Here is a 72,089-nt window from a genome sequence, read left to right as displayed (position 1 = left end):
CAGTTAATTAATCAACTTAATTGACTTTTACGAATCAATAGGCGAAAATTCCTCTATTGATATAGACCGAACCAATACCCACCCCTATTTACGACAAGATTTGAGTTGCTCCCACACCGGGCCAAGCCCTTTAATATTACATTCTCAAAGAAGTTGTCACGACAATTTGTATAACAAGATTTCAAAATTTCCCTTCATACCAATATCATCCATTGTTCTTCCCCTTTTCTTGGAATTTTTTTTTTTTTTTGGGGAATTCTAACATGAATATGAAAAAAATTATAATTAAATGAAAAGTAAATAAAATAGAAGCAATGACTTCGTAATCAAATTGATTACCTAAAAGATAGGAGATAATATGAAATCATAATTGTTAGTTCTTGTGTTGGCTTAATTCAGTTCCAAAATGTAGAGGATACTGTTCATGGGCTCAAACACTGGTATAGAATGCTCAGAATCTAATCTCCACCGTTCATAATGTAGATTCATGTGTTATGAACGTCCCTGCAAAATTTCAGCTCAATCGGACCACAAATGCTCATCACTCGGAGCTGTTGATCAATACTGGACAGCATTTCCAGAATGTTGTTTCACCCATGCCCTGTCCGGATAGGCCTTCCCCGGGTCCGGACCGCATTTCCAGAAACTCTGTTTCTGCTCTGTAAAGCCCTGTCCAGACAGCCCATTAACTTGTCTGGACACCCCGTAAGTTTTAGGCCAAAAAACGTGATTTTAAGTGGGTTTGGTCTAGGGTTTTGTCGGGGGTATATATACATCATTATAGAAGAGAGAGGTACGAATTTTCACCCCCAGAGAGTTCGTGTGAAGCTGTGCTTGAGTGATTATTTTGTTGTGAGCCAAATTGATTCCTCTTACAGGATTTTTGTTAGTTTTGATTGTGTGTTTAATTGAAGTCTATCGGAAGGGTCCGATAAAGGAGAATTACGTTGAAGAAGATTGTGAGCGAGGAGACAAGTTGGAGGCTTGTTGATCTTACAGAGTCAAGGTCTTGCAAAGGGTTGTAAACATTCCTAGTGTATGTAATCTCTGGATAATCTTTTGATAGTGATTTCCTGGGTTTGGCTGCCCCGGAAAGGTTTTACTTTTAGAAAGTTTTCTAAAAGGTTTCCTCTTCGTCACCAAAATCTTTGTGTTTGATTTTACTTGTTTTTGGTGATTGTTTGCTTAGATTTAAATATCCATTAATTCCGCATAAAATTGTGATATTTATCTGTTTATAGTTTTTCAATAATGATTTAAATACAATTAAATCTTATTACAATCTTATATTCTAACGAAATTCATAATCTACAACATCTAAAGTTTTTATATGCAAAGTGTAGTTTAAGCATGGTGAGCTTGAAAATGTTTGATAAATTTTAACTAAAGTGAGTTTTTGTTAAGGTCATATTTCTCGACTCTTGAGTTCCTATTATATCCCCCAGTAAGTTCTAGGAATATTTTGTTATCGGTAAAAGTCATGACTAATTAAGCATGAAAGTTGCATTTGAATATAATTTAGTAAAGAGTACTTGTTTAAGCATGATGACCTTGGAAACGTTTGATGGCTTTTGACTAACTTCAATTTTGGTTAAGATTATGTCTTGTGACTCTTAAACTTTCGTTATAGTCATCGGGTAATTTCTAAGAGCATTATTATTATTATTATTTTTTTTGGCAAAAGCTGTGTCTAATTGAGCATGAAAGTTGCATTTGAACTTGGAGGAGGACGTGGCTTTAGGTGAAATATTATAGTCTAAATGCCTACTTGAAATTCATATACATATATGGAAAAAAATATGTTGGCTTCAAAAAAGAGATATAACTGCACAAGAAAAGTTGAACATCTAATACTAAGTAATAGGAATTCGAGGGTTTTTATTAGTTGAAATCAGATGATAAAAGAAAAAAATATAAATTGACCACTTCGAAGGGATATAAATCAACCTCCAAAAGATGCATGAATTCATTGATTTTTTTCACTATTTGATTTTCCAGAAAACATCTACATCCTTTTATAGATAGGATTGCAGCTTATTCTAGGAACAAAAAACACTATTACATAACCACCTACTAAAGAGAAGACTGAAATCACACACTTAATACATAATATTGCCCAAAATAAAGAGATTGCAAAAATATGCAATTATTATGATTATGGGCTATATACCATATCCATTGTCGTCTGCCATGTATTTCTTCGCATCGTTTACGACAATCTTTTAATTTCTCATATGCTGAGGAAAACCTTCTGTTTGTCTTCACATCCTCAAAGAAGTACCCACGACAATTTTTATAACATAATTTCAATTTTTCACTTTTCTCTTTACGAATACGCTTCTTCCATGGGCGTATCCCATCATCATTTGGAGAGGAAGAGAGAAGTTGAGTGGGTACCGGCAAGCGATGGAGAGATGAGGGCATATTGGTAGCAGAAAAAGGAAGTGGACGATCCTCTGCATGCTTCTAAACTAGAAAAAGAGTCATTAACAATATTATCATTACCAGAAATTCCTTCATACCTTTTTGGTCCATTGTTCCTCCCACTCTCTTCGGATTACTTTTTTTTTCTTGGAACTCCAGGATGAATCCATAATTTATAACATCTTAAAGCATTTATATAAAAGAGTGATTTTTTTTTTTTTTTTTTTAAGCGAAGAATTTTTTAAGCATGGTGACCTCGGAAAGGTTTGATGGGTTTTGGCTAACTTGAATTTAAGTTAAGGTCATGTCTCTTGATCATTGTTTAGTTTTTATTATAGATATCTAGTAATTTCTAAGATTTTTTTTTAAGAGTTTTTTTTTTTTTTGCAAAAGTTGTGTTTAATCGAGCATAAAAACTAATTTATTTAATTGAAGATTTGTTTAAACACGGTGACCTTGGAAAAGGTTTGATGCATTTTGGCTAACTTGAATTTAAGTTAAGGTCATGTCTCTTGATTGTTTAGTTTTTATTATAGATATCTAGTAATTTCTAAGATTTTTTTTTTTTTTTTTTTTTTTAGGCACAAGTCGTGTTTAACCGAGCATGAAAATTTATTTCTTTAAGCGAAGATTTGTTTTAGCATGGTTTCTTTGGAAACGTTTGATGCCTTTTGACTAACATGATATTTGTTAAGGTCACATGACTCTTGAGTTTTTATAATAGTCATCTAGTGATCTTTAAGAGTTTGTTTTTTTTGGCAAAAGTCATGTCTATTCGAGTATTAAATTTGTATTTCGATTTATTTAAGTGAAGAGTTATTTAAGCATATGGTGACTGTTACTAACCTAAGTTCGCAACAGATAAATTAGGCTATGAGGGAACTTAGACCTTTAAATTTTAAGAAAACCCAAAACCTTTTTTCAAATACAAGGTTTGAGATTAATTCTTTTCTTCATTTATTCATAACATAATAGCCTTTAAATAGACAAACTATTTCAATGTTTATTAGGGCTGAGTTATCAAGAGACTTTTATTAAAATAATATCATAATCCTAATACGGCAAGGATTAGCTGACTTATGCTAACCTAATATAAACCTAATATGGATAGCCTAATATGGAAAGGCCTATAACATTGACCTTGGAAGCGTTTGATTGTTGATTAACGTGAAATTTTTGTTGAGGTCATGTGTCTTGACTCTTAAGTTCTTATTGTTATTATCTAGAAATTTCTAAGATCCTTTTTTTTTTTTTTTAATTTTTTTTAATTTTATTTTATTTTGCAAATGACATGTCTAATCAAGTATAAATGTTGTTTTTGAATTTATCTAAAAAGTGAAGATTTGTTTAAGCATCGTGACATTAGAAATGATTGATGGATTAATTTAACTAACGTAAATTTTAGTTGAGGTCATGTTTTCTGACTCTTGAGTTCTTATTATAGTAATCTAGTAATTTCTAAGAGTTTCTTTTTATTTTTTTATTTTGGGAAAAATTCATGTCTAATGAAAGTTCTATTTAATTTTTCTTTTTTAATTTAAGAGTTTATTAAGCATGGTGACATTGGAAATGATTGGTGGATTCTCACTAATGTGAATTTAAGGTCATGTTTCTTGACTATTGAGTTCTTATTACAGTCATCCAGTAATTTCTAAGATTATTTTTGGGAAAAAATATAATTTAACCTCCGAAACTACAAGCCATTTTCATTTTAGCCCTTTAATGTTCAAAAAGTGATAAAATAGCCCCCAAACTACCAATTAGTTGCAATTTGACCACTTTGTTAGTCATTACCGTCAAATAGGATAAAAAATTCAATACTACGTCGTTTTGACAAGGTTACTAAACAATTACTTAAAAAAAAAAATTTAGAAAAATGCCCCAAAACGACGCTTGTTGAGGGAGAAAAAAAACAGATGGTGGGTTTAGGGGTACCTCGGGTCACACCGATGACGCTTTTGGGTGGTCACTGTTTCGGTCTACGGTGGTCGACGCCACTCCCTGGTGCCATGGTAGCAGGCACCAATTCCACACCTCGCTAGTGGCTAGGCACCACCTAGCTGGGGCCGAAAGAAAACCCCTATAATTCGAGGAGCCTTACAGACTGGCCAAATTTATGACCATGGTGGGTCATGAGCCACCTCTAGCTATGGTGGTCACGAGCCACCCCCGCTTGGGTGGTTACGCCACCCTCATGGTCTATAAGTATCGGCTGTCGTTCTAAACCACCGTTTTTTCTTTTTTTTTTTTTAATTTTTATTATTATTCAAAACGACGTTGTTTTTGGGGGCATTTTTTAAATTGATTTTTTTGTTTTTTTCAAAATGGCATTTTAGTAACTTAACCTCAAAAAGTGACGTCGTTTTGCATTTTCCATCTTATTTGACAGTGTTGAGTAACAGTGTGGCTAAATTGCAACTTTTTGGTAGTATGAGGGGCTGCTTTATCACTTTTTGAACATTAGGGGGCTAAAATGAAAATGGCTAGTAGTTTGGGGGGCTAAATTTTTTTTTTTTTTCCTTTTTATTTTGAAAAAAGTCATGTCTAATCGAGCATAATATTTTTATTTGAATTTAATTAAGTGAAAAAAGAATTTTGGATGTACGAAAATAGTAGATGTGCGTCACTGGATTGTTTCAGTGACGCGCATCTATTATTGAAATGAATCTTTTGAGAGGGGTTGTTTTACTGTTTAAATGACCATTGGCGGGGTTGTTTTGTTAAAATGATACCATTCCAAAGTGTCCCTAACACCTGTGTTTTTCGTAGTGTTTCTATGTTTGGTGTCTACTCAATAAGTATTATGGAGTAAGGGGAACACAAGGAATCTCATCCTCTTGAAATATCAAGTGGTCGTAACATGATTTCGATCTGGATCTCAATGCTATGTCGGTAATGTTTTTGCAATGTCTCCTTCTCATCAGCTCTCCAACTCATTATTAGTTATTTGTAGACTAAAAAATCACAGATATGCAATACACGAATGGCATTGACTTCATTTCCTCTGACACAATAAACAATAATAGATATACAATCCAGATTGCCTGCCTGCCTTCCTGGTAGAAAAGAAGCCTGCACCACATGAGCAGAAAAATATTAATTGCAATTAGTGTTTCAGGACTGTTTTTTGTCTTAAAAGTGACAATATGCCTGAGATGGTGTCTATCATTTAATATAATTGGTAATGAGCTGGTGGGGAGACAATGCATAAACATTGCTGGTATTGCATTTAGATCCTAATCGAAAACATGTTACTACTTATTGAGTTATGAAGATGATGAGATTCCTCTTGTCTCCCTCTACCTCTAAAATATATTCAGTAGATGCCAATGGAAGGATGGCAAATTTCTACACTGATTTGAACAATATTCAACTCCTAGGCCTTTCTCTTCTCTAAGTGGAAAAAGATGGCCTCATCTCCTCTTAACAAAAAATCTCATGCTCGATCCAATAGCTTGCCATCCAGACCACATCCTCTCATTCTAGACTGCAATGAGCATTTATGCAGATTGGAGGCTTCTACTTCATCATCATCATTAAGCTGCAAACTAATTGGCCTTCAGGATTTGCATGATTGTGTTGAAAAGTTGCTTCAGCTGCCCCAAATGCAACACGACTTTGTCAGAAGGTGTAATGGGAAATGGGTAGGAACAGCTTTTGGATGGATCTCTCAGGCTCTTGGACATGTGCAGTGCAGCCAAGGATGCCTTGATACGTACAAAAGAATGCGCACGCGAACGCCAATCAATTATGCGAAGAAGAGCAGGAGGTGACATGGGGCTTGAAAGGGAGGTTAGGAAATTCTTGACCGCTAGGAAGGTTGTCAAGAAGGCAATTCAGAAAGCCTTAAAGGGCATGGAAGGAAAGCATGCTGACAAAAACCATGAGACTCTTCCCATGGTTAGCACATTGAGAGAAATAGAAACAGTAACTCTCATTGTGTTTGAATCCTTGTTGTCCTTTGTTGCCGGGCCGAGGTTGCAATCAAAACTAAGCAGCTGGTCCTTGGTTTCTAAGTTGGTGCTCCCCAAAAGAGTAGCACATAATAATGAAGAAACAGCTGCATCTGAATTTGAGAAGGTGGAAGCTGCATTACACTCCGTCATTAATCACAAAACAAGCAACTCAGATTATATCACTCACGTTGAGAATGTGCATAACTTGTTGGGGAATTTGGAGCAATTGTTCAAGATCTTGAAGAAGGACTTGAGTGCCTGTTTAGGTGCCTAATCAAAACCCGAGTTTCTCTTCTCAACATCTTGAACCACTAGCCAGAAAGATCACAATGCAACATCCTAGATATACAGTTTTGTCTTTTTTTAGTATGCAAAGAGAAGGAAAATATTTCCTATCTATACTTGTAAATGAATGAGATTATATGTGTACGTATTATGAAAAAAGATGGAGGATATTAAATAGAAATCATTTCTCTTTTTTTTGGATAAGTTGCAGAAATCTTCTGTTGTTAACAATCTTTAATTCCTGCACTTTCACTTTCAGTTGAACAATATTGGATGTGAATGTTCTATTATGTCCCTTAGTTACCCAATTACTCAGTGTCATGTGTAAAATCACATATGAAAAATTGGCTTTAGACCCATGTTATAACAAATTTGTTAGTTTTATTTTGTCTTGGCTGGATTCGTGTGAACAAAATACTTTTCGTTAACATGTTCAGTTTCAGTGTACAGTGAGAGCTTCATCTGCAGCCGTCTGCAACCTCATCTGCAGCCGTTCGGATGAGAAGGCTGAATTTGAATTCCAAAAACCTTCGTTTGAAGCCTCGTCTGCAATGTCGTCCGGACGAGAGCCTCGTCTACAATTTCGTTTGAAAGTCGTCCGTACGCACTGTGCTAGAGAACTAGGATTTAATGTTTTTAACCTAGTTCCGTGCGGACGAGCCTGTACACCGTTCGGACGCCCAGTGTAAATTTAGTCTATTTTGAACAGAGTTTGTGTTGGATTAGACTAGGCGTCTGTAGCCTATTTATATTGAACCATACATATGTGTATAGGTACAAATTCTGCATCGAGAGTTTAGGCGATTCGTGCTAAGAGAGTCTTTGTTATAGAGCGTTAATTCTATCTCTTAGTGTAAGGAACGTTTGATCGTCCTTGGTGAGAAAGCAATTGAAGCCAACCGGAGTTCTGGTGAAGGGAGATCATGTTGAAGGAATAGTCCAGAGGTTTTAGGAGAACTACTGTGGTAGTGGATAAAAAGTGGGTCGTTTGTCTAGTACATAGGAGTGTCAAGTCCAAAGGTTTTGTAAGTCTTTGACATTGTGTAATTTCTTGTTATTCTACTGTGAAGTGATTTCCGGGGTTTGGCTGCCCCGGAAAGATTTTACATTTTAGAGAGTTCTCTAAATGGTTTGTTCTTCATAAACAAATCTCTGTGTTCATAATTGATTGATCTTACATTCCGCATATATTTGTTGAATTCTCTATTAATTCCTGATTGAGTGTGTTTTGGAGTCTTATTAGTTTTTCAAAATTGATCTTTTTACAAAACCTTTGTAACCCAAGACTAAATTTGACTCTACAATTTTCCATATGCTATCTACTACAATACCCTGAGTATTTATTAAGATTTTGTAAGCTTTGGTAGGACTAATGTGTTGCTAAGTTTATTAGGGTTCATTGGAAATAAGAATTACTGACTTTTGTTCTTAGTCGAACGTTCGAGGTTGGATGACTAAATGTTCGAGTCAAACCCAAGTGATGAACATTAGAGGTTGGATGTCTGAACGTTCGACCTTAACCCTAGTCCGAACGTGCTACTGTACAATACTAACTTGCCACTGGAAACTGTAGGACCGTTGGTCCAACAGTACATTGAACGTTCGACACTTGGCAGTACTATGTAAATCATCTCATCTTTATCCTCTGGCTTTTGTTCACCTAAAAATACCTCTCCCCTATGCCCCTTTAGCCTATTTCCGCCCCCTTTTCTAATTGTTACCCTAGAGTGAGTGCGTGTGAGTGCTTTAGAGGAGAAAATGTGTTCTTGTTGGTTTTTGCTTCTAAGGAGGTAACTTTCCTATCCTAACTCGTTTGTCAAGTGGTTATTATACTGTCTATTTGTTTTTCATAGCATTAATTGTAGGTTTAGGCTTGTAGATATTTTATTGGCCTTAATACTAGCTTAACGATGGTCTAACGTATTAATAATGTTGGACGTAGTTATTTCTGCATGGATGTGTTATTATGGCTTACCACTCTTTTAGAAATCATGTTAAAATCTTTTAGAAATCATGTTAAAACCTTAGTACTTGCCTAGAAGTGGCTTTGCTGATTTTTTGTTCAAAATGGGTTTTCTACCAAGAATTGAATGTTCGACCTTCCCTGACCAAACGTTTGATGTGATGGCCGAACGTTCCATCCTCGTTGTTCGAACATTCAAATGCCAGGCAGAATGTCTATTTTGAGCGTATTAGGATTTAGGGCTTGTTTTACTTTGAGATTTTAAGCGTATTAGACATGGTGGTAGGTATTTTCTTAGATTTCAAGATTGTGGATCCCATATGAAACCCATTTACATTATTGTGAACTCTACTTTGTGAAATGAGTGATTAAAAAGATAACAAAAATGACAAGTTTGTAAAGACATGCATGTAAGACACAATAAATGGTGAATTTTATCGTATGACATGATACAACGATACGTGTGTTATAACGGCTATGGGCTTATTAAAATTATAAGGGTAAGCCCTATGGTCTAAAAATGTTTATTCTTTATGATTGACCTTGGATCCAATGGTGGTTACTATAGATAGACCTTGTTTTCTGATCGGGGCAACTATGTTTGAATGGTGGTTACTATAGATAGACATTATTACCACCCAAGGTCGGACTTGGTCAGGCTACTAGTGATGGACAATACTCGTATAATATCTGATGTATCAATATTGTATTACAGGTCACTCGGGAAAGTGCCAATCCTACCAAGAAGGGGTTAAGGTTTTGGATAGGCCATATGGAATTGAACTATGACATGATTCTCTTATTACAACATATATTATATTGCATTCATTATAACATTGTTACATGTGATTTAGAAAGATTTGAGTTCACATTGTAATAACCTATACCTCATGTGTATTTACACTCACTAAGTCATGTAATTACTCTTGTATCTTTTCGACCAATCAAACATGTGTTTTTTTTAAGATAGTATAGTAAAGTTGACGATGGTTCCCAGAAGGCATCAAGTTATTCAGAGGGATATAGCAAGGATCATTTTTGAGGAGTTGGATTCCTTGTGGCTTAGGGATGTGTGGGGTGTTGATGGAGCCACCGCTAGCATATGACGGATATTTTTTACATGCTTTATCTTCTTAAGAGTAGGCTTTGAGACTTGATGTTATATTATGACAATTAGATTTGGCTTGTAAGAAGGTTTGGGTTAGGAATGATTATACCATTCACCAATTGAGGGAGAGTGGTAGTGATCCCACCTAAATTTAGGTGAGAAAATAACATTTCTAGGAGTGGTTGTTTTGCTTATTTTTGAAAATCCTAGAGCATATTGTTTTTCTTTGCTTTGCATTTTTTTGTTTTTGCTTTATAGTTTATGCATTGCAATTTATTTTTTTTGTTACACTTTTTGTGTGAAGAGTGTATACATCTTTGTTTTGAGGTTCTTGTTATGAGGCATATTCATAAAGGACTTTTCAAGAAATTCATATGTTATGATCTTTGAAAGGCTTATAAATGAGATGTTGTGTGTGGACCACCAAGATTTTTGTCTACTTACTAATCAAGTGTTCATGAATGTGTAATGTCTTATAAAGACCTAGAAGTAGTTATTAAACCAAATCATTATTTTGTAGTGGGACCTATAAGATGTGATGGAAGTTTAATGCTAAAGAACATTCATGTATTGCCTGTTGTAATCTCAATTCAAACATGTTGTTTTTCTTTGCTGCCCTTCTTTGTGGTTTATTTGAGTTAATAAATTTTTGAGAAAGGAATTGGTGTTGCAAAGATGGATATATGCTTTAAATGCTCTTTAATTGCTTAATTGGAAATCCTCTTAATTTATGTACCTATGGAATACACTTATCATGCTTGAGTTGATTATCTTTATAATGAACCGTCATTGATCCATTCAAGTATGTGTTATTGTGGTATATTTCATTTATGCTATCTCTATGCATTTAAGCTTCAAGAAAGAATGTCAATTCATGATAAATTTGTTATGTTGAACAAACCATATGCATAGGATGAATTTTTTTTTTTGGGTTAAAATTGACCAAATGCTGGTTGAACTTAGAACCTATAAATTTTAGTTCAAACCCTTATGTCTTGTACTTTAATTTTTATGAAAGACACGTTCTCAAAGAGAAAATCTAAAGTGAAATGTGCAAAATGCCAAAATATTCCAAAAATGGAATTTTCACTGAGTCAATTTTTTGTGCTTGGCTCATCCATAATTAAAATTTTAGATGTAGTTCTGCGCCTTGTGATAAGACTAAGGGGGAGAATATTGGATGAGGGTGACTAGGCCCTAATAAGGTTTGACTTCTAACCTAACAAGATATGAATTTATTTCATATGGTTTGAAAATTTTCATGTGCCTTTTTTGTCAATATTTGTTTGTCCATTGCTTGACTCTTGACTGTGGCTTATCACACACAACACATATAGCATAAATAATGATGGTACATAATGGCATGACATGAGTTGCAACAATGATTTTGTTTATTCATCTTTTGAAACTCTTGCATGTTTTGAGTTTTTTTTTTTTTTTTTGGCACATTCAAAAGGAGTTTCTCCTAATCTGCAATTTTTGATCATTTATTGGATATACTTTTTTTATGAATACTCTTGCTTGAACATTTTTCCCTTGTTAATATTGAGTCACACATTGAGGAGGAGTTTTTGCTGATGTTTCTTCATGATCTTGCATTACTTCATGCATGTTCTGTTATCTGTGATCATGAGTTTTATTTCTGTATTCCTATTCTACATATGCCTTGATGTATTTTGTGAAGTGTTTAAGGAAATATGAAAACCTTTTGTCATTCTGTGACAAAAAGGGGGACTAAATATAGGGAGATGATGGGATTGACTCGGCATTTTGGTTTTGTCACCGAATTGCCAAAGGGGGAGTTTGTTAGTTCTTGCGTTGGCTTAATTCAGTTCTAAAATGCAGAGGTTACTCTCCACAGGCTCAAACACTGATATAGAATGCTCAAAATCAATTCTCCACCATTCATAATGTAGATTCATGTGTCATGAACGTCCCTGCAAAATTTCAGTTCAATCGGACAACAAACGCCCATCAATCGAAGCTTTTGATTAGGGCTGGACAACAGTTCCAGAATGCTGTTTTCTCCCCACTGCAAGCCATGTCCGGACAGGGTGTAAGGCTATCCGGACAGACTTTCCAACAAGCATATTTTTGCTCCGCAAGACCCTATCCGGACAGCCCATTAACCTGTCCGCACACCCAGTACCTATTATGCCCAAAAACGTGTTTTTAGTAGGCCCATGTATAGGGTTTGATGTACTAATATATATACATCATTATAGAAGAGAGGTACGAATTTTCGCTCCCAGAGAATCCGCCGGAGGCTGTGCTAAGAGAGATCATATGTGGTGAGCATTAAATTAAATCTCTTAGAATTTTAGTTATTTCTTTGATAAATCTAGAGTTGAGAAGTCTATCGGAAGAGTCCGGTAAAGGAGAATCACGTTGAAGAAGATTGTGAGTAAGGAGACGAGTTATAGCTTTGTCGATCTTACAGAGCCAAGGTCTTGCAAAGGGTTGTAAGTGTTCCTAGTGTCTGTAATCTCTGGATAATCTTTTGATAGTGATTTCCTGGGTTTGGCTGTCCTAGGGAGGTTTTACTTTTAGATCGTTTTCTAAAGGTTTCATCTTCGTAACAAAATATTTGTGTCTGCCTCTTTATTGCTTTATATATTTTGGGTGATTGAATTGTTTATTGCTTTAAAGTATTAATTCCGCATAAATTGTGATAAACAAGTTTTTGGAGTCGGCATAGCGTTTTTCACTCTTATTGATAGGATTGGATCTTATAGGAAAGAAAAATTATTACATATAAATCACCTACTAATGAGGGGACTAGAATCACATAGTTATTACATAATATTGCCAAAATAAGAAGAGTGCAAAAATATGCAATTATTATGATTATAGACTATTTTAGGGAAATATTCTGGGAGCCCAAGAATCTATACCAGATCCATTTATTGGTGATCATGGACTCTGCGACTAGTAGTACAATTATCTTTCGCCATATAAGTCTTTGCACTCTTTTCGACAATCTTTTAGATGCTTCCATGTTGAGGCAAGCGTTTTGAGTTTCACATACACGAAGAAGTCCCAACGACAACTTTTATAACATAATTTCAATTCCAACCTATTTTCTTTAGAAACTTTGTTCCCTGGGTGTGTTCTCTTCCAATTAAGTATACTATCATCATCTGAAAAGAAAGAGAGAAGTACTCGAGGAGGCAAGGGGTGGCGAGATGGTAGCATATGGGGTGCAAGAAAAGGAACTGGATGATCCTTTGCCTGCTTCAGGACAAAAAAAAGAGTCACTAACAATATTATCTTCACCATAAATCCCTTCATACAATTTTTATCCATTGTTCCTCCCACTCTCTTTAACTCGTTTTGTTTTTTGGGAACTCCAGGATGAAGTCATAAATCTAGAACATCTAAAGCTTTTATAGACAAAAACTATAGGTTTATGTGAAATTATATATATTTTAGTTTTATATATATATATATATATAAACTTGATTTCTTTTTTTCTTTTATTTAAGCGAAACATTGTTTAAGCATTTAGACTCGTCAGTTATAGGTTAAGGTCATTTTTTTTGACTCAGTTTTTATTATAGACATCTAATAATTTTTAAGATTTTTTTTTTTGTTTTGCAAAAGTTGTGTCTAATCGAGCATGAAAGTTTTATTTGAATTTATTAAAACGAAGAATTGTTTAAGCATAATAACTTTGGAAACGTTTGATGACTTTCAACTATCATGAATTTTTATAAAGGTCATGTCTCCCAACTCTTGAGTTTTTATTATAGTCATCCAGTAATTGATAAGAGTTTTTTAGTTTGTTTAAAGTCATCTCTAATCGAGCGTGAAGGTTCTATTTGAATTTATTTAAGCGAAGAGTTGTTTAGGCATGGTGACCTTGAAAGCGGTTGATGGCTTTTGACTAACATGAAATTTTTTTAAGGTCCTGCGTCCTGACTCTTGATTAGTTCTTATTATGGTACTCATTTGGTAATTTCTAAGATCTTTTTTTTTTTTCTTTTTTTTTTCTTTGGGAAAATGTCGTTCTAATCGAGCATGTAATTTGTATTTGAATTGATTTAAGTGAAGATTTGTTTAAGCATGGTGAACTTGGAAACAATTGATGGCTTCTGAGTAATGTGAAATTTGGTTAAGGTCATGTTCTTTTACTCTTAGTCCTTATTACAGCTATCTTGTAATTTCTAAGACTGATTTTTTTTTTTTGGGAAAAGGTCGTGTCTAATTGAGTATGAAAGTTGTATTTTAATTCAGTTAAGCAAAACGTCTTTTAGGATTGTGACCTCAAAAACATCTAAGGTTTGGTAAGTTAAACTGTGTGCATTTTAATTCTTCTATAATGGAGAAGTTTCATGGATTTGGTTGTCCTCAATTGGTTTTACCTTTAATGAGTTTTTCAAAAGTTTTTACTTCGTCACAAAATTGTTTTGTTTGATAGTTTTATTACTTTGCTTATTTTGGTGACCGTTGCGTGGTTGCTAAATTTTAATTAATTGAATATTTTTGAAAACAACTATTCACCCCCTTTTAGGTGTTATTTGGGGCCTACTCTAACATAACGTCATAGTCTTGAAAATCTATTGGGCACAAAAAATTAAACTTTAAATGTTAGAGATAATATGTTATTATTATTGAGAGGAAAAATTACATTTTACCCACATAAAATTTGAGGCGATTTGCAATTTGATTTGCACGTTGTGAAAGAAAGACAAAAAATAAAAAATAATAATAATAAAAAAAGACACGACTTCCACTTTTATTTACTTTATTAGTTAGGTATTACCCAGTTATAACATGGTTCTAGTAGTACTAGGAGATATATATTCTCTTTTGCTCTGCCCTCTCTCCTATTTTCCTGAGAAACCCTAGCCGCCTGTTGCCTGTTCTGGGAGGGGGGAAGAAGTTCCTTTCTTCTTCCTTCCTCCCTTCCCCTGCTTTTTTCTTCTTCTTTTTCCTTTCCCTGCTTTTCTTTCTCATGAAGTTTTCGGTTTTTCTTGGTTTAGAGTTATCTCTAACCACCTTTGCCATCGCCTTGTGCGATTTACCCCCTATCCTCCCAAAACCTCATCATCGGCGTTTCCATCTGTTGTGGGTTTCGGTTTTAACTCTTTTGGAGCTAAAGTGGTCTTCCTCCGTCAGATCGGCCCATCATCTCGCTTCTTCTCCGTCTGCATCGGCCTTCCGCCCCTCCGCCAGCCAACCTCGCTCCGGTGCGACTTCCCCAAATCCCTTGCTGATGTTTCTGGTTTTTGGGTTTGGATCTATGTTTATGCTTTTAAAATTAGATTACTGCCTTGTACTGTTTTGTTTGAGCTTGTTTGTGGGGATTTTGATTGCCAAATGCCGGTTTGCTTCTCTGACAGACCCATTTCGAATGGTTTCAGTGCCTACCTTCCATTGGCATCCTTTTGGATGACTTGTTCGCTGCTTGCTCGTGAGCTACCTTCGGGTAGCTCCGAGTTTTGCCTTTGAAACCGCTTTTAGCGGCCCTTCTAGAGTGGCCCGGGTCATTTATGACCCATTGCCTACTATTTGTGTGTATTTTCTGCACTGTAATTTTCGTTTTGGGTGTATTGTTGGGGTGCCCACCCCTTATTTGGTGTTTTAATCCTTGTACCCGCTCCTTATTTGCTTAAAAAAAAAAAAAAAAAGGAGATATATTATCATATTTAAATAAGATAATTTATGTATTTTCATTGACTTTATTTCCTTTTATTGCTTTAATTTTTTTTATTCAATGCAGAAAAAGGTTAAAAAAAAAAAAAAAACAATTATAAGAAAATAAAAAATAAAGGCAACTGTTGAAAATTTGTTAAATAAATAATCCAGCTCATCACGAGAATCGGGGTCGCCAAAGATGGCGGTTAAGGTAGGAAAAGGTTCTATAAATGGAACAAGTACCAGACCAACAAGGGTAGAAAATGGGCATGACCATTTGAAGACAATTCAATTTTATCTGAATCCCTAAGGCAAAAGACACCGGTAAGAACATGACCTGCGAAATGCCCTTCAACGCTATCCTAACCCCTACTAGGACAACAATACAACCATAAGTAGTCGGTTGAGAGTGATAAACATAAGCATATTTAAGATCTTTGAAAGAAATGCATATGCAAGCATACAATAATTATGAATTGCTACCACTCAAAAGGAAACATAAATAAAGTTTTCTGACATACAAAGGAAATTGTAATGGATGAAAACTGACATAATCTGACTGCAATTATGGTAATTCTATGATACATGCATGTGTGCATGAGTGACACGGCCCTCATCTCCCGGAGAGGCAGGCTGAGCTAGCTGGGCAGAATGGCTAATGCCATTGCTGTATTGGAGGAGATGGAGTCAACACCACTCGTGTGCTGCATATTTTATGTCATATAAACCTCAACTTGATTTTAGAAAATTAAATATAATTGGTAATGAGTTGGGGATAAGTTGGTGGGGAGACATTGCATAAACATCGCTGGTATTGCATTTAGATCCAAATCGAAATCATGTTACTACTCATTGAGTTATGAAGATGATGATTGATGAGATTCCTCTTGTCTCCCTCTGCCACTAATATATATTCAGTGGATGCCAATGGAAGGAAGGCAAATTTCTAGACTGATTTGAACATTCAACTCCTAGGCCTTTTTCTTCTCTGAGCAGAAAAAGATGGCCTCATCTCCTCTCAACAAAAAATCCCATGCTCCATCCAATAGCTTGCCATCTAGGGTCGGCCCAATGTATTTGGAGCCTTAGGCAAAACTTTAAAATTAGGCCTTATTTTTTTAATATTTAAATGTTAATTAAATAATATTTATTTTAAATATTATTATTTTAATATTGCAATAAGCTATAAATAAGCACCGTTTTTTTTTGTTTGAGATTAAAATTACTATTTTGCCCTTACTCTTTGTACTTTATACTTAAATTAACCAGGCTTATTTTTATATTTCACCATTTTCGTAGGTTGCAAAATAACAATTTTAACCTTTTTGAAATGTGAAAAATTGAACATTTTAACATTTTATGAGTGGCTGAATTTTTGCAAAATAACCACACCGACAAGTCTTGGATTTCTGCCCAAAAAGCAGGCCAAATAGGGGTGCTACACAGGAAAAATAAAATGAAAAAGATAGAGGAATAGAAAAAAATGACAGAAAGCATGCTAGGAATAGAGGAATATTCTGGTGGGATTCTCAATTTTTTTTTTTTGAATTATTGTTCTTATTTTATTGAAAGCCTTTATTGTGGTATTTTTGTGACAAAAAATATCAATAATAAAAATAACCACTCGCAATAGGACGAATCTTTGTAGGATACGGCTATAGAGAGGATGTCGAACCTCAAGGACTGTAGGGATTTTATTATCAAATTCGAAAGATCAAAATTAACTTAATTAAAGAGAGAATTGATTTGATTTTCTTTAAAACTAAAAGTGCATGAAAATAAAAGAGATTTAAAATAAGAGAGAGAGTGTAGGGTATTGACTTCACCTCTATCCGCACAACAATGGTTAATCATAATTAATCCAAAAAATTCATTCTATGCATGTTATAAATAAACAAGAAACTACCTTATTAAAGAATAAGCATAATCTATTTTCGGTTGGCATGGATCGTCCACCTAACCACTAAAATGCGGTACGACCCGTCTTCCCTAGGTATAAATTTTTAAATTCTTTAACAGGATACATACAATCAATGAATAAGTGTAACCCATCTTCGGTTGGCACGGATTGTCTACCTAAATTACACTAAACTAGGGTATAGTACAATCTGTCTTCCCTAAGCATGACCTATCAAATCCTATTGATCATATGTCAATTAAACCCATTGTATAACCATCATTCTCATAATCATAGAAAACAAGAATGATTTGAGATCAATAAAAGTAAAATACTTTCTAAGACAAGAGAAGAATTTCACAAATATTGATTTTGAAATTTAAGAACAATTGCATTTAAAAATTAAGAACAGAATCAAAAGGTAGCAATTCTCATAGTTATACAATCAACAAGCATAAATTGAAATTCTAGAAATTAAATACAATCAAACCATTGTGCTTGGATAGGGTTACATTAACACCCCACGAAGGGGTTTAGCCGCTCATGATCTTCTAAGCTCCAAAGACAATTTACTGAAATTTAAACTCTAGAAAGCGGTGTGTCTTTTTTCTCAATGCTTAGAGGCCTATTTATAGGGCTTAGGAAAGTCCTAGAATCCCTAGTAATCCTAGAAATTTCGGAGATTTAAGTCCAAATCCAATTAGGATAAAGAAAACCTAAGTCCAAATCGGAATAGGATTCGCCCAGAATTGCGTTCCTATCTTGCAGTTGGGCTAGCCCTATTGCCATCCAGACCACATCCTCTCATTCTAGACTGCAATTAGCATTTATGCAGATTGAAGACTTCTGCTTCGTCATCATTGTTGTGCCAAATACTATTTAAATTAATAGACAATATTTGGTACGTTTTACTTGCAAGTGAACAAGATCAAACGATAGTATAACAGACAAATATGAGATCATTCCCACGAGGATTTGTAAATTATGCTTATAATGAAATTTCCTATTTAATTAACAGGTTTAAACAATTGTCACAGATTGAATTAAATTAAACAAATAAAATATAAGAAATACTAAAACTAAAAAGGATTAGGGTTTTGAAATCCACCTCTAACCATATTCAAATAAGATTAACAATATGCAAATATTCTAATTATCTCTAGATATCCAACGTTTGTGAACCTAAGGGCATGATATCTACTCCTTAAGTTATTGATTTCCCTAAACAACGAACTAGGCATGGTATCTACGCTACTTCTTTTATTCCATAAAGGATTTAGCATGGTATCTACTAAGTTGTTCTTTAAGGAAGCATAAATGTATGAAGATCGACAACTACACAAGGCCTAGGGCATGGTATCTACTCCCGGTTTCTCATGTTGATTAGTTCAAGAACCTGCGATGAGGTTATTTTGTCACTTTATTAAGTCCAGGACTCAGTCATCCAAATTGACTTAAATAACATAAATCCAAGCACATTCATAGATCAAACACATTCATATGAAGAATTCAAGTAAACAGAAAGTAATTAAATTAAATACCCAAAAGGTAATTATAGCAAAGGTGCCAATATTGCAACCCTAAAGATACATGATTAGGGCTTCAATCTAGCCATAATTAAAATACTAAACTACATAACAAAATAAAAGGGGAAGAGAAGAAAAACCCAAACTCCTCTTGATCTAGCCTTCAGTTCTTTTCCAGAGCTTGTGTATGCTTTTCCACACTTTTTTCTAGAGGCTTCAAGGTCTATTTATAGGCTTTGAAAAACCCTAGAAGCCATAGAAAACCTAGTGAAATTGTAGGTTTATTTCCTAGTACAAGTAGGATAAGTAAACCTAAACTGAAGTGGAAAAGGACTCTTTTCACATCTGGGCCGCGTGAGTGCGCTCGATCGCAGGTTGGTGCGCTCGATTGCATTCCTGTGATTGATCCTTGTGTTGCGCGCTTGTGCACATCTTGTGCTCGCGCTTGGCTTGATATGTGATCGAGCGCTGGTACGCCAAATCCTTGTTGTCTTGCACTCGAGCGCAGGTGCGCTCGAACCTAGATTGGGCTGCGATCGATTCTATGGGTTCCAGCTTTTCCCAATTTGTCTTTTAAGTCTAAAAATTGCCGAAACACTTGTTTTTCTTCGAAAGCCCTATAAACATTAAAAAAAAAAACACAAAAAAACACACACACACACACACACAAAAACAAAGCAAAACAACAAATAATAACAAAACCAAGAGCCTAATATATGTAAATTAAGGAGCTAAAATATGTATATTTTAGCACTTATCAATCATCATTAAGCTGCAAACTAATTGGCCTTCAGGATTTGCATGATTGTGTTGAAAAGTTGCTTCAACTGCCTCAAATGTAACACGCCTTTGTCAAAAAGTGTTGTTACCATGCACAACAATGATGAATAATATAGAATCGAAAAGAGAGAGATTAAGAGAGAGTTAAGACACAGATTTAACGTGTTTCGGCAATCGAGCATGAAAGTTGTATACAAAAGTTATAGGTTTATGTGCAATTATATATATATATATATATATATTATTTTAAAAGAAGCTTGGTTTTTTCTATTTTTTTTATTTATTTATTTTTATTTAAGCGAAACGTTGTTTATGCATTTAGACTCGTCAGTTATAGGTTAAGGTCATTTTTTTGACTCCTCGGTTTTTATTATAGACATCAAGTAATTTCTAAGAAATTTTTTTTTTTTTTTTTTTTTGTAAAAGTTGTGTCTAATCAAGCATGAAAGTTGTATTTGAATTTATTAAAACGAATGATTATTTAAGCATGGTTACTTTGGAAACTTTTGATTTCTTTCGACTATCATTAATTTTTATGGAGGTCATGTCCTCCAACTCTTGAATTTTTTTTTTTATAGTCATCCAATAATTACTAAGAGTTTTTTAGTTTGTTTAAAGTCATCTCTAATCGAGCTTGAAGGTTCTATTTGAATTTATTTAAGCGAAGAGTAGTTTAGGCAAGGTGACCTTGGAAGCATTTGATGGCTTTCGACTAACATGAAATTTTTTTAAGGTCTTACGTAGGGGTGTAAAGGCGGTTACAGTTATCGGTTAATAAATTTCACTAACCGCAACTATAATTGCCTAGCAGTTAGCTACTAACCGCCGGTTAGGAGTTAGTAAAACATGTAACCGCCCGCTATAACCGCTTTTTAAAAATTGGGCTTCTTTGGGCTTTTTTTTTGGGCTTTCTCAAGTTAAACATATAACCAATTTTCAGTTTTAGGCATTTTCTTGGATCACTATAAACATGTAATCACCCGCTATAACCGCCTTTTCAAAATTGGGTTTTTTGGGCTTTCTCAAGTTAAACATATAACCAATTTTCAGTTTAGGGCTTTTTCTTGGATCACTATAGCATTTTTTACCCTCATTTGTTTTTGCGTTTAGTGCGTTTTTAGTGCATTTATATCTAGTGAAAAATCAAAAATATTTGACCCAAATTTACATTTACTTGTAATTTCTTTTTTCTTAAAAAAAAAATTCCTTAAATATAAATCATAACCTGTTAAATATAAACTAAGAAAATCCTATCATGTCATGTAAAATCCAAACATGACATAAACGTCCAAACAACAACTCAAAAAATAAGAATCCTTACATATTGTATAAGAGAGACAGAGAGACAAAAAGCCTTATAGAGATAGAGTAGCGACAAAGAGACAGAATGAAGACGGGGAGCGGCGACAGCTAGACAAAGACAGCGAGGAGAGATAGTGCAGAGAGTGAGAGGGAGGGAGACAGTGACAGGAGTGTGAGGGAGGGAGACACAGTGATGAGTGAGAGTGAGAGGGAGGCAGGCGACAGAGAGAGAGTGTTAGGAATTAGGGTTAGATGAAATCAATAAAATGATGAATATATATACCCCTTGGTTGAACATAAAACAATTGGTTTAAAAAATTACTAAGAAATTACGAGCAAATAGTAAAAAAAAAGTAATAATATGATTAACTTGATATTATACAATTGATATTATATGAATCAATTTAAAATGGAAAATAGAATTGCATAGAACTTGATATTATACAATTGAAAATAGAAAATAGTTAAACAATTGATATTATACAAATCACATTATCGTTATACAATAATAATATGATTAACTTGAATAAAGTATTTGAATTGTCATTGAATCATATGATTAAGTATTGATCTTATACATTTATATTATTCAATATGCATATATGTATAATTATAATTTATAACATATATAAACTTATGAGTTTATAACATGTATTGGAACTAAGTCTGTTGGTACTTAATTGTTGTATTAGTATGAATTGGTATACTTATGACTTATTTCATATTTTATATGTATAATTTGTTATTATATAATTATATAAATTAGAATGATAATACATTAATACTTCAATTGTGGTTATAAGTAACACATTGTTTAATCCAATGTCAATTACTTAATTTGATATTATACGAATCACATAATCATTGTACATTAATAACATGATTAAATTTAATAAGTTTTGAATTGTCATTGAATCATATGATTAAGTATTGATCTTATACATTTATATTATTCAATATACATAATTGTATAATTATAATTTATAACATATATAGACTTATAGGTTTATAACATACATTGGAACTAAGTCTCTAGGTACTTAATTGTTGTATTAGTATGAATTGGTATACTTATGACTTATGTCATATTATATATGTATAATTTGTTATTATATAATCATATAAATTAGAATGATAATATATTAATACATCAATTGTGGTTATAAGTAACACAATATTTAATCCAATGTCAATTACTTAATTTGATATTATACGAATTACATTATCATTATACATTAATAACATGATTAAATTTAATAAGTATTTGAATTGTCATTAAATCATATGATTAAGTATTGATTTTATACATTTATATTATTCAATATGCAAAATTGTACAATTATAATTTATAATATATATAGACTTATAGGTTTATAACATACAGTGGAACTAAGTCTCTAGGTACTTAATTGTTATATTAGTATGAACTTGCATACTTATGACTTATGAGTTATGTCATATTATATGTATAATTTGTTATTATATGATCAATTGATCATTAGATCAATCGATCATCTGATATAATCATATAAATTATAATGATAATATATTAATACTCAAATTGTGATTTAATTATCTCAAAAAAAATTGTGATGTAGTGATCAATTGATTATGTTATATGTATAAATATTTTTATACTTATAATTATAAAAATATATTATATAAAAAGGCGGTTAGCGGTTACAATTAGTAAACCCAATAACCGCTAGGCGGTTATAGCCGTTAAGAGGGTAGCGGTTAGCGAACCGCCCGCCTTTACACCATAGTCCTACGCCTTGATCACCCCTTTTTTTTTTTTTTTTTTGAAACATGTCCTGATCACTCTTGAGTTCTTGTTATAGTCATCCGGTAATTTCTAAGATCTTGTTTTTTTTGTTTTTTTTTTTTTCTTTGGGCAAATGCCGTTCTAATCGTGCATGAAATTTGTATTTGAATTGATTTAAGTGAAGATTTGTTTAAGCATGGTCAACTTGGAAACAATTGATGGCTTCTAAGTAATATGAAATTTGGTTAAGGTCTTGTTTTTCTTGATTCCTTATTATAGCTATCTGGTAATTTCTAAGAATTTTGTTTTTTTGTTTGTGTTTATTTGTTTATTTTATTTTATTTTATTTTTTGGAAAAGGTTGTGTTTAATTGAGTATGAGAGTTGTATTTTAATTTATTTAAACAAAATTTTAAAGGATGGTGACCTCGGAAACATTTGATGGCTTAGATTTAGTTATAAATTAAGGTTTGGTATGTTAAACTGTGTGTATTTTAATTCTTTTATAATGGAGAAGTTTTATGGATTTGATTGTCCTGGATTGGTTTTACCTTTGATGAGTTTTTTAAAGGGTTTCTACTTCGTCACAAAATTGTTGTGTTTGATAGTTTTATTACTTTGTTTAATTATTTCGGTGATCGTTGTGTGGTTTGTAAATTTTAATTAATTGAATATTTTGGAAAAAAACTATTCACCCTCTTTTAGGTGTTATTTGGGGACTACTCTAACATTAAATATATTGGGCAGAAAAAATTAAGATTTAAATTTAGAGATAAGGCGTTGTTATTATTGAAGTGTTTTATTTCAGTTAGTCTTTTAATTTTAATTTTAAATTTTTTTTTTTGACATGTTTGCACAAGAAGCGGTAGGAGAGATTCGAACTAGTGACCTCTACTTCATGAGACGTTTTCCCCAGCCAATTCAATTAGTCTTTAAACTCTACTATGCATTGTTAGTACTACTTTTTTCTTGTAAGCCATTGTAAGTGTTTATTAAGAAAGCTAATAATAAAAGCAAGATGTTAATTATGAAAGTCTCACATTTTTTTTTTCTTTTTCATTTTCTTTGGGGGTGACTATAGGAAGCTTAGTTATTTAAGTCCTCATGATTATATGATGTAAGACGATATTTACTTATATTTTCGGTAAAAACAAAAATAAGGAAATTATGAAAAATAATATTGGAGCAGCGCTACTTGATTAAAATTTTACCCGTTCTCAGACAATGGAAGTACAAAAGGAAATATTGTCAATTTTATATTAGAATTTTATTTTATTTTAGTAGTACTTTATTTTCTTTCCTTAATAGGGTTAGATTTGCTTTGATTATTTTACTTTCCTTATTAGACTAGGTTTAGTATTGCTACTAGGATTAAGTTTACTATTACTACTAGGATTATGTTTACTTTCTCTACAAGTATTTCTCCTTTATAATAGGCTAGCTTATTATGTAAAACGAACTCATTAAATTATTATCAAATCAGAGATTTTTCTCTCAAATACTATGCGGAGTTTTATTTTTCTTTTAGCCTACGGGCTTGTTTTTATCTTTTTGGGTAAAAGATGAAGACACTTCTCCTTGCAGAATCAAAGACGCTGCTATTTGATTAGTTACCTTAGTCTACCGCTACGTCAGTTGGTATCAAAGTAGGCTTTATCCTAATCATGGCCAATTAGCACAACGGTGACAAAGTTCTCCAACAACACTATTTGTAGGGGAAGGACTCTTTCGAGAGCTAAATTCATGGGGTATCCGAGCCAGCGTTATCCGGATTCGATGCCCAACTTATACTACAACAACTTCTATAATGACGTCGTTCGTGAGAGACATGTTGTTTCAAGATCCGATTACCAACGATACATCAAGCAAGTAGAGGCTCCTTCGAGAGCCGAATTTCAGGAGTTTCAGCAGACAGTGCAATAGGAGATATGCTAGATGTGGGAGATGTTGGAACGCATGTAGATGGGTTCCTTTTGGAATTACAGGGACAGTGATGCGAAAGATGACTATGGGATCCGAGTGAAACCCATTCAGTTTCCTTATGTCGACAAGTTCATTGACGATGACGTAAGTCTGATTCGACATATCTGTAACCATATTTATAAATCTCCAAATAGGCACTCCGCCTATTAAGAGAATATTAATTATGGTGAAAGAGATGTGGAAGATGTTAATTTGGTTAAAAAAGTGAAATTGCCGTCAGAGAAAAACTATGTGCAGCCAGAATCATTGGTTCCAATGACTAAATCAGTGGAAGATCAACCACCACCTCCTCCGTCACAAGTGCAACTCATCATGATCACCCTAAAAATTGGTGATTCCTTTGTAGGAAACGGTGAAGTTGAAGATGAGATCCATGAAAAAATCGTTGGAGGAATTTTTCTAGAAGTAGACGCAAAAGGAAAAATTGTGTTTTGATGCTATCTATGTAGATTTCTCCAAGTACTTTTCTTCATAGGAGCCACTCGTGCTATGTCCTGAAGAAAACTCGAGGATGAGTTTTTTTCAAGTAGGGGTGTCTGATGTAGGACGATATTTACTTATATTTTCAGTAAAAACAAAAATAAATTCAATGAAAGTACTAAGGTAACTAGTCATAAATAAGATAATTCTACTTGCTGAATCAAAGAGGCTGCTTTTTGATTAGTTACCTTAGTCTTCTGCTACGTCATTATAACTGTGAGTACTCTCTAATCTTCTAATAGGTTGTGGAAGAAGGAAAAAAAAATTGAAAAAAAAAAAAAAAACTCTTCCATTTTTATTTACTTTATTAGTTAGGTATTACCCAGTTAGAACATATATGGTTCAACTAGGAGATATATTATGATATTTAAATAATATAATTTATATTTTTTAATGAATAAATAAGATAATTTATGCACTTTCATTGAATTCATTTCCTTTTATTGCTTTTAATTTTTTTTTTTTTTTATTCAATGCGAAAAAAGGGAAAAAAAATTACAAGAAAATAAAAAATAAAAGCGACAGTTGAAAATGGATTAAATAAATAATTTTGCCCATCAAGAGAATTGGGGCCGCCAAAGAAGGTGGTTAAGGTAGGAAAAGTTCTGTAAATGGAACAAGTACCGGACCAACAAGGGTAGAAAATGGTCATAACCTTTTTGAGACCCTTCAACTTTATCCGAATCCCTAACGCAAGAGACAAATAGGAACATGACCCTCATAATACTCTTCAAATTTATCCTAATCACTGCTGAAAAAACAACACCAGTAGTGATTGAGAGTAATAAGTACATAAAGCATATTTAAGATTTTTGAAAGAAATGCATATGCAAGCATACAATAATTATGATTTGCTACCAGTCAAAAGGAAACATAAATAAAATTTTCTGACATGCAAAGGAAATTTTAATGGATGAAAAATGACATAATCTGATTGCAATTATGGTAATTCTATGATACATGCATGTGTGCATAAGTGACACGGCCCTTAATTCAAAAAAAAAACAAAAAAGAAAAGTGACACGGCCCTCATCTCCCGGAGAGGCAGGCTGAGCTAGCTGGGCAGTGGGGCTAATGTAAGAATTTGGGAGAATATTTAACATATAAATATCAAATAAAAATACTAATCTCTAGCCATTGTTGCTGAAGTACTTGAATTAAGTAATCCAAAAATTCAAACTTGAACATTTGTTGAATTTGCAATCTTAAACCCTCAATTTGCAATTATAGAACCAATCTTATAACTCTCACAATATGTTGGAGAGTGATAGATAATAGTTTTTGGCCTATACGTTTCTCACGTTCATCGTTGTGACTGATGGAGAATCATAGGAATATTTATAGGCCAAGACCCTTATCTAATTAACCTTACGTTGCTTCCTTCCATCAAGAAAGACAACTTTTAGTAAAATGACATAACCTTTCACCTTTAGTAGTTATCTATATATTAATTACCTAGGAGTTTTAGTTTAATGAAAACTCTATTAATACTATATGCTATATACATATAATATATGTGACATGTGTGACACCTTAGAAGATTTATTCTAACATTCTCCCACTTGGTGCACATGACACATTTTTAAAATCATTTAGGTAACTAAAACTGAATATGGCCATAGTTTAAAACTACTCAAGCTTTAGTTTTATTTAGAGAGATGCAATACATGAATCATGGCAGTTATGTTTTTATATTAACATTTCCTTCCATGAATTACAATGTATTAATCTTTCTAAACAAAATTCTTTATATGGTATAATTCTTTATGAATAACGTCCAATAAGTTATTCTGGGTCTAACTTTATCTATCCCAACGGATGAAACCAATATATGTGCACAAAAACTTTATCTCTATAGACCATTAGAGAGAAACTTAACACGGAATGAATTACTGAGTATCATATATTAAACATGACTATATACTTTTTTACCGGTATACTTTTAGTCATGGAATCTACAATAATTAATTCAATACTTAATAGACACTTCACATCTCTTAATATTCTCTCTCACAGTGAGATACTTTATGTCGAAAATCTTTATGGGTTTCGGTATAAAATCGACAATCTCGAGACGTTTAATAAAAAGTCTCAACCATAATGCCTGTGAACTAAATTCATAGCATCCAATAAATTATGCTTTTATAGTAGACGTATCAACTTTTGTTTGCATACTGTATCTCCATGATATATAGCCCCTTAGCAATAAGAAAATATATCATGAAGTAGACTTTCTAGTATCTACATATTTAGCAAATTATGAATTTGAATAACCAACCACCTCTAAACGATTAGTGTAGCTATAGGTCAATCTGTAATTCTTGGTTTTCTTGCATATACCGCAAGACTTTATTTGTAGCTCTTTATCAACCCAATAATCCTACTGCCAGTCCAATGTTAGGTCCAATGCAAAACTATGCATACATTAACCTACCTACTATAGATACATACAAAAGATTTTGTTCATCTGCTCTTGCTCCAATGCATTTTGGGACATTGATCCTTACTAAATTTATCCCCTTTAATAATAGGTGTTACTAAAAATTCACAGTATCCATCATTCTGAATCTCTCCAAGACTTTTTTCAATGTAGGCCTTTAGAGACAGTCCTAATATTCTTTAATTCTTGTCTCTATGAATATCTATGTCAATGACATAAGAGGTTTCATCCAAATCCTTTATTTCAAAGCTTAATGAGAGGAATATTATGTAGCAAACTTAAATCACTGCTTGCAAGCAAAATATTATCTATATATAGGACTAAAAAAAAGTAACTTTACTCCCACTGACCTTAAGGTATAATACTGATTAACAAGGTTTTCAATAAAACCATATGAGAAAAATAACCTTGTAAAATTCTGCATAACATTGATGGGAGACCTATCTTAGCCCATAAATAGATTTACTTAATTTACAAGCTTTTTGACTTTTATGTACCCACCGTAATGTGCTCATGCACACTTTTGGAGGTGCGTAAGGTTTTTCTTGAAAGCTTTTCTATTAGGGTGCTGGCTGAAGCCCCGTAGGAATTCACTAAATGTTCCTCAACAACCTTTATAAAATCTTTGGCCTTAAAGTATTCAAGAATAGAATCCCGATACATTTGGTAATATGAGATTTTATGAACATCAAACTTAGGCAATTATATTGCTCCCACTGTTCATGAATAATAATCTCATGTGGTGTACTTGATTTTGTGAGAGTGGGTGATTCGTCTACACTGAACACCAAATTAAGTTTCAAACACCCCAAAAATAAGAAAGCATTTTTTTTTTTCCTTTTCAGTTTGAAAAATTATCACTATAAAGTATTGGAACATAAAATACCATTGATTGAAGCAGTAGGAATGCATGCAATGACCAAGACAAATAAGATACTTTAATGCTATGAAGCAACTTTATTTAAATTAACCAATGTTAATTTAATAGTAAATTCTAACCTACCTGTGGGCAAGGCTACATCACACATGAATTTACTAAATAAATTTATTAATAAGACTAATAAATTTAAACATTAATAAATAAAAATTTCATGGACAGGGATAAGAAAATTTTATTTTTAATGCCAAATTTACCATTTTATTCTAATTAAATCATAAAAATAATAACCTCTATTGGGGCAAAGTCATTAAATTTATGAATTAATCACAACATAGATGTTTAATTTTCTTTATGAAGTTCATGTAAATAATCTTTATGTGATTATCATTATAAATTTAAGATGTTGTGTTATTCCTAAAAATATTATAATAATCATAACTTCAATAACATCTAATTGCCATATAGATGCCAAAAATTCATCTATTAAGTTTTACAAAACACTTTACTTGATTATCATCATGACTTGAGATGCTATGGCTATTCCCAAGTCACTTTGATTTTCAGTACTTCATAATGGCACCATAAAACTTCAATTTTTATGTTGATCACAAAAGATCCCATAGCATAATAATTTTAATAAATATTTATAACAAAATAAATGACCACATGGGATATAAATAAGCATCAAATAGATATGTCCAGAATAATATATCACTATATAGAGAACAAACGAATATTGAACCAAAATGAGATAATGGCTTGATGGTTGAATTTGAACCACTCTTACACAGGCCCATAGTGTGAGGGTTTGAATCTCCCCACCAGCAAAAACAGAACCAAATTTTTGTCCTTTCATGGCACGTGTACAACAAGCCCAGCAAGCAAGTGGGCTTGCATTTGGGTTGGCGACTTCATCCCCTACCTTCAGCCGGGTCTGCAAATCAGATCTATCTCGGTCGGGTCTCGCTCCATACGGGTCTAAAACTGGGTTTTCTCATTTTTTCATCAAATTTTCGAATTGAAACCCGATTTTAATTAAAGCATGATTTTGGTTTAGAATCATAAAATCTGTTGATTTATGGGTTAAGAAATGTACAGGTATTCCAAAAATCAATCAAAAATAAATCACCCTTTTGAAGAAATAAATGGCCGAAATTTTGTTATGAAGATTTCATAAATTGGTCAAAAATTACACAATCAAACCCCATAACATTGATCTTTAAAAAGATTCGGCCAAACCATACCCATTTTGAAACTTAAAACCCAAAACCAAAACCAAAAACTCAAAACAGATAAATAAAATATCCATATCTTCTATGGACAAACAAACGTTCAATCACTCACGAAACAATCATCAAATTCATACTAAACAACATGGCACAGAAGTAGGCTCTCATACCACTAATGTAAGAATTTGGGAGAATATTCAACATATAAACATCAAATAAAAATACTAACCTTTGGCCATTGCTGCTTAAGTACTTGAATTAAGTTATCTATAAATCTAGATTTGAACGCTTGTTGAATTTGCAATCTTAAACCCTCAATTTGCAATTATACAACCAATCTTATAAACCTCACAATATGTTGGAGAGTGATAGATAAGAGTTTTTGGCCAATATGTTTCTCACGCTCATTGTTATGACTGATGGAGAATCACATGCATATTTATAGGTCAAGACCCTTATCCAATTAACCTTACGTTGCTTCCTTCCATCAAGTAAGACAACTTTTAGTGAAATGACATAACCTTTCACATTTAGTAGTTATCTGTATATTAATTACCCAAGAGTTTTAGTTTAATAAAAACTCTATTAATATTATATGCTATATACATATAATATATGTGACATGTGTGACACACTAACACCTTAGAAGATTTATTCTAACGCCCCCAAGAGAGAGCTCAATCGGCTGTGTCTATGTCTAATGAAGCGGAAGTTACTAGTTCGAATTCTCATCCCCTCTCTTGTGTGAACATGTCAAAAAAAGAAAAAGAAAAAGAATTATTCTAACATTCTCCCACTTGGCGCACATGACACATTTTTAAAATCGTTTGGATAACTAAAACTGAATATGGCCGTAATTAAAAATTACTCAAGCTTTAGTTTTATTTAGAGAGATACAATACATGAATCATGACGGTTATGTTATTATATTAACATTTCCTTCTATGAATTACAATGTATTAATCTTTCTAAAGAAAATTCATTTTCACTAAACACTATATATAACTCAGAAAGGAGTTAACTTTAGCGTCAGAGGATGATTCGCCGGAACACCCCCGGCGTATTATCTTGACCCCTTTTTTGTCTTGCAGATTGGAGAATGAGCAACATCAGGAATTACGATCTCACCCCTTGGGTCCACCATACCGAAAACTGTACCAACATCTTCCATTTTTATTTACTTTATTAGTTAGGTATTACCTGGTTAGAACATGGTTATACTAGCTAGGAGATATATTATGATATTTAAATAAGATAATTTATTTTTTTTAATGAATAAATAAGATAATTTATGTATTTTCATTGACTTTATTTCCTTTTGTGCCTTTTTTTTTTTTTTTCCTATTCAAAGCAGGTAAAGGGGAAACGAACAATTAGAAGAAAATGAAAAGCAAAGGCGATACTTGCAAATGGGTAAAAAAAATAACCCGGCCCATCAAGAGAATTGGGGCTGCCAAAGAAGGCGGTTAAGGTAGGAAAAGTTCCATAAATGGAACAAGTACCAAACCAACAAGGCTAGAAAATAGTCATGACCATTTCGAAACCCTTCAACTTTATCTAAATCCCGAAAGCATGGGACACAGATAGAAACATGACCCTCGAAATACCCTTAAACCCTATCCTAATCATTGCTGGAAAAACAACACAACTCTGATCTGATGGTAGTCGGTTGAGAGTAATAAACATAAGCATATTTAAGATTTTTGAAAGAAATGCATATGGAAGCAAACAATAATTATGAATTGTTACCAGTCAAAATGAAACATAAATAAAATTTTCTGATATACAAAGGAAATTGTAATGGATGGATGATAAATGACATAATCTGACTGCAATTATGATACATGCATGTGTGCACGAGTGACACAGCCCTCATCTCCCGGAGAGGCAGGCTGAGCTAGCTGGAGTCAACACCACTCGTGTGCTGCATATTTTATGTCATTATAAACCTTAACTTGATTTTCGAAAATTAAATATAATTGGTAATGAGTTGGTGGGGAGACAATGCATAAACATAGCTGGTATTGCATTTAGATCCAAATCGAAATCATGTTACTACTCATTGAGTTATGAAGATGATGAGATTCCTCTTGTCTCCCTCTACCTCTAATATATATTCAGTAGATGCCAATGGAAGGATGGCAAATTTCTACACTGATTTGAACAATATTCAACTCCTAGGCCTTTATCTTCTCTGAGTACGTGGAAAAAGATGGCCTCATCTCCTCTTATCAAAAAACCCCATGCTCGATCCAATAGCTTGCCATCCAGACCACATCCTCTCATTCTAGACTGCAATGAGCATTTATGCAGATTGGAGGCTTCTGCTTCATCATCATCATTAAGCAGCAAACTAATTGGCCTTCAGGATTTGCATGATTGTGTTGAAAAGTTGCTTCAGATACCCCAAATGCAGAAAGCCTTTGTCGAAAGGTGTAATGGCAAATGGGTAGAAGAGCTTTTGGATGGATCTCTCAGGCTCTTGGACATGTGCAGTGCAGCCAAGGATGCCTTGATACATACAAAAGAATGCGCACGCGAACTGCAATCAATTATGCGCAGAAGGGCAGGAGGTGACATGGGGCTCGAAAGGGAGGTTAGAAAATTCTTCAACTCCAGGAAGGTTGTTAAGAAGGCAATTCAGAAGGCCTTAAAGGGCATGGAAGGCAAGCATGCTGACAAAAAACATGAGACTCTTCCCATGGTTAGCACATTGAGAGAAATAGAAGCAGTAACTCTCACTGTGTTTGAATCCTTGTTGTCCTTTGTTGCCGGCCCGAGGTTGCCATCAAAACTAAGCAGCTGGTCCTTGGTTTCTAAGTTGGTGCTCCCCAAAAGAGTAGTAAATGAGAATGAAGAAACAAATACATCTGAATTTGAGAAGGTGGATGCTGCATTACACTCCCTCATTAGTCACAACACAAACAAAACAAGCAAATCAGATTATATCACTCACGTTGAGAATGTGCATAACTTGCTGGGTACTAAAGAGATAGACTGGAATCACACACTTATTACATAATATTGCCCAAAATAAAGAGATTGCAAAAATATGCAATTATTATGATTATGGGCTATCTTATGAGATCCCAGGAATCTATACCATATCCATTACTGGTGATCATGGACTCTACAACTAACAGTATAATTATCGTCTGCCATGTATTGCTTTGCATTGTTTAAGACACCTTTGAATTTCTCATATGCTGCGAGAAACCTTTTGTGATTCTTCACATTCTCAATGAAGTACCCAAGACAATTTCTATAACATAATTTCAATTTTTCACTTTTCTCTTTACGAATACTCTTCCTTGGGCGTATACCATCATCATTTGGAGAGAAAGAGAGAAGTTGAGTGGGTACTGGCAAGCGATGGAGAGATGAGGGCATATTGGAAGTACAAAAAGGAAGTGGACGATCCTCTGCATGCTTCAAAACTAGAAAAAGAGTCATTAACAATATTATCATTACCAGAAATTCCTTCATAACTTTTTTGTCCATTGTTCCTTTCACTCTCTTGGAATTACTTTTTTTCATGGAACTCTAGGATGAATCCATAATCTATAACATCTAAAGCTTTTACATACAAGAGTGATTTCTTTTTTTATTTTTCATTTTTTTAAGCCAAGAATTTTTTAAGCATGGTGACCTTGGACAGGTTTGATGGGTTTCGGCTAACTTGAATTTAAGTTAAGGTCATGCATGTCTCTTGATTGTTTAATTAGTTTTTATTATAGATATTTAGTAATTTCTTGGTTTTTTTTTAATTTTTTTTTTATTTTAAATGTCGGCAAAAGTCATGTTTAATCGAGCATGAAAATCAATTTATTTAAGGGAAGATTTGTTTAAGCATGGTGACCTTGGAAATGTTTGATGGGTTTTGGCTAACTTGAATTTAAGTTAAGGTCATGTCACTTGATTGTTTAGTTTTTATTATAGATATCTAGTAATTTCTAAGAGGATTTTTTATTTTTTATTTTTTATTTTTTAAAGTCGTTTTTAATCAAGCATGAAAATTAATTTATTTAAGTGAAGATTTGTTTAAGCATCATGACTCTTGAGTTTTTATAATAGTCATCTAGTGATCTTTAAGAGTTAATTTTTTTTTTTGCAAAAGTCATGTCTATTCAAGTATTAAAGTTGTATTTCAATTTATCCAAGTGAAGAGTTGTTTAAGCATATGGTGACCGTTACAAACCTAAGTTTGCAATGGATAAATTAGGCTATGAGGAAACTTAGATCTTTAGATTTTAAGAGAACCCAAAACTTTTTCCCAATACAAGGGTTGAGATTAATTCTTTTCTTCTTTTATTCATAACATAATAGCCTTTAAATATGCAAATTATTTCCATGTTTTCTAGGATTAAGTCATCAAGAGACCCTTATTAAAACAATATCATTATTCTAATTCGGCTAAGGTTAGCTAACTTATGCTAACATCGAAATGCCTGTAACATTGACCTTGGAAGCGTTTGATTGTTTTTGATTAACGTGAATTTTTGTTAAGGTAATGCATTTTGACTCTTGAGTTCTTGTTATTATCATCCAGTAATTTCTAAGATTTTTTTTTTTTTTTTTTGGGGGGGGCAAATGACATGTGTAATCGAATATAAAAGTTGTTTTTGAATTTATCCGAGTGAAGATTTATTTAAGCAATGTGACATTGGAAATGATTGATGGATTTTAACTACGTAAATTTTAGTTGAGGTCATGTCTTATTATAGTAATCTAGCAATTTCTAAGAGTTTCTTTTTTTTATTTTTTTTTATTTTTTTTTAATTTAAGAGTTTATTAAGCATGGTGACATTGGAAATGATTGGTGGATTCTCACTAATGTGAATTTAAGGTCATGTTTCTTGACTATTGAGTTCTTATTACAGTCATCCAATAATTTCTAAGATTTTTTTTGGGAAAAATATAATTTAGTCCTCCAAACTACGAGCCATTTTTATTTTAGCCCCATAATATTCAAAAAGTGATAAAATACCCCACAAACTGCTAACCAGTTGTAATTTGGCCACTCCATTAGTCCTTACCGTCAAATAGGATGAAAAATTCAATACTACGTCGTTTTTGACAAGATTATGTTACTAAAATACCCTTTTTGAAAAAAAAAAATCAATTTAAAAATGACTCCCAAACCGACGTCGTTTTGAGGAAAAAAAAAATGGTTTAGGGGTAGCTCATCGGCCACCCCATAGACCATGAGGGTGGCTGGCGAGCCACCCCTAGCCCATGGGGGTGGCCGCCGAGCCACCCCTTGGCTTGTGGGGGTGGTCGGCAAGCCACCCCAAAACCACTTTTTTTTTTTTTTTCTTCTTCTTTCAAAACGACGTCGTTTTTGTGTCATTTTTAAAATTGATTTTTTTTTTTTTTTTCAAAATGGCATTTTAGTAACTTAACCTCAAAAAACAATGTCATTTTAAATTTTGCGTACTATTTGACTGTGTTGGCTAAGGAAGCGCCAAATTTCAACTTTTTAGTAGTTTGAGGGGCTACTTTTTCACTTTTTGAACATTTAAGAGCTAAAATGAAAATGGCTGGTAGTTTCGGGAGTTAAATTATATTTTTTCCATTTTTTTGGAAAAAATATATTTTAGACCCCAAAACTCCAACCATTTTCATTTTAGCCCATAATATTCAAAAAGTGATAAATAGCCCCCCCAAACTACCAACCAGTTGCAATTTGGTCACTCCGTTAATCATTATCGTCAAATAGGATAGAAAATTCAATACTACGTCATTTTGACAAGGTTAAGTTACTAAAATATCCTTTTGAAATAAAAAAATCAATTTAAAAAATGCTCCCCAAAACGAAGTCGTTTTGAGGGGGAAAAAAACGGTGGTTTAGGTGGCACCGGGTTACCCTGAGAATGAGCAGGAGCCGACGAGCCACCCTCAGTGACACAGGAGCAGCCACCCCATAGGCCCCAGCCACCCTAATGGCCTATGGATGGCTCGTCGGCCACCCCATAGACCATGGGGGTGGTCGGCGAGCCACCCCTAGGCCATGGGGGTGGCCGCTGAGCCACCCCCAGGCTGGTGAGAGTGGCTGGGCGGCCACCTCCAGACCTGTAGGTGTGGCTGGGCGGCCACCCCATAGGCCTGGGGGTGGCCGCCCACCCACCTCCACAAGCTTTTGGGTGGACGGCGAGCCACGCACACCTAAACCACCGTTTTTTTTTTTTTTTTCAAAACGATATGGTTTTTTGGGGGCATTTTTTAAATTGAATTTTTTTTTTTTCAAATTAGCATTTTAGTAACTTAACCTCAAAAAACGATGTCGTTTTACATTTTGCATCCTATTTGATTGTGTTGACTAACGGAATGGCCAAATTGCAACTTTTCGGTAGCTTGGAAGGCTAAATTATATTTTTCCTTTTTTTTTTTTTTGAAAAAAGTCATTTCTAATCGAGCATAATAGTTTTATTTGAATTTAATTAAGTGTAAAAAGAATTTTGGATGTACTAAAATAGTAGACGTGCGTCACTTGATTGTTTCAGTGACGCACATCTACTATTGAAACAAATCATCTGAGAGGGGTCGTTTTTACTATTTAAATGACCATTGGTGAGGTCGTTTTGTTAAAATGATCCCATTCCAAAGTGTCCCCAACACCTGTGTTTTTTGTTGTTTCTATGTTTGGTGTCTACTCAATAAGTATTATGGAGTAAGGAGAACACAAGGAATCTCATCCTCTTCAAATATCAAGTGGTCGTAACATGATTTCGATCTGGATCTCAATGCTATGTCCGTAATGTTTTTCCAATGTCTCCTTCTGATCAGCTCTCCAACTCATTATTAGTTATTTGTAGACTAAAAAATCACAGATATGCAATACACGAATGGCATTGACTTCATTTCCTCTGACACAATAAACAATAATAGATATACAATCCAGATTGCCTGCCTGCCTTCCTGGAAGACAAGAAGCCTCCGCCACATGAGCAGAAAAATATTAGTTGCAATTAGTGTTTCAGGACTGTTTTTTGTCTTAAAAGTGACAATATGCCTGAGATGGTGTCTATCATTTAATATAATTGGTAATGAGCTGGTGGGGAGACAATGCATAAACATTGCTGGTATTGCATCTAGATCCAAATCGAAAAGATGTTACTACTTATTGAGTTATGAAGATGATGAGATTCCTCTTGTCCCCTCTACCTCTAATATATATTCAGTAGATGCCAATGGAAGGATGGCAAATTTCTACACTGATTTGAACAATATTCAACTCCTACACCTTTCTCTTCTCTAAGTGGAAAAAGATGGCCTCATCTCCTCTCAACAAAAAATCCCATGCTCGATCCAATAGCTTGCCATCAAGATCACATCCTCTCATTCTAGACTGCAATGAGCATTTATGCAGATTGGAGGCTTCTATTCATCATCATCATTAAGCTGCAAACCAATTGGCCTTCAGGATTTCCATGATTGTGTTGAAAAGTTGCTTCAGCTGCCCCAAATGCAACACGACTTTGTCGAAAGGTGTAATGGGAAATGGGTAGAAGAGCTTTTAGATGGATCTCTCAGGCTCTTGGACATGTGCAGTGCAGCCAAGGATGCCTTGATACATACAAAAGAATGCACACGCAAACTCCAATCAATTATGCGCAGAAGAGCAGGACGTGACATGGGGCTTGAAAGAGAGGTTAGGTAATTCTTGACCGCTAAGAAGGTTGTCAACAAGGCAATTCAGAAGGCCCTAAAGGGTATGGAAGGCAAGCATGCTGACAAAAACCATGAGACTCTTCCCATGGTTAGCACATTGAGAGAAATAGAAACAGTAACTCTCACTGTGTTTTGAAAAATCTAAAACGACTCCAAACGACACCTATTCAAATGTCTAGGTGATTCACAAATATTAAGCGGAATAAGATCTGACCTAACAATCAATAATCAACCAAATACAGATATGTAATGAAAATCAAGAACACGGATATTTGGTTACGAAGAGGAAACCATTTAGAGAACTCTCTAAATGTAAAACCTCTCCAGGGCAGCCAAACCCAGGAAATCAATCCACTATAAGAAGAATAAGGAATACAAGAAGAATTACAAAACATTTGCAATTTACTCTTCCTTGTACACGACAAGCGACCCACTTGACTTCTACCGCAGTAGCTCTTTCCAGAACATCTGGCACAATTCTTCTATAAGATTTCCTTTCACCGGAACTCCGATTGGCTTCACGTATTTAATCCCTTCTCAAATAAGCTAGAACAATATCTCTCTCTAAGCTCTCTGATTTTGCTCTCCAAAGAAATACGTAAAACTAAAATGGCAAAATACAGTAGCTTAAATAGAAAATAAACATAATAAGGCTGCCGTGTCCGGACATGGCTAATCTGGGGTCCGGACATGGCTAGGATTACTTATGCGTAACCTAGTGATGTCTGGACCTCCAAATCGTGTGTCCGGACATCTCAGAAAAATATTCCTTTCTGGAACTGAGGTCCAGACCCAACTTCTGGCGGTCCGGACTTCTCCTTCAAAAACCCAATTTCTGGAAATCAGGTCCGGACCCAGCGTTTGGCGGTCCGGACCTGCTTTGTAAAACTCAGCTTCTAGAAATCAGGTCCGGACCCAGCGTCTGGCGGTCCGGACCTGCTCTTTAGAATAGCCTTGCTGGTTTCTGTGTCCGGACCCTTCTTCTGGCGGTCCGGACCTGACTTCTGGGGGTCCGGACATGGCCTTCAAGAGTCTGTTTCTGAACACTTTGAGATGCTTCATTTTCACCAACTTTACATGCAAACCGAATGAGCCAAAACATAACCCAACAAACTCCCCCTTTTGGCCATTCGGGGACAAAAACAATTTTTACATGAAAATGACACATCAAATCAACTCCCCCTTTTTGTCTCAGAAGGACAAAAGGAAACAAACAAACTAACAACCCAAGAAATCTGAAAAAAAATAGCCACAAGGAAATAAGATAGATTATTCTTGCCAAAGACTATCCTTGATATACTTCACATCTTTCTCCAAAGTCGTATGGATTGTGCTACACTTCTGTGAGAGAAGAAAAATTATCAAGCAATCAAGCAATTTGGAATGGTACTTTGAAACTCAAACGTTCACATCCTAGAATTGGATTCGAAACCAAAACTGAAACGAAGAAGGGAAGAAAACATACCTTGGGTGAGTGAGTCTTGATCCTTTAAGTTGAAAAGATGGACTCACAGAGAAAGAAAAAGAAAAAAAATAACACACAAAAAAATTGATCCTCCCCCTTAATATAAAAACAAAATAAACAATAAACCTTTTTTTTTAAAAAAAAAAAAAAAAATTTAAAGGAAAACACAACTTGTATAGATATCCAATAAATCATGCATGCCCTTATGAATATCTTAACAATCCAGAGTGATCAACAAACTACACTTACACCTTAAATGTACCATATGCATAACACAACCTTGTTCTGTGAATGCAATCAAGTAGGCAATAATCAGAAATCTCATGTGAATCTGTAGTGTGTGAAAACTCTCATTAAATAAGATTGCATCAGTGGAAAGGAAATCTAGGCAGACATTTTGTAAATGAAAGACAAACAGTCTGATTCAAGCCACAGTAAAACCTTATAATGTTAGGACCTAGATTCCCTCATCCGATACACTCCCCCTGAGACTAATCATTCGCTTTTACCATGTCCTTTAGTAATCATCTATTTCCGCAATGATTTGATCACTGATTCTTTCTTTAGGGACAGATAGAAGCAAAACTAAGTCATTTGAGCTTATTTTATGCCTTTTTTTTTTTTTTTTGGAAAATGTTGGAATTTTTAGGAGCTAGGTTCAACTAACGAGTTGGTCAAGTGGATAGAACTGACACTACCTATCTTCCAAGCAAAATGTTTGCTCCAAATTCCCAAACACATAACAAAAATCTAAATCTAATGGGGGCAAAAAGTGCACAATTTCGAACATGAGAAAAACTGACTCTTTACTCCTTTAACAGTTTTCAGAAGAACAAGGTATATCATAAATATATGGAGCTTGAGATGTAAATTGCAGAAATATTGACCCCACTCATATGGAAAATATTCATTTGAGCACAAGACATGAGAAACTGACTATCCAACAAATAAAAAACAATCCCAAAAATAAAAGAATCAAAGAAAAATAAAGACAAAGCAAACAAAAACAATCAAAAACAAACAAAAATGCCCTAGAACAGCTATAGACAAATATCAATATGTTCAATTTCTAGGCATGTTATGTGCCCACCTAATCTAGGTGAGTCCATTACCACTCCCCCTCAATGGGTGAATGGTATTAATCTTCTTGACCCAAACTTTCTTCACATCAGGGACAACTGTGTGACTCTTATCCAAGACATCTAACCGTGTTACTACATCTCTCATCATGTTGAATAATTTCTCATAACTATTTCTAGAATGGAAATATTCTCTTTTAGGCTCATGACTGTTAAGCTGAAAACACTTAGGACGAATATGTCCAATCTTACCACAGTTATGACACGTAGGAATAAACCTTTGAGAAGGTTGGTTCCTTAACATATGCATACTTCTCGACTTAGAACTAGACATATAGGAATCAGTTAGAGTTTCCTTACCTTTTCCACCTTTGGAAATTTGAGGAGAAATTACCTTCTTTTCAGCCAAGCTATCTTCTTTGTTCACTGGTTTCACAAAAATCATCTTTGAAGAAGAAGCAACATTAGTAGATAAAATAGCAGATTTATCAAAACCCAATCCAGTTCTATCAAACGAATGTTTCTGATTATGTAGCATTTGATTTAGCTTTTCACTAGAGAATTTTGTTAAATGATTCTTTGATTCATTCAGTTCATTCTCTAAGGATTTCACTTTGGCAATTAGCATTTGATTTTCAGACATCAAAGTATTATGAGTAGCAAGAGAATCAGTTAAAGTGACAGAAAGTTGATCATTTTCAAGATTAACCTCATTGAGTTTCTTCAATTGCTGCTTATTCAGCTTTTTCAGTTTAGTGTATTCCACAAAGAGATTATTATAAGCATTTTGCAAATCATCTTCTTCTTCCGAATCATTATCGGACACACCTTGTTTGTCTTGAGAATTACACTCACTATTCTCATGCTCACTCTCATAACTAACTCCAAATGCTAAGTAATTAACTCCCTGTTCAGCATCGTCCTTGTCTGACTCATCACTTTAAGTCACATTAAATGCCTTGCCATTTGACTTTCTCAAGTTAGCACAGTCAACACGAATGTGCCCATGTCCTCCACATTCGTGACACTTGATACCTCTAGGTGACTTTCCTTTCTCAACATTCTCATTTCTAGATTTCTCAGAAAATTGTGAATTGCTATTTCTAAAATTTCCTTTCTTGGCTCTAAAGAATTTCCTAAACTTCTTAGCAAACATAGCAATTTCTTCCTCATTTCCAGAATCCTCATCAGATGAACCACAAGAGTCAACCTTAACATTTTTTGCCTTAAGAGCAATATTTTTGGTGTTCTTGTGTTTAGGAAGAATTAGCTCAAAGGTCTGAAGGGAACCTACAAGTTCTTCTACTCTCATAGTATCTAAGTCCTTGCTCTGTTGTATAGCAGCAATTTGGGGAATAAACCTCTCAGGCAAAGATCTTAAGATTTTTTTCACCACTTTAGCATCATCCATTTTCTTTCCCAAATTAATGGTAGAGTTTCTAATGGCACTAAGCTTTGAATAAAATTCATCAAAAGTTTCATCTTCCTGCATTCTAATCTCCTCAAACTGAGAAACCAACATTTGAATTTTTGAAGTTCTAACAACCTTAGTTCCTTCATGTGTGATTTCTAAAGTTTCCAGGCTTCTTTAGCTATTTCACATCTAGAAATTCTAGAAAATTCCTCATTTGAAACAGAGATGTAAATAGCATTTATAGCTTTGTCATTCGCAGTAGCATTATTCTTTTCCTCTGTTGTCCATTCAGCTATTGCTTTTTCTGGACGTGTCCATCCAGATTCGACAATATGCCAAACATTAATGGATTTAAAATATGCTCTCATACGAATTTTCCAAAGCGTATAATTTGTTCCGTCAAAGACGGGAAGAGAATTAGGAGCAACAGTATGAGACATTTGATATGGAGTCTCGGATCACACTCAGGAAATAAATCCTTCACAGAGTGAACCTGCTCTGATACCAATTGAAAAATCTAAAACGACTCCAAACGACACCTATTCAAATGTCTAGGTGATTCACAAATATTAAGCGGCATAAGATCTGACCTAACAATCAATAATCAACCAAATACAGATATGTAATGAAAATCAAGAACACAGATATTTGGTTACGAAGAGGAAACCATTTAGAGAACTCTCTAAATGTAAACCCTCTCCGGGGCAGCCAAACCCAGGAAATCAATCCACTATAAGAAGAATAAGGAATACAAGAAGAATTACAAAACCTTTGCAATTTACTCTTCCTTGTACACGACAAGCGACCCACTTGACTTCTACCGCAGTAGCCCTTTCCAGAACATCTGGCACAATTCTTCTATAAGATTTCCTTTCACCGGAACTCCGATTGGCTTCACGTATTTAATCCCTTCTCAAATAAGCTAGAACAATATCTCTCTCTAAGCTCTCTGATTTTGCTCTCCAAAGAAATATGTAAAAACTAAAATGGCAAAATACAGTAGCTTAAATAGAAAATAAACATAATAAGGTTGCCGTGTCCGGACATGGCTAGGATTACTTATGTGTAACCTAGTGATGTCCGGACCTCCAAATCGTGTGTCCGGACATCTCAGAAAAATATTGCTTTCTGGAACTGAGGTCCGAACCCAACTTCTGGCGATCCGGACCTCTCCTTCAAAAACCCAATTTCTGGAAATCAGGTCCGGACCCAGTGTCTGGCGGTCCGGACCTGCTTTGTAAAACTCAGCTTCTGGAAATCAGGTCCGGACCCAGTGTCTGGCGGTCCGGACCTGCTCTTTAGAATAGCCTTGCTGGTTTCTGTGTCCGGACCCTTCTTTTGGCGGTCCGGACCTGACTTCTGGGGGTCCGGACATGGCCTTCGAGAGTCTGTTTCTGAACACTTTGAAATGCTTCATTTTCACCAACTTTACATGCAAACTGAATGAGCCAAAACATAACCCAACATGTTTGAATCCTTGTTGTCCTTTGTTGCCGGGCCGAGGTTGCAATCAAAACTAAGCAGCTGGTCCTTGGTTTCTATGTTGGTGCTCCCCAAAAGAGTAGCACATGAGAATGAAGAAACAGCTGCATCTGAACTTGAGAAGGTGGAAGCTGCATTACACTCCCTCATTAGCCACAACACAAGCAAATCAGATTATATCACTCACGTTGAGAATGTGCATAACTGCTGGGGAATTTGGAGTCAATTGTTCAAGATCTTGAAGATGGACTTGAATGCCTGTTTAGGCGCCTAATCAAAACTAGAGTTTCTCTTCTCAACATCCTGAACCACTAGCCAGAAAGATCACAATGCAACATCATAGATATACTATAAGCAAACAATCACCAAAACATAAAAAATCACACACAAGGATTTTGGTGACGAAGAGAAAACTATTTAAAAGTAAAACCTTTCCTGGTCAGTCAAACCCAGGAAATCATTATCAAAAGATTATCCAGAGATTACAGACACTAGGAACACTTACAAACCGATGCAAGACCTTGACTCTACGACAAGCCTCCAACTTGTCTCCTTGCTCATAATCTTATTCAACGTGATTCTCCTTTACAGGACCCTTCCGATTGACTTCAATTAAGCACAATCAAGCTAATAAAATCCTCTACGAGGAACAATTTGGCTCTCAACAAATATTCTCTCTCAACACAGCCTCTCACGAAACCTAGCCTTTTATTTTCTACCTCTCTCTCTCTCTCTCTCTATAAAGTTATTTATATATGAGAGAATCAAACCTAGCTACGTCACCCATTAGAACATATTTTTTGGGCATTCTACAATGGGCTGTCCGGACGGGGGTAAGTGCCCGTCCAGACAGAACTAGTTTCACGGAGAAAACTAATTCTCGTATTGTGGTGTCCAGACAACATTGTTTCCCTGTCTAGACTGCCACTGCTTCAATAGAGAAAATGAGTCTCTGTTTTTTCTGTCCGGACATGGAGAACCTGTTGTCTGGACAGCTGGACTGCCATTGCTTCAACAGAGAAAATGAGTCTGTTTTTTTTTTTTTTTTTTTGTCCGGACAGCTGCTTCTCAGTTTCTTGAATCTCTACTTCTCAGCCTCTTGGATCTCTCGGAATACTGTGGAGTCTTTGGATCACCGAATTAGCCAACAAGAGCTAATAAACTCCCCCTTTGGCAATTCGGTGACAAAACCAAAAAGTAGGAGGGCCATCCAATCATCTCCCCATATTTGCTCATCATTTTTGTCACAGAATGACAAAAGGTCTCCATAGTTCCTGAAACACTCACAAAAAACCATCAAGGCATATGTGGAATAGGAGTAACATAAGGAAAAAAAACCATGATCACATAGAAATGAAAAATGCATGAAGTTTAATGCAGATCATGAAGGCCATAAACAAAACTCCCCCTCAATGCATGACTTAATAGCAACAAGAAACTTGAAATGAACAAAACATGTTTCTCCCCCTCGAAAGTCAAAAGAACACATATGATACACATCAATGACTCATGTATTGCACAATGAATATCCCAAACATGCTCCAAATATGCAAAATATACATGAGACTAGAAATGGCAAGAAACTCATATTGCTTAACCCAAGCAAAGAAAAATGTTTCATTCAACCCATGCTTATGTGGTGTGTGTGTGTAAGCCATCCAAAGAGAAAAATTTTCAACATACAAAATGAGGAGAAAGTTTCACCACCATGAGGTTTTGACAAGTATATCAAATCAAAAGTCAAACATTATCATACTAGGGCCTCGCCACTCTCATCCTATACATTTATCTTTGTAAAACATTTTGCACAAATTTGACACAGTGAAATAATTTCCTTTTGGAATATAATCTTTTGATTTTATTTGTTTCACTATTTTGTTTATTTTTTTCTTTGAGAAAGAGTCCATAAACTTTTGGTGCTTATCACAAAAGAGAAAGCAGGAATTTTTAAGCCTTAGGTTCAACTAGCATATGGTCAGTTTGAAAAATATGACTAGTCAAAAACCTCATATGGTTACCTAACAGACCCCACAAATAAAGTGAAACAAAACCTCAATTTAAACTTAAATGTGCACAAAAGATAAAGCATAAGCAAAATGTACCACATAAGCTCAGGCTTTAAGTAACCACAAAAACAAATCCATTTATACAAATTTTCATCTCATGCATATTAAGAACATTCCAAGATGTAAGGGATTAAATCCATGGAAGCAACATGAGAAATTAATGGACTATCTAGGTGCATAAGACAAAAGAAACAAAAGAACAACAACCAAAGTAATTTTTTTTTTTTTTTTCACAAAAGAAATGAACACACACAAAAGACAATTTCAAAACAGATAAAACAAATATGCAATGCAAAATGAAAAACAACATGCTCTAGGATATGCAAAGATATGCAAGAAAATCAATCCTAGGCATGTGGGTGACTCACCTAACATAAGGTGAGATCATCACCACTCCCCCTCAAGGGGTGAATGGTATCATCCTTCCTAACCCAAACTTGAGAAATCTTAGGTCTAGACTTATGACTTTGCTAAAACTTATCTAACCTAGATAGCATTTCTCTCATCATTATGACCAAACCCTCACTTTCTTTCCTAAAATAGGAATTTTCATTTATATGCACATGAGGTTTCAAATTAAAATAGTGAGGTCGAATGTGACCCACTTTTCTACAGTGATGACATGTAGGGACAAACCTTTGAGAAGGTAATTTCCTAGAAGGATGCACGACTCTAGGTGTAGGGTAAGATGCATGAGCCTCAATATAGATTTTCTTACCTTTCTTACCTTGAGGAGTCGGAGCAACTGCTTGCTTTTCTTTACTTGAAGATTCTTCTACTTTCACTTGTTTAACAAAAATAGTCTTTGAAGTAGAAGCACGGTTAGAAGACAAAATAGCAGTTTTATCAAATCCTAAGCCAAATCTGTCACTAGAATGCTTTTGAATATGCAACATTTTATCAAGCTTTTCACTAGAGAATTTACTCAAGTGTTTTTTAGATGCAGTTAAATCATTTTGAAGGGATTTATTTTTAGCAATTAACACATGATTTTCAGATTTGAGAGTATTGCAAACAACATGTGAATTACTCAAAGATTTCAACAAATTATCCCTTTCAAGCTCAAGATTCTTAAAATCCTTAACAATTTTCAAGTTAGTATTTCTAAGAATAGAAAACTTTTCCATTAAATTGTTAAAAGAGTTTTGAAGATCATTAACCCTATTTGATTCATTATCAGAGGCAGACTGAACATCTGATTGATTAGAATCATCAGAATCATAGGATGCAACAAATGTCACATAATTAGAAGTTTCTTCCTCATCAATGTCACTCAAGGTAATATTGAAGGCTTTTTGACCTTTCAGCTTATTACTCTTGAGGTTAGCACAATTCTTTCGCACATGACCATAGCCAAAACACTCATAACATATTGGACCACGTGGGTCTCTTTCATTTCTATCCTGAGTGCTCTCTTTTTGTTTTCCAAATTTCTTGGAAATTCCATGTGCATTTCTAAAATACTTTCTAGCTATCAAGGCAAGTTCCTCTTCATTTAGTGAATCCTCATCAAATAACTCATCAGAGTTCTTCCAAAGAGTTCTAAGGGCAATTTCCTTATTTTCTTAGGTTGAGGCAAGGAAAACTCATAAGTTTGAAGAGCACCAACTAACTCTTCTATCCTCATGGTATTAAGATTAGTGCATGACTCAATAGCAATTACCTTCATTATAAATCTTTCAGGGAGTGATCTCATAACTTTTCTAATAAGCTTAGTGTCAGAAACTTTCTTTACTAGATTTATCATTGAATTTCTAATTTCACTAAGTTTACCAAAAAATTAATTGAATGTCTCATCCTCTAACATTTTAATATCCTCAAACTGACAAACTAACATTTGAAGTTTCGAAGCTTTAACAAGATTAGTTCCTTCATACGTAGTTTTTAGGATCTCCCATGCATCCTTGGCACTATCACAATTTGAAATTCTGGAGAACTCAGTTTGTAAAATTGCCAAGCATAGAGCATTCATAGCTTTGTCATTCGCCATACGAGTTTGTTGGCTTATCTGGAGCTTTAAATCCATATTCAATGACATGCCAAACGTCTATAGATTTTAAGAAAAATCTCATACGGGACTTCCAATAGCCATAATTTGATCCATCAAAATTAGGCAAAGTGTTAAGGGTTTGAGACATCTTAAACAAGAAACAAAGATCACACTCAGGAATTTAATCCTTCACGGAATGAACCCGCTCTTATACCAATTGAAAAACGCTTAACAGGGAAAATATAACAGTTTATGTAGAATTAACAGATATTTAAACTATAAGCAAACTATCACCAAAACATAAAAAATCATACACAAGGATTTTGGTGACGAAAAGGAAACCTTTTAGAAAACTATTTAAAAGTAAAACCTCTCCTGGGCAGTCAAACCCAGGAAATCACTATCAAAAGATTATCCAGAGATTACAGACACTAGGAACACTTACAAACCGATGCAAGACCTTGACTCTGCGACAAGCCTCCAACTTGTCTCCTCGCTCATAATCTTCTTCAACGTGATTTTCCTTTACCGGACCTTTCTGATTGACTTCAATTAAGCACAATCAAACTAATAAAATCCTCTACGAGGAACAATTTGGCTCTCAACAAATATTCTCTCTCAACACAGCCTCTCACAAAACTTGGCCTCTTATTTTCTACCCCTCTCTCTCAATAAAGTTATCTATATACGAGAGAATCAAACCCTAGCCGCGTCACCCATTAAAACACATTTTTTGGGCATTCTACAACGAGCCATCCGGACGGGGGTAAGTGCCCGTCCGGACAGAACTAGTTTTCACGGAGAAAACTAATTCTCGTATTGTGGTGTCTGGACAGCATTGTTCCCCTATCCGGACTGCCACTGCTTCAACTGAGAAAATGAGTCTCTGTTTTTTCTGTCCGGACATGGAGAACCTGCTGTCCGAACAGCTGGATTGCCACTGCTTCAATAGAGAAAATGAGTCTCTATTTTTTTTCTGTCCAGACATGGAGAACCTGCTTTGGACAGCTGCTTCTCAGCTTTTTGAATCTCCACTTCTCAGCCTCTTGGATCTCTCGGAATACTGTGGAGTCTTTGGATCACCGAATTAGCCAACAAGAGCTAACACTATCTATACTTGTAAATGAATGAGATTATATGTGTACGTATTATGAAAAAAGAAGGAGGATATTAAATATAAATCATTTCTCTCTATTTGGATAAGTTGCAGAAATCTTCTGTTGTTAACAATCTTTAATTCCTACACTTTCACTTTCAGTTGCACAATATTGGATGTGAATGTTATATTATGTCCTTTAGTTACCCAATTACTCAGTGTCATGTGTAAAATCACATATGAAAAATTGGCTTTAGACCCAAGTTATAACAAATTTGTTAGTTTTATTTTGTCTTGGCTGGATTCGTGTGAACAAAATATTGGTGGTTAACATGTTCAGTTCAAGTGTGCAGTGAGAGCTTCGTCTGCAGCGGTCTGTAACCTCATCTGAAACCTCGTTTGCAGCCGTCCGAATGAGAAGGCTGAATCTGAATTCCAGAAACCTTCGTCTGCAATGCCGTCTGGACAAAAGCCTTGTCTGCAACTTCGTTTGAGAGCCGTCCGGACGTGCCATGCCAGAGAACTAGGATTTTTTAATGTTTTTAACCTAGTTCTGTCCGGACGAGCCTGTACACCGTTTGGACGCCCCGTATAAATTTAGTCTATTTTGATCAGAGTTTGTGTTGGATTAGACTAGGGGTTTGTAGCCTATTTATATTGAACCATACAGATGTGTACAGGTATGAATTCTGCATCTATAGTGCAAGAGATTCGTGCTAAGAGAGTCTTTGTTATAGAGCGTTCATTCTCTCTCTTAGAGTCAAGAATGTTTGATCGTCCTCGGTGATAAAGCAATTGAAGCCAACTAGAGTTCCGGTGAAGGGAGATCATGTGGAATGAATAGTCCAGAAGTTCTGAGAGAACTACTGCGGTAGCGGATAAGTGGATCATTTGTCTAGTACACAGGAGTGTCAAGTCCAAAGGTTTTGTAAGTCTTTGACATTGTGTAATTTCTCGTTATTCTACTATGAAGTGATTTCTCGGATTTGGCTACCCTAGAAAGATTTTACATTTTAGAGAGTTCTGTAAATAGTTTCTTCTTCATAAACAAATCTCTGTGTTCATGATTGATTGATTTTACATTCTGCATATATTTGTTGAACTCTATATTAATTCCTGATTGAGTGTGTTTTGGAGTCTTATTAGTTCTTCAAAATTGATCTTTTTACAAAACCTTTGTAACCCAAGACTTTGACTCTACAATTTTCCATATGACATCTACTACAATACCCCGAGTATTTATTAAGGTTTTGTAAGCTTTGGTAGGACTAATGTGTTGCTAAGTTCATTAGGGTTCATTCGAAATAAGAATTATTGACTTTTGTTCTGAGTCGAACGTTTGAGGTTGGATGACTAAGTGTTCGAGTCAAACCCAAGTTATGAACATTCGAGGTTGGATGCCTGAACGTTCGACCTTAACCCTAGTCCCAAATGTTCTACTGTACAATACTAACTTGCCACTGGAAACTGTAGGACCGTTGGTCCAACAGTACACTGAACGTTCGACACTTGGCAGTACTATGTAAATCAGCTCATCTTTATCCTCTGGCTTTTGTTCACCTATAAATACCCCTCCCCTATGCCCCTTTAGCCTATTTCCACCCCCTTTTCTAATTGTTATCCTAGAGTGAGTGTGTGTGAGTGCTTTAGAGGAGAAAATGTGTTCTTGTTGGTTTTTGCTTCTAAGGAGGTAACCTTCCTATCCTAACTCGTTTGTCAAGTGGTTATTATACTGTCTAGTTGTTTTTCATAGCATTAATTGTAGGTTTAGGCTTATAGATATTTTATTGGTCTTAATACTAGCTTAACGATGGTCTAACGTATTAATAATGTTGGACATAGTTATTTCTGCATGGGTGTGTTATTATGGCTTACCACTCCTTTAGGAATCATGTTAAAACCTTAGTACTTGCATAGAAGTGGTTTTCTGATTTTTTGTTCAAAATGGGTTTTCTACCAAGAATTGAATGTTCGACCTTCCCTGACCAAACATTTGATGTGATGGCCGAACATTCCATCCTCATTGTCTGAACATTCAAATGCCAGGCAGAATGTCTATTTTGAGCATATTAGGATTTAGGGCTTGTTTTACCTTGAGATTTTAAGTGTATTAGATGTGGTGGTAGGTATTTTCTTAGATTTCGAGATTGTGGATCCCATATGAAACCCTTTTTACATTATTGTGAACTCTACTTTGTGAAATGAGTGATTAAGAAGATAACAAAAATGACGAGTTCGTAAAGACATGCATGTAAGACACAATAAATGGTGAATTTTATTGTATGACATGGGCTTATTAAAATTATAAGGGTAAGCCCTACGGTCAAAAAATGTTTATTCTTTATGATTGACCTTGGATCCAATGGTTGTTTTCTGACCGACGCAACTATGTTTGAATGGTGGTTACGATAGACGGACATTATTACCACCTGAGGTCGGACTTGGTCGAGCTACTAGTGATGGACGATACTCGTATAATATATGATGTACCAATATTGTATTACAGGTCACTCGGGGAAAGTGCCAACCCTTCTAAGAAGGGGTTAAGGTCTTGGATAGGCCATATGGAGTTGAACTATGATATGATTCTCTTATTACAACATATATTATGTTACATTCATTATAACATTGTTACATGTGACTTATAAAGATTTGAGTTCACCTTGTAATAACCTATACCTCATGTGTATTTATACTCACTTAGTTGTGTAATTGCTCTTGTATCTTTTCCACCAATCAAACATGTGTTTTTTTATAGATAGTATAGTTAAGTTGACGATGGATCCCGGAAGGCATCAAGTTATTTTGAGGGATATAGCAAAGGATCATTTTTGAGGAGTTGGATTCCTCGTGGCTTAGGGATATGTGGAGCGTTGATGGAGCCACCGCTGGGATATGATGGATATTTTTTACATGCTTTATCTTCTTAAGAGTAGGCTATGAGACTTGACGTTATATTATGACAATTAGATTTGGCTTGTAAACCTGTAATATGTTTTGGATGACTCATCTTTTTAACCGTAACATTTGGAGAATTTTCTATATTATGATGCTTTAGGTTTACACTAATTATTTGATGATTGCGTTTTAATTTATAGCTATCTCTGTCTATAAGTGAAAAGTCTTCCGTTGCAGACAGATATCCCTGTGTTTTGTTCCTTGTGAAATGAGATTGGCAGATGAACCATGAAGTTAATTACAAGTTAATTAATTTTACTAGGGCGTTACGTCTACAATATCCTCTTATTGACAGGATTGGATCGATCTTATTATAGGAAAGAAAAATTATTACATATATATATCACCTACAAAAGAGGTGAATAGAATCACACAGATATTACATAATATTGCCAAAATAAGAAGACTGCAAAAATATGCAATTATTATGATTATAGACTATATTAGGGAAATATTCTGGGAGCCCAAGAATCTAGTAGTACAATTATCTTTTGCCATATAAGTCTTTGCACTCTTTTCGACAATCTTTTAGATGTTTCCATGTTGAGGCAAGCGCTTTGAGTTTCACATACACGAAGAAGTCCCAACTACAACTTTTATAACATAATTTCAATTCCAACCTATTCTCTTTAGAAACGTTATTCCCTGGGTGTGTTCTCTTCCAATTAAGTATACTATCATCATCTGAAAAGAAAGAGAAAAGTACTCGAGGAGGCAAGAGATGGCGAGATGGCAGCATGTGGGGTGCAAGAAAAGGAGCTGGATGATCCTTTGCCTGCTTCAGGACAAGGAAAAGAGTCACTAACAATATTATCATCACCATAAGTCCCTTCATACAATTTTTATCCATTGTTCCTCCCACTCTCTTTAAATGGAACTCTAGGATGAATTCATAAATCTAGAACATCTAAAGCTTTTATATACACAAGTTATAGGTTTATGTGCAATTATATATATTTTAGTTTTAAATATTTTTTATTTTAAAAAAAGCTTGATTTTTTTTTTTTAATTTAATCGAAACATTGTTTAAGCATTTAGACTCGTTAGTTATCGGTTAAGGTCATTTTTTTGACTCTTCCAAGGCCTCTTTTTTTTTTTTTTGGCAAAAGTTGTCTAATAAGCATGAAAGTTGTATTTGAATTTATTAAAACGAATAATTGTTTAAGCATGGTAACTTTGGAAACGTTTAATGACTTTTGAATATCATGAATTTTTATAAAGGTCATGTCCCCCAACTCTTGAGTTTTTATTATAGTCATCCAGTAATTGCTAAGAGTTTTTTAGTTTGTTTAAAGTCATCTCTAATCGAGCGTGAAGGTTCTATTTGAATTTATTTAAGCGAAGAGTTGTTCAGGCATAGTGACCTTGGAAGCGTTTAATGGCTTTTGACTAACATGAAATTTTTTTAAGGTCCTGCATCCTGTCTTAAGTTCTTATTATAGTACTCATCCGGAAATTTGTAAGATCTTTTTTTTTTTTCTTTGGGCAAATGTCGTTCTAATCGAGCATGTAATTTGTATTTGAATTGATTTAACTGAAGATTTGTTTAAGCATGCTGAACTTAGAAACAATTGATGGCTTCTGAGTAATGTGAAATTTGGTTAAGGTACTTGTTTTTTTGACTCTTGAGTCGTTATTATAGCTACCTGGTAATTTCTAAGATTTTTTTTTTTGGAAAAAAGTCGTGTCTAATTGAGTATGAAAGTTTTATTTTAATTGATTTAAGAAATTTCTTTTTAAGGATGGTGACCATCGAAACATTTGATGGCTTAGATTTGCTTATAAATTAAGGTTTGGTAAATTAAACTGTGTGTATTTTAATTCTTCTATAATGCATGGAGAAGTTTCATTGATTGGTTTTACCTTTGATGAGTTTTTCAAGGGTTTATACTTTGTCACAAAATTGTTGTGTTTGATAGTTTTATTACTTTGCTTATTTTGGTGATCATTGTGTGGTTGACAAAAAATAAAGTTATTAAACCACAGGAGATAAAAGGTATTTAACCTAATAATAAAAGCAAGATGTTAATTGTGAAAGGCTCACATTTTTTTCTTTTTTTTCTTTTTCAATTTCTCTGGGGTAACTATAGGATGCTTAATTAGTTATTAATTATGTCTTCGTGATTATAACCGTGACTCTCTAAGCTTCTAATTAGCAGGTTAATTGTGGAAGAAAGAAAAAAAAAATTAGAAAGAAAAACCTCTTCCATTTTTATTTACTTTATTAGTTAGGTATTACCCGATTAGAACATGGTTCTACTAGCTAGGAGATATATTACGATATTTAAATAAGATAATTTATTTTTTAATGAATAATTAAGATAATTTATGTATTTTCAATGACTTTATTTACTTTTGTGGCTTTTTTTTTATTTTTTTATTTTTTTTCAATGCGGGAAAAGGGGAAAAGAATGATTAGAAGAAAATGAAAAACGAAGGCGACAGGTGGAAATGTGTTAAAAAAATAACCCGGCCCATCAAGAGAGTCATGGGGCCACCAAAGAAGGCGGTTAAGGTAGGAAAAGTTCCATAAATGGAACAAGTACCGGACCAACAAGGGTAGAAAATGGTCATGACTATTTGTAGACCCTTCAACTTTATCTAAATCCCTAAGGCATGGGACAAAGATACGAACATGACCCTCAAAATACCCTTAAACCCTATCTTAATCATTGTTGGGAAAACAACACAACTGTGATCTATTAGTGGTCAGTTGAGAGTAATAAACATAAGCGTTAACTATATTGTGGAGCAGAAGAATAAGAGAGAGAAGAGAGAGAGAGAATGGAAGCATATAATAGACTACATTGTTTTGAGTAGTGTATATTATGATGATTACATAGGCCTCTATATATAAAAAGGCTAAGAGTGATAAGCAAGAGACCTTAAACTAATTAAGGTAGAGAATAAACCTAGAAAATATTCTAACATCCCCCCTCAAACTCAAGGTGTAAGCTTGAGTTTGGGAAAAAGAAAGGGAAATTATGATTTTTTTTGGTCCCAGGAAAATTCACCCGAGAGGGGCAGTCGGTGGCTGTCAACAGAGGGCGGCGGCGGCAACTAGCTACTGATGGCTAACAATGGTAGCTGGGCCCAAAATGTTGGGCTTGAACTTGGATGAGAGCCTTATAGGCTAGATTGGGCTAGTTACATAGGCCAAGATTTGGCCATAACCCATGTACCATTGAATATGGTTGACCCAAAATAATATGAACGGCGTCTAACCCGTTGAACCAGATTGACTAATTTGGACCGATTGGACAGATTGACCCAGCTAGACCGGTTTAGAACCCGATGACCCGATTAGAAACTGGTATTGGATCGGGTTGGAGATGACTCCCGGTTTTGGATTGGGTTGGAGATGACTTGATTTGAACCTGATGACTCGGTTAGAATTGGTTTTGGATCGGGTTGGATGACTTGGACAGATCCGGTTCGGATTGTGGATCCAAGTTGGCCGAACCGGATTTGAGACCCCCTTGGTTGGGTTGAAGGAGAGAAGAACAGCGTCTGGCGCGTAAGGTACACGTGCCACACCGGCAGCTGCACCCAGGCGCGTGAAGCCCACACACAGAGCCTTTGAGTGGCGCGTGGGGGCGTGTCAGAACTCCATTGGAGGATCTCTGGGCTGATCTAGAACCATCGGAGGAGGACCTGTCGAATGGCGGCCAAAGTCAAGGGAACGAACCAGCGTGGGGGAACGCCAGCATCCTCAGGAGGCACGTGGGGGAGATTGACGGCGTCTTTGATGGAGATCTTGACGGATCTAGACTCATTTGGGCTTGATCTGTCAATTGGCGCCACTTCTGTAGTGATAGGAGCTTTGGAGGTGCGAAACGGAATTGACAGATTCTTAGGCGGTCTCCCAGGGCGTGGAATTGTGCAGCGGTGCGTGGATGGGGCAACAGATCCTTCTGGATGCGTGTGACGGCGCGTGGAGGGTTGGACGGTGGAGATCTCAACGGATTTGGACTTCTCGGCGTCTGATCTGTCTGCTGGGGAGGAGCTTGTAGCTCCGACAGGTGTTATGGCGGCGCGTGGTTGCATGTACAAGATCTAGGGTCGAGACACCACTTTTGATGGTTATTTGGCCGAGAGGAGTCACGTTGGCGGTGCAATTGGCTGGGACAGAAACTGCCGGAGGAGCGTGGAGGAGTTGATGGCGGCGAATCTTCCATAGATCTGTAGATCTGAAGGTGTGGAAGAGATTTTGAGCGGAAAACCGCTTGACGGCGCACGGACGACCAAAAAAGAGAGGTTGTCGGAGGAAGCGCCAGAAAACGTCAAAGACGTTTATTGGAGGTCACAAGAAAGTGGTTCTGATACCATGTTAAATATATTGTGGAGCGGAAGAATAAGAGAGAGAAAAGAGAGAGAGTGGAAGCATATAATAGACTGCATTGTATTGAGTAGTGTATATTATGATGATTACATAGGCCTTTATATATAAAGAGGCTAAAAGTGATAAGCAAGAAACCATAAACTAATTAAGGTAGGGAATAAACCTAGAAAATATTCTAACAATAAGCATATTTAAGATTTTTGAAAGAAATGCATATGGAAGCATACAAAAATTATGAATTGTTACCGGTGAAAATGAAACATAAATAAAATTTTCTGATATACAAAGGAAATTGTAATGAATGGATGATAAATGACATAATCTGACAGCAATTATGATACATGCACGAGTGAGACGGCCCTCATCTACCGGAGAGGCAGGCTGAGCTAGCTGGAGTCAACACCACTCGTGTGCTGCATATTTTATGTCATTATAAACCATAACTTGATTTTCGAAAATTAAATATAATTGGTAATGAGTTGGGGATAAGTTGGTGGGGAGACATTGCATAAACAATATCGCTGATCCAAATCGAAATCATGTTACTACTCATTGAGTTATGAAGATGATAAGATTCCTCTTGTCTCCCTCTGCCTCTAATATATATTCAGTAGATGCCATTCGAAGGATGGCAAATTTCTACACCGATTTGAACAATATTCAACTCCTAGGCCTTTCTCTTCTCTGAGTGGAAAAAGATGGCCTCATCTCTTCTTAACAAAAAATCCCATGCTCGATCTAATAGTTTGCCATCCAGACCACATCCTCTCATTCTAGATTGCAATGAGCATTTATGCAGATTGGATGCTTCTGCTTCATCATCATCATTAAGCTGCAAACTAAGTGGCCTTCAGGATTTGCATGATTGTGTTGAAAAGTTGCTTCAGCTGCCCCAAATGCAACATGACTTTGTCGAAAGGTGTAATGGGAAATGGGTAGAAGAGCTTTTGGATGGATCTCTCAGGCTCTTGGACATGTGCAGTGCAGCCAAGGATGCCTTGATACATACAAAAGAATGCGCACGCGAACTCCAATCAATTATGCGCAGAAGAGCAGGAGGTGACATGGGGCTTGAAAGGGAGGTTAGGAAATTCTTGACCTCTAGGAAGGTTGTCAAGAAGGCAATTCAGAAGGCCTTAAAGGGCATGGAAAGCATGCATACTGACAAAAACCATGAGACGCTTCCCATGGTTAGCACATTGAGAGAAATAGAAACAGTAACTCTCACTGTGTTTGAATCCTTGTTGTCCTTTGTTGCCGGGCCGAGGTTGCAATCAAAACTAAGCAGCTGGTCCTTGGTTTCTAAGTTGGTGCTCCCCAAAAGAGTAGCACATGAGAATGAAGAAACAGCTGCATCTGAATTTGAGAAGGTGGAAGCTGCATTACACTCCCTCATTAGCCACAACATAAGCAAATCAGATTATATCACTCACGTTGAGAATGTGCAGAACTTGCTGGGGAATTTGGAGTCAATTGTTCAAGATCTTGAAGAAGGACTTGAGTGCCTGTTTAGGCGCCTAATCAAAACCAGAGTTTCTCTTCTCAACATCTTGAACCACTAGCCAGAAAGATCACAATGCAATAGAATAGATATACAGTTTTGTCTTTTTTTATTATGCAAAGAGAAGGAAAATATTTCCTATCTATACTTGTAAATGAATGAGATAATAATTATAAATCAGCTCTCTTTTTTCCGATAAGTTGCAGAAATCATCTGTTCTTCATCTCTTGTTCACAATCTTGAATTTCACTAGCACTTTCACTTTCAGCTGCACAATATTGGATGTGAATGTTCTATTATATCCCTTATTTACCCAATTAGTCGGTGTCATGTGTAAAATCACCTATGAAAAATTGGCTTTTAACCCAAGTTATAACAAATTAGATATTAGCAAAGTTATCAACTTTAAAGCCAAAGACCACAGAAATCAATAACAAGATCAAAGTAAGCCTTCACACATTTTGGTAACAAAAAAACCTTTTGAAAAACTCTTCAGAAGTAAAATCAATCCAAAGACAGCCAACCTCAAAGGTATCCACTATAGAAAATTTATGTTACAAACTTGATCTACTTATAAAACCTTTGTGACCCAAGACTCAACTTATAACATCCGGCCTTCCTTCTATATGAATCACCTTTACGAACAAATTGTGTCCACTGCAACCTAGAAGTCTGGTGGCTGAAGGTTTTCGGTGATTCAGTTGCAGTAAGAAAAACAAGAGAGAGGTGTTACATAGTATAGTCTCAAGAGTTTAGTTTTTCTCCCCAAGCTTTAATTTTAAATATAGCCTCTCTCTCTCTCTCTCTCTCTCTCTCTCTCTCAAATAGTCGTGCCTTAATTTTTTTTTGAAGGAAAGTCGTGCCTTAATTAATAGGCTTATATAGATATGATAAAACTCGGGCTTTAAAAGCTAAAGCAGCTACTGAAAAAATAGTTTATCACAAGTTTGTTGGATCGAGATTGCAATCGATCCATTTTATACAAATCTCATTTAGGCTCCGTTTGTTTTGGTGTAAAATATATTTCATCGTAACATATTTTCAGGGAAGTTATTTTACAGGAAATATTTTACGATGAAAACATTTTCCGGCATTTGGCACGCGCACGGAAAATCACAAATATTTTTTAGGGAAAAATATAAAAAAGCCTCCGAAAATGCAACGGAGTGGCCAAAATGCAATAGTTTGGTAGTTTGGGGGCTACTTTATCACTTTCGAAACATTAGGGGGCTAAATCGAAAACGGCTAGTAGTTTGGGGGGTTTTTTTATATTTTTTCCTATTTTTTATATACACAAAATAAAAATACTAATATACAATAATTTAAAAAATAAAATATAAAAATACCCGCCCGGGACTTGAGTCTTCAATTGTGAGTCCTCAATTGTTTGTCTCATTAAATACTAATCACAATTTAATGACTCTTCAATTGTGATTGCAACCGAGCCTTCATGTAAAAATTTTCATACTTTTATTGGCAATCCGTTTTGACCCAGCTAGCAAACATTAGAATTGGAAACTTTTATTGAAATACAAATTTGTAATCCTTCCAGTCATCTTTCCAACCCCACCAAGCTTGCGTTCATTAGATGTTGGAATCAAAAGATCGATATGATTATTTTTCTTTTACTAGGTTTTGGCTTGACGGCATTCATAAAATTATATTTCTCATGTCTTGGACCAACTTTTACACCGACTTAATCCTAAACTTAAACCTAATCAATACAACCCAAAGACATATTTTGACACATGAATTTGCCAACATAAAAAGGATATATCTTTTTCGAATGACCCCATTAATCAATTAAGCAACCTTGCCAGGTGGTTAATTGGATTAATGTATATATATATATATATATAATGGTGTCCATAGTAAATTAAATTTGAACTTTAATTTTGAGCTTAGAAAATTAGAAGTCATGTTGTATAATGGGGTTCACAAAAAAAGTCTTGTGATGCATGCATATGTAGATTCCATGAAGCATAAAGCATTGTTTTCTGAACATTATTTTCATCACTTATGCTCGCAAGCTATTCAACTTGATATCAAAGTTGTCAAGATTCCAAATGTTTTAATTTTCAGAGCAGATAATTTAAAGTTAGACTAAGAATTAATAACAAGTACATGTATGAATAAAGAAAAGATTGTAGAAAAAGTGGTACACATGCATAATAGACTTGAATATCATATTCCTTCACTATTAAAACATGTATGCAGATCTTGCCTGCTTCTTGCCCAGCAATCATGGTTGGGTCCTGCACAATTTGACTAATTTTTTTTTTCTTTTCTAATTATTGATTTAATAATAAATATATGTATATACATGGTGTTGTCATTGTGTTTGCATTTGCACGTGTGCAAAGGAGAACTTAATCATTGTTCAATTTTTTACTGATATTTTCACAAACTTAATTCAAATAATATATCAACAGCTGGAGGTGCTGGTGGGAGCAAGACATTGCAAAAACATCGTCATAGATAATATGGAATTTACATATAAATCAACATCACGTTGTTACAACTCAACCTGTAATGTATACAACTCATGTTAGGAAGATTTTTTTTTTTTTTTTTTTTTTTTTTTTTTTTAAAGCAAGTACAGGAGAACAGGGAAGGATAATAAGTACATCAAAGAAAAAACAAAAAAGATGGGTGTGATAACCCAATAAAGACCCCAATGTAATTAATACAGTGCAAAAAAAAAAAAAATTGAAGCGGCGGGATCAGGGGTGAATTTGCGTGAAGCAACACTTAATACAATAACAAACAAACTTGAGAATTACAACAGGGAGGGAAGTGCGCTTTGGTAGTAGCTGGACCAGAGCCACAAAAGATGAACGTATATATACCACCGCGATGTCTGGCGAGGGAGGTTAATTACAATATCCCAACCTTAATTAGACTAAACTAATTAAATAGTTCCTAAGTGGTTGTTATATGTTAGTTATTTTTTATTGGCTAATTTGGTGCTCAAACTTTTAATTGTGTGTGTATGCAAGAGCAATGGTTCCCTCATAGGTAGGCAGGCCAAGCTGGATGGATATGCCTACTGCCACCAATCTTGTATCAGTAAAGATGCTTGTGATATAGGAAATTAGAAATGAAGTATTATTGACAATGAGTTGGACCCATGGTGATCAGGAGACATTGCACAAACATTGCTGACATGGTGTGGTTATAATCAAATATGTTGCTACGAATGATTTTTCAAGAAGATGAGATTCTTCTTGTCCCCCTCACCTCAAAATATATAACGAGCAGATGCCAAGGAAGGAAGGCAGAGTGGTTTTCAATAGGCATCTCTTTCTCGAGAAAGGGAACATTTATGCAGATTGAAGGCTTCTGAATTAGCTGCCTCTTCATCGTCATCATCATTAATCCGCAACATAACTGGCCTTCAAGATTTGCATGATTGCATGGCAAAATTGCTTCTGTTGCCACATACTCAACAATCTCTTTCCCAAAAGCAGAATTGGAGATGCATCAATGAGGTTTTAGATGGATATCTTCAGCTCTTGGATTGCACATGCATGCAGTGAGCAAAGCCTTGAGGAACATGAAAGGTATGAAAAATCGATGCACCTTCTGCCCACCCAACACAGAAAATGAGACTACGGCCATGTTTATAGCATCTTAAGAGAGGTGGAAACATTTACTGTCACTGTGTTTGAATCTTTGTTGTGCTTCATTTGTGGACCAAAGATAACCAAAGCCAAGTGGATGGTCTTTGTTTGCCAACATAATGAAGAGCAAAAGAGTGGCTTGTGAGGAAGAAGCGGCAGAAGTAAACGAATTCAGCAGTTAGTTCTCATGACAAAAACATGCAAAGTCAGCTCAAAGAATTGGAGATGTCCATGAAAGATCCTGAAGAGCAGAAGGACTTGAGTGCCTGATTTAGGCGTTTAATCAAAAACATAGTTCTTCTCAACATCCTTAACCACTAGCTGAGAAAATTATGATGCAGTCATGGCTTCTTTTCTTTCTTTTTTTTTTTTTTTCTTTGGAGAAACTTCGCTTAGCTCTACTGTACTTCCATGGCTTTTGCAATCTATCCCTCCCTCCAAAAGTTCAAAAACTCTCAATTTTATGTATCGAACTTTTAAACATTTGCAATCTTACCCCTTTATTATGATTTTCTGTTAAATCCTACGAAACACTAAGAAATTTTCAAAATACCTCTGCATTTATTTAAAAAATTTGTAATTTCATAAATTTTATAAAGGTATAATGGTTATTTCACCTTTTAACCATCTAATTTAACCCTAAACCCTAACAAGAGGTGTGAGGTTGCAAATTTTTTAAAATTCAATACACTAAATTGAGAGTTTTTAAATTTTAACGGGAGATTGCAAAAGTGATAAAAGTTCAGGGAGTTACGTTAAGTTTTCTTTTTCTTTTTAAAAGGGTTAGGATTTGGCTATTCATGCTTGTAAATGAATGAGACATACATTTAATTTTCTCAAATAAAAAATCAGTAGTCTTTTACACAATTTTGCACAACCATTGCAAATTTCTAAAAATGGTAACCCTAAATTAACATTTTTGGAAAAATTTACTTTACCCCCTGAAGTTTCAGCAGTTTTTCAATTTGAACCATAATATTTAAAAATTGGCAATGTACCCCCTTAATGTTTCAAAAAATTTCAATTCAGACCCTCCGTTACTAATTTCTGTCTAATTGGAAGGAAATCATCACACGTGCATCTCACGTGGGATTTTGATGCCCTCTATTCCAATTTTGCTCTCATTAAAACTTATGAAATTACGTAATTACCCTCATTAAAACTTATGAACTTGAGGGTAATTACGTAATTTTATAGGTTTTAATGAGGGCAAAATTGGAATAGAGGACATCAAAATCCCACATGAGACGCATGTGGAATGATTTCCGTCCAATTAGACGAAAATTAATAACGGAGGGTCTGAATTGAAAATTTTTAAAACATTAAGGGGGTACATTGCTAAGTTTTAAACATTATGGTTCGAAATTGAAAAACTCCTGAAACTTCAAGAGGGTAAATTGAAGTGAATTTAACTTTAACATTTTTTAAAGTTTAAGGGTATGATTGCAAAATTGATGAAAGATCAAGGATGGTAAGCAACATTTTCCATAAAATAAACTATCAAGAGCAATATTTTGTGACAACTAATTTTAGGCCTCATGAACAATTTATGCAATTTAAGTCATGAAATCTGTTAGGGGGACAGTATGATTAATCTAACATCCTCAAATGCTCGTACTATTTTTCTATATCCTAAAACTCTTGGCATAGTAATGTATGCAGATCTTGCATGCTGCTTGCATAGCAATTAGGTTAGGGGCCTAAACCACATGATTGATTGCATGGTTGTGTCTCTGTGTTTATGTTGATGGAAATGAGGACACCAGATGGAACACTCTTGCTTCTTAAATCAACGATACTTGTAACTTTTAAAACCATCGAAGAGGTGAGCATTAATCCAAATTTACTCTAACATATAAGAGCTCCACTAGCCTCCCTAGCCAAGCAACAAGTCATTTATTTTTTTGTTGTTGGACCACAAAAACAGAAGTTCTACTATTAAGATCTAATGAGGCAAGAAAGTCTCCAATAATCCCTAACTCTGAAAATTCACTCCATTCTGCAAGACCTGATATCTGCGGAGTCTCTACGCCATGCCGTCTACCAACAATAATAAGGTCATATTCCTTCACCATATATCGAATTACCAATGCCGTCTGAGCCCCATCTTTCACCATCTTCTCTTGGTATAACACAGATTCATAACCCTTACTATTAAGTTTAACATCCTTGAGTATCTCAGAGTCAAAAAAATATTCATCCCAATAGGTATCATCTTCGTTGCCAACGGTAACAAAGTGAACCACAGTGAGGGTAGTTTTGGAGTGATTCACCATGCGTTTAGCAAAAGTGAGTGCTTCTCGGTCATCATTACCTCCAAAGAAGATCATGGCAACAGAATAGGATGACTTTGATGAAAGCAATGAGTGGCCTAGATTACCACGGTCAATCAGGATGCCAACTGAGCAAGGGGCTAGTTCAAGCACATTGCAATTTAAGGTCCTCATGGCATTATCCTCTGATTCAATAGAACCATCAATGGACCATTTTCGGTGGAACGGCATTACTATGAGGGATGTGAGTTTGTCCAATCCAAGGATGCATATGTTTTCGTGCATGGACTTGAGTGGAGAGATTACTGTGAAGACGTTTACTGAAACAGCACCTAGATTGTTCTGTTCAAAGTGATTGAAGGAGAGAATGATATTCTTGGAATAGGAACTATCAGACAGTCTTTTTCTGCATTTGGTGGGAAATAAAAATAGGAGAGGCCCGACCAATTAATTCGATAAGGTGAAGTACAGAAACAATAAGGGGCCTTTCTCTAGATGGGCACGATACTTCAAGTAGTGTGGTTACAGCAACAATGTTATCTGGCCTATGAATGCATGCTAGGATTCGAAGCTCTGCATTGCGTGTGCAATTCATTAAATCCCTTTTTTGGTAACCTGCATATTGCCTCGAAGGATCGTACAGGAACTTCAATAGGAGTGGCATGAAAATTGCAGTCAATAGGATGTAAACACATATCATAGAGAACACCTCGTCTGTTATGATCTGCACTTAATTAAAAGAATGTTGGAGAAAACTATCAGGAGACCTTGTTCAAAAAACAAGGTTTTTTACTAATAAAGATTATGTGCTAGAAAATGTATTTTGCAATATAGTATGATGTTTCCAAAAGATCAATATTTTCTTTCATTCTTAATTTTAGAACTTATGCTTAAAATAATCCTATAACCATGAAATATCAACCATCAAATTTGCAAAAAAGATAACTTACTATAATCCTTTGTTCCTTTTCTTTACATCTACATGACGATTTTTCTCTAGGGTAAGTATTGTATGTTCAAAATTAAGGATGGGGAAAGGGAAGAAAAATCCAACAGGCAATTTTATTTGTTCTTTTCTTTTTTTCTTTTTTCTCATCCTACCAATTTGAAATGAATGAACTGTAGGTCTGCATTAAAAGAGCATTACAAAAATTAGGCAATCATCTCAATGTAAGCACCCAAAATGGAACCAAAAAGAGAAAGGAAATTACTTGTTCTAGGAAAGAAAATAAAAGAATAGGGGAGAAAAGATGGTCACCTCGATATCTCTTGAGAATGTGTTGCTAAAAAGTTGGCTTACACCTTTGCAACTCAATAATAGAGCAAGTGCGAGAGCATCATTTAAGGGCATTTTGGAGTATAAGAAAGGAACCAAACAAGCCACCATTTTGGCCATAAAAGTCAACGCAATGATGATTGCATTGATTTTCATGAAACTATTATCAAATTTGATTAAACTCAGATCTACCCTCATCGTACAAGTAGTCACATAGACCGGCAAAAAAACATCTGAAACGAAGCAATTCAACTTGCTAACAATAGCTGATCCTAAAGGCAGTCCATCTGGTATTGCCAAGCCTAGAAGGAAAGGTCCTAAGAGTACAGTCTGACCAAAGAAATGTGAGAACAACGTGAAGCCAAGTAAAATTAGCATGATGGTATGAATGTACGTGTCTTTGACAGGCCTGCCTTCTGGTGTCTGTCTGATTACCCAAAACATTAATGGTCGAATTGCAAATACAAGGACGATAACATAGCTTACGAATGCTGCTAAATCTATAGAGACAATCTTACTACCTTGCTCCGTGCCAGTTTTAGTGAAGGTGGCCATAAGGCTCAAAAACAGGCCTAACAAATTGCTCACCATTGCTGTAGAAAGGCTTAATCGACCGAGTTCGGAATTCAGGATCTTGAGGTCCTCAAGAAGGCAAACGAGGACCGGAAATGGAGTTATACAATAGTTTACTATCATAAATGGAAGTTTAGATGTTGTTTATTTAGACGCCACAATCTTCCAAGTTGCGCTTGGACTAACAAGCCAATTAGCGTTGGGAACAATATGCATGCAACACCAGTAAACACGGCTTTTCTTCCACTTCTTTTGACCATTCCTACATCCATTTTCACTGCACTCACAAATAGAAAGAGTACGAAACTGAAGAGAGACAATCTACCTATTATTTCTTGACCTCTTATCGAGAACAGAACATTCACTATTTTGAAGCGTCCCAGAAGAGATGGACCAAGGATTATGCCAACCTGGTTCACAAAAAATCAACTCAACAATCTGATCAATTAAACCTCAACGGGATTGGCACGAGTGCAGCTACGCCCGGCGGGCGAAAGCTAGCTCAACCTTAAAACAAAGAGAGGAAGAGACCATTAAGAGTGGTGGTTCAAAGGTCAAGGAAATTTCTAAATAGTCAGGACATGTACTAGGGCGTGAGTTCGAATCTCCACAATGGAGAATCCTCACGTATGCCTAATTATTATTAGCCGCATTTTATTCTCATTGATGTCCTGGTGAGGCTGGGTCAAGCTATGGCTCAGTCAAATTTGAGGAAGCGTTTGCGGTTCCCACTGTCTAGTCTCCTCCTGTGTGGCTCCTAGCGGGTAGGTAATACTATGGTCACGCCCAGATAGGATAGCCACAATTGGTTTCCTTGGCATACCATTTTTCAATTAAAAAAAAAAAAAGAAAAAAGAGGAAGAGGAAGTGGAAGAGAGCATGCACGTACAAGAAGTTGTGTGGTGAACTTGGGGACTCCATAAGACTTAAGAACGTAGTGGGCGGCTTGGTTGAAGGTGAAAATGAGAGCCATTTGTAGCTGAAGCATTGGCAACGTAAACGGCAAAGTCCCAGAACCAATGTAATTCCACAAGCCGAATGAATCGATCGGGCCAGGTGACTCTGTGCATTCGATCATGGAGATCCTGGCGCTTGTATTTACATATGTGATTGTACCCTCCACAGGCAGATGCTTTCCTGCCATGCCTCTTTCTATTTTCACACAAACAAAGTTTGATGGACAAGGAAATTAAGAGCAGGCAAGTTGGGGTACTCTTTTCTCTTCTGTAAAATTTTGTGAGAAACTTTTTCTCTATTGTATTCTCAGAACATGTGATTTTATAGCATGCATGGGCCGTTAAATATGTTAATCTTCTAGAAAATGATCATGAGCATCCATTATCTTATGGTAGTAATCTGTTTATTAATGTAATTAGCATTCGCTTTCTATTATGCAACGACGCAGATCAAAAAATGGGTTTCAAGTGCATGTGTATATATATTCGGATATACACTGATAATTTAACTGCACAAACGAAATCCTAGGCAACGGTATTGAAGATGATCTTATATACGTACCTTTCCAATATTTATCTTTCAGGAATTAATAACAATTTAGTCTTTGGGATATACTAAAGTAATAATTTAGTCTTTGCAATCAAATTCCGTTGAAACCACTTTACCGAATGACATCTCAGCACCAATAAAAAGATGATATGTGTTACTCTTAATAAAAAAAATATGGGGCGGGCCGGGCGGCCGTTCCATGCCATTCGGATGCCATTTTGCAATTCTTACTCTACAAAGTCCGCCAATCGGATTCCTTCTATTCAATTCTGCAACATTTCTCTTCTTATTATCAACATGTAGGCCAAGGGTAGATAAATGTTGGGAATGAGCCGTCCTTGCTCATATATATGCTTGCCGGTCATGAAAGAGTTTATGCAATTCTGATAACTAATTGTAAAGCTTTAGATAATCAGCATAAATAAATGCTATAGAATAAAGATTTAATAGATAAAATAATAAATTAAAGATATATTTTGATGAAAATAAATTGACCACATAGCTAGGCAGACCTACAAAGGCTACAATATATGGTGGGAATGCTTGGCAAATGACAACCCGAAGCATTTTCAAAAGCCATAAAAAATACAAGTAAAAAAAATTAAGTTTTTCTTTTTTTTTTTTAAATAATAATAAAGACCCAAGGGATGATTAAAGGACAACTATAAGTTAATAAACTTGCCATTAAAGGACCCATTAACGTAATATACCCGTTACAAAACAGCACGTAAGTTCTTTGTCCTCATTTCTCTTTATACTCTAGTTTGATTTATGATTTGCTGCATGTCACTAGAGAAACCAAATTGTTCAACTTTTAAAATTTGAGGAATTTTTTTAAAAGAAATAACCATAAGAGAAGCATAAGGTGGAATGGGGTGGTGGACCGGTGTTGGACCGCCGGTGGTGGTGGTGCAGCAAAAAAAACTCTATGTAAACTAAAGGAGTAAAAAATTTATAAAATTATAATACTATAGAGCTCTCTAAAAAGACTTTTTTTAAAAAAAATAAATAAATAAGCACTAAAAAAAATTCATAAATAAGACAACCAAAACGACAAAAACAAAAAGTTTCTGTTTTATAGTTTTTTCGATTGGTGGGAATATCATCAATTTATATTTTGACTTCTCTTTAGGTTTTTTGTTATTTGTTTAGGAATTTTTTAGGCTATTTTATTTGGCATACTTCATGTTAAGATTAAGATAGTAGTACTGTTGTGAGTGCACTTGTGAGTGTTGAGTCATACATTAAGAAAATATAAAAGAACTTTTCAAAAAAAAAAAAGAAAATATAAAAGAAAGTAGTTTTTTTTTTTTTTTTTTTTTTTAACTATGAAAATAGTAGTTAATAAATATAAGTGGACCTTAACTCATTAGCTTAAGCTTTTGGGTTAGAGTTGTTTTTAACTATATATATTAATGTATTCTTTGTAAAAACTCTATAACTGCTTTATCTTCCAACAGGTGGTATCATGGCCATAGCTAGCTTCTTGGGATGAGTGTCTGGACGTGTTGAGTTTGGAATTGTGTTTGTATCCGCAACTCTTGATGCGAGATACTCTTGGAAATGTAAAAAGACTCACAAGTGAAGGGGGAGTTGGGTCAATGTGAAGAGACTCACAAGTGAAGAGGAGATTGTTGTGAGTGCATTTGTAAGTGTTGAGTCCTGCATTGAGAAAATATAAAAGAAAAGAGTATCAATATGCCTAAGTGGACATTAGCCCATTAGCTTAGGCTTTTAGGCTAGAGTTGTGTTCAACTATGTATATTAATGTACTCTTGATAAAAACTTCATAACCGCTTTATCTCCCAACAATTACTTACATTTAGGGATCAAAAGGCGGGCAGTTAAAAAACCGTTTTTGAGGTTAGGAAAAACAGCTAACCGCCTAGATGGTTACAGTTAGTAATTTTAGGTTTTGAAAAAACTACTAACCACTAACCACCTTTATGTATATTATATAATATATATTCTATTTATATAAGAAAAATGTAAAATTAGTTCTTGTGGCTGGCCTAAATTACAAATCACTCTATGTGATATAAAAGAATAATTTATAAGTCTCTGTAATTGGCCTAAATTACAAATCAACCTTGTGATATAAAAAAAGAATTTGTAGGTTCTCAAGGTATGCAAAAATAATAGTTTACTTCATGAAATCAATTTCAGTTAAGTAATTAAGAAAATCTGTTACTTTGCCACATCATACCCAATAAAAAGCGACATGTATTATTATTAATTTCTAACTTTCAAAAATAACAATTAAGATTTTTCACATCATTTTACAATGCCAGCTAAGATTACACATCAGCCTTCACTTCACATCATACTGCTACATTAAATTAACATAATATTGCTATAGTAAATTAAAATAATCTCTTATTTCCCCAAAATTTTACCCCATGTGTAATCCTCCATTATCTTCATCTTCTTCAACCACTTCACAAAACACGACGATCGAATTCTCTCAAAATGCTTCCAAATCGTGGCGAGGAAGATGAAAATGAATGAGGCTTACACACTGAGTAAAATTTTAAGGATAGAAGAGATTAGGTTAATTTACTGTAGTAGTATAATGTGACAAAGTAATAGATTTTGTTAAGTTACTTAACGGAAATTGATTTTAGCAAGGAAACTATTATTTTGGCCTACCCTAAGGACTTATCAATTATTTTTTTATACATGTAATGATTTGTAATTTTGGCCAACTACAATGACCTATAAATTATTTTTTATAACACAGGGAGTAATTTGTAATTTAGGCCAACCACATGGACCAATTTTGCATTTATCCCTATTTGTATATATAAAACTATATAAAAAAATACATGAAACGGCGTCATTTTTGTGTTTATATATATATAAATTTAGAAATGATGTCGTGTAGTAGAGAATTATCATATTACCATATAAACATCGTCTTTTTTTTTTTTAAAAAAAAAATGAACTTTTTAATTTATTTTTCTTTAAAAAACGGTTAGTGGTTATTGAGGTTATTAACTGCTAATGCCGATAAACCACATAGGCGGATCGCATAGGCGGTTAGTGAATTTTACTAACTACTTAGGCAGTTACAGTTAGCGGTTAGCCAATAACTACCGACTATAACCGCCTTTCACCCCTACTTACATTAATGAATAATACTACACACACTTTCAATTGTGAGAGTTTCACATGTATTTTAAAAATAGAAATGATAGTATTCATTCATTTTTAACCATCTTCAAACTGAATTGATGAATTTATTATTGAATTTGTGTGGAGTCCACATAATTCCACAAATCTAATGATTGATATATCGAATTTGTAAGATGAGATGAGAAAAAAAAAAAATGGGACCGAAAAATATTGACGTGAATCATTTATCTTTTAAAAATGCATATTAGAATCATATCCTATATTAATTCTATTAATTTTTTTTTTTTAGCTAGTTTATTTATATTGTAAGTTTAAAATTTGAAAATCAATAAGTTTTTATGTATACAGTTATGACTTATCACATAGTTTGAAAGGAAATTAAGTTGAAGACTTGTCCGCTTTTTTTATTTTACATAAAGGTGGGCACGCAACGCACACAAAGATGACCTATATAATTATTTATTTATTTATGTAGGTACAGATTCCCCACGAAAAATATGGATCAGTCATTGAAAAAAAAAAAAAACTGTATAATTCACAAAACACTATATATGCTTCTTATTTTGGAAGTTGATAATGATAAGCTTCACAAATGGTTCAAGAGAAAGTTCTGGGATGCTCTTTTTTTTTGGTTGTGGTGTTGTGAGGAACTAGCTCTAAATTCACTCTGTTTTTCTGGGAGGGGAAGCAAGATGTATAGATGATGTCATTTCTCCTGATGTTGTATAGTAGTTGTTGCTGTCTGTCTGTTGATGTATACTTGGGTTGTTTCCTTTTTGTTTTCTTGTTGCTTTTAGCTTGATTGTTCTGTTTTGTTGAGTATAGGTGAGTTGTTTAGGCTAAATCCAAGGAGATTGAGATTTTGGATGTATAGTTTTTTTAGCAGCTTGAGATCCAGTAATTCATTGCTAGGGGACTTTGTATCAATAATAAAAAAAAGTCTATTCATCAATAATAATAACAATTAAAAGCTTTACAATCTAAATATAGTCAGAAGTACAATCATGATAATAAGCTTCACAATCAAAATATAGTCAAAAGTTCTCCCAAACCCATTGATCTCATACCTCTCATATTACAACCTAAAAGACCTAACAATAAACAACCATGAGAAGATGAATGGATTTAGCTTCATATCCAAAAAGGTCAGAAGGATAATGTTAGAAAGAATTTGAATTTATTCAAATCCAATCTAATCCTAATAAACTCCATTCATTTGTGTGAAGGAGTACTACCTGCCTTGTCAAAATGCTCTCGCTGGAATGATGAAGAACCAGATGATGGCACAGCCAACACTGTATGACTGAGCTGAGAGCGCATAGTCTGCGATCTAGCCTCGGCTAGGACAAGTTCAAAGATGGCAGTGTCCAAAGTGGGAAGATGAGAACGATGTAAAAGTTGTAAGAATTTAATGTCCCATATGACATGGCACATATGAGTATTTATTAGACTCCTTAAGTTATGAGATTATTTAATCATAATCCTTAATAAACTGTTGGTTAATTAATTAAGAAAAGTGGTTTTCTATTGGATTAACTCTTACTTTGATGGAAAGTTTAGTTATAAAGGAATAAAGGAAACCGGTCCTCTCTATGCCCTATAAATGTACTGAATTTCCTTCATCTTTGTGTACCTTAAGTGGGTCAAGCGAGAGAAACCAATTTTTGGTGTTTAGGCTTTCAAAGAAGATTTTTTTTTTTTTTTTTTTTTTGAAAGAAAGAAGAATTAAAGAAGCAATGGATTCTGATATGTTTCTTTTTATTAATTTATTGTGAAATTCATGATAGTTAAGATCTTGGAAGTTATAGCATGTTATGTCAATTTTATGTTTTACATGTGGTATCAGAGCGTGAGTTATAACTTTCATGATTTTCCATTAAGAAATATGTTCAATATATATTATTAACCTCTTAATCAAATCTGTATCTATCGTAATTTATTTTTGCCCATGCAAATGTGATGTTTTGTATTTGTTACTTGCGTATGCAAAATTAAAATGACTAGATGCTAAGATGAGGTTTCTATAATTATAATACATTGATTTTTTGACATGTCCACACAATAGAAGGGGGAGAGAGATTTTTTCTCTCTAACTTCTAAACTCTAGAGGAGAAGTAAATCAAACCCCAAGGTTTGACAGTCTGTGGGGGAATTTCTGTGGAGAATGGCTGACGATCTTACGAAGATGTGGGGGAGTTTCTCACTATCTGACGAGGAAGGTGTAGAGATGGAGATTCAACCCCATTCATTGGTTAATTCTGTGAATCGGGGTCAATCGTGTTTGGTGGGAAAACGGGTGTCTGAAAGATTGGTGAGTAAGGAAATAATCAAATCAAAAATAGTCAAGGGGTGGAGGCCTACAGGCTTTTATTGTTTAAAGTTCTGGGGGACAATTTGTTCCTAATCGAATTTGAGCATTCATGGGACAAATAAAGAGTTTTGGAAGGGAGATCTTGGATCTTTGAAGGGAGTTTATTTGCGGTGGAAGACTTTGATGGGGTGACGCCACCTGCAAAGATCGACTTTGACAAAGTTGCTTTCTGGGTGAGAATGATCAATTTGCCTCTGGCTTGCATGTGTAAGGAAGTTGGATTTCAGATTGGAGCATCTATGGGCATTGTGGAAGAAGTAGATACAGACGAGCAGGACATTGGATGGGGTGAGTATCTTCGGGTCAGAATTTGGATTGACCTTAAAAAACCGTTGTCCCAGGGAAGAATGTTGAAGGTGCAGGGGAATCGGTACGTGTAGTTTTTCAGTACGAACGTCTACCCATTTACTGCTTCCATTGTGGTTGTATCGGTCATGGGAAGGCAGGATGTCTGAATAGAAAGAGCTCATCGGTAAGAGGGGAGAGCACTGATTACGAGCCCTGGCTGCGAGCAGAATCGCCTCAAAGACGCCGGGAAAGAGAAAGACGCTGGTGAGGAGGATGGGGAGAATTTGGGGGAGGTCGTTTCCGGGATATGGAGAGGAGTTATC

General features: G+C 34.9%; 3 protein-coding genes and 2 pseudogenes across 3 annotated transcripts; 4 read left to right on the top strand and 1 right to left on the bottom strand.

Annotated features, from left to right (window-relative positions):
• The first annotated feature begins 5,831 nt into the window (after positions 1 to 5,831).
• LOC132169605 (uncharacterized) lies at positions 5,832 to 6,695 on the top strand (annotated as a pseudogene).
• Positions 6,696 to 31,869: 25,174 nt separating this feature from the next.
• Positions 31,870 to 32,679, top strand: LOC132169596 (uncharacterized). Its single transcript, XM_059580611.1, has one exon. It carries the CDS (start codon positions 31,870 to 31,872, stop codon positions 32,677 to 32,679), a length of 810 nt encoding a protein of 269 aa, XP_059436594.1.
• Positions 32,680 to 37,020: 4,341 nt separating this feature from the next.
• LOC132169583 (uncharacterized) lies at positions 37,021 to 43,083 on the top strand (annotated as a pseudogene).
• A 12,835-nt stretch (positions 43,084 to 55,918) lies between these two features.
• LOC132169577 (uncharacterized) lies at positions 55,919 to 56,782 on the top strand. The gene has a single exon (XM_059580595.1). It carries the CDS (start codon positions 55,919 to 55,921, stop codon positions 56,780 to 56,782), a length of 864 nt encoding a protein of 287 aa, XP_059436578.1.
• A 5,454-nt stretch (positions 56,783 to 62,236) lies between these two features.
• Positions 62,237 to 64,484, bottom strand: LOC132169567 (cation/H(+) antiporter 3-like). The gene is made up of 3 exons (XM_059580588.1): positions 64,086 to 64,484; positions 63,087 to 63,341; positions 62,237 to 62,959 (listed from the first exon to the last, which is right to left on the bottom strand). Exons 1-3 carry the CDS (start codon positions 64,482 to 64,484, stop codon positions 62,237 to 62,239), a joined length of 1,377 nt encoding a protein of 458 aa, XP_059436571.1.
• Positions 64,485 to 72,089: the final 7,605 nt, after the last annotated feature.

The sequence above is a fragment of the Corylus avellana genome, chromosome ca1 (assembly GCF_901000735.1).
Source record: "Corylus avellana chromosome ca1, CavTom2PMs-1.0".
NCBI lineage: Eukaryota > Viridiplantae > Streptophyta > Magnoliopsida > Fagales > Betulaceae > Corylus > Corylus avellana.
The sequence above is the reverse complement of the archived record's forward strand: the minus strand, read 5'-3'. Positions and strand labels throughout refer to the sequence as shown.

What these genes read in the sequence shown, in the direction of transcription:
- LOC132169577 (XM_059580595.1), top strand. Translation starts at nt 55,919, where the DNA reads ATGGCCTCATCTCTTCTTAACAAAAAATCCCATGCTCGATCTAATAGT.
- LOC132169596 (XM_059580611.1), top strand. Translation starts at nt 31,870, where the DNA reads ATGGCCTCATCTCCTCTTATCAAAAAACCCCATGCTCGATCCAATAGC.
- LOC132169567 (XM_059580588.1), bottom strand. Translation starts at nt 64,484, where the DNA reads ATGGTGAGCAATTTGTTAGGCCTGTTTTTGAGCCTTATGGCCACCTTC. An exon ending in TGACTACTTGTACGATGAGG is followed by an intron (nt 63,342 to 64,085) that starts GTAGATCTGAGT and finishes AATTAAGTGCAG; the next exon opens with ATCATAACAGACGAGGTGTT. An exon ending in AAAGGCCCCTTATTGTTTCT is followed by an intron (nt 62,960 to 63,086) that starts GTACTTCACCTT and finishes CACTTTGAACAG; the next exon opens with AACAATCTAGGTGCTGTTTC.